At 33.7% G+C, this 72,089-nt stretch overlaps 2 protein-coding genes across 2 annotated transcripts; both read right to left on the reverse strand.

Annotated features, from left to right (window-relative positions):
• Positions 1–14,243: 14,243 nt before the first annotated feature.
• Positions 14,244–16,026, reverse strand: CCER1 (coiled-coil glutamate rich protein 1). Its single transcript, XM_074269649.1, is given in 3 exon segments — positions 14,244–14,795; positions 15,039–15,527; positions 15,529–16,026. Coding segments are annotated over 3 exon segments (1,338 nt in total). The 5' UTR covers positions 15,940–16,026; the 3' UTR covers positions 14,244–14,357.
• A 5,528-nt stretch (positions 16,027–21,554) lies between these two features.
• EPYC (epiphycan) lies at positions 21,555–54,393 on the reverse strand. Its single transcript, XM_074267901.1, has 6 exons — positions 54,224–54,393; positions 31,627–31,789; positions 29,275–29,433; positions 26,779–26,981; positions 26,153–26,248; positions 21,555–21,802 (listed from the first exon to the last, which is right to left on the reverse strand). Exons 1-6 carry the CDS (start codon positions 54,386–54,388, stop codon positions 21,632–21,634), a joined length of 957 nt encoding a protein of 318 aa, XP_074124002.1. The 5' UTR covers positions 54,389–54,393; the 3' UTR covers positions 21,555–21,631.
• Between the last annotated feature and the right edge of the window lie 17,696 nt (positions 54,394–72,089).

Raw genomic sequence — 72,089 nt, forward strand, 5'->3', positions numbered from 1 at the left:
TGCAAAGTATCAGAATTGATTGTTCTTTAAATATTTGATAGAATTCAGTAAATCTATCTGGTCCTAGAGATTATTTCTAAGGGAATTAATTAATGGCTTGTTCAATTTATTTTTTTAATGGGACTATTTAATGTTTCTGTTAATCTGGGCAATTTATATCTATTTTTAGTAAATATTCATCAATCCCAATTAGATTGTCAAATTTTCTGCCATACAGTTGTACATAAAATAGCTCCTAATTATTGTTTTAATTTCTTTTCATTGCTGGTAAATTCCCCCTTTTCATTTTTGATGATGGTAATTTGTTTTTTTTTTTTTTTTCATTCCTTTTTAACTCATATTGACCAAAGATTAATCTCTTTTGTTAGTTTTTTTTTTCATAAAATCAACTATTAGTTTTATTAATGAGTTCAATAGTTTTCTTAGTTTATTTTTTTAATCTTTCTGAGTTTTAAATTTTCTAGTTTGGTTTTAATTTGAGGTTTTTCAAAACCTCTTTTTCCTTTGTTCTTTTTCTAGTTTTAGAAACATTCATTTTATCTCCTCTTTCTCTATTTTAGTCATATCACTATTTAGAGATAAAATTTTCCCTAAAAATTGCTTTGGTTGTATCCCAAAAGTTTTGGTATGTTGTCTCATTAGTGTCATTCTCTTGAATGAAGTTATCAATTGTTTCTATGATTTGTTGTTTAATCCATTCATTCTTTAGGATTAATTAATTTCCAAATGGTATTTTATCTCTTCCTGCCCCTTTATTGAATATTATTGCAATGTGGTCTGAAATTGAAGCATTTACTATTTCTGCCTTTCTGCATTTGATTGTGAGGATTTATACCCTACTACTTTGGTCAGTTTTCCTAAAGGTGCTATGTACTACTGAGAAAATGACATTTTCCTTTCTTGTCCTTATTCAGTTTTTTTCTTATCATATCTAAATTTTCTCGGATGTCTCATTAGTGTCATTCTCTTGGATGAAAATTGTAGATTGTTATCTGTTTGACCTACTCATTTTTAGAATTAGATTATTTAATTTTTCATTGTTTTTTTAGTCTAGCTTTCCCTGGCCTCATTATTAAATATAATTTTTATTTGTATTGTGATCCCAAAAAGGAAACATTTAGTATTTCTGCTTTTCTGCATTTGATTGTGAGGTTTTTATGTCCTAAATTCATGGTCAGTTTCTCCTCTAAGTGCCATGTATCATGGAGAAAAAAGGTGTATTCCTTTCTGTCTCTATTCAATTTTCTCCAGAGGTCTATCATATCTAGATTTTTTAGGATTTCTATTTACACACACACACACACACACACACACACACACGCACATACATACACACATATACATATATATGTATATATTTATATATACATATATATAAACATTAACCCTGTTTACCTTTCTATACTTCTCTGGAGAGCTGTGTTTGAAGATCAAATGTTCTGTTTTAGTTGTGGATTTTTCAATAGAAATGATTGAAACTCTTCATTGAAGATCCATCTCCTCTGAAAAATGCTGCTCAGTCATAGTAGCAGGGTCCTTTGTCTTTTAGAATGTGGTGTTCCAGATCCCGGATACTTTAAAGTAGAAGCTCCCAGATCCTAGGTAACCCTGACTGTTGCTCCTTGATACTTGAATTGCTTTTTTCTGGTAGCTTGCAGTATTTTTGCCTTGAGATTATACTTCTGGAATTTTGCAACAATGCTTGTTGTAGGAATTCTTTCAGTGACTATTTCCCACTTTGCTTCTAAGTTGTGGACTGGAGCTTGAACTGGAGGTTGCCACACTGTTCTGCCCTGCTACTGAGCTGCTGTGATTAAGATCCTTTCACTGGCTTTCCCAGACATCATAGGAGCTGGGCTGAATACCCCTTTCATCTTGGTGAGATTGAATTTTCTTGGAGTATTTCCAATCTATCTTGAGCTGGAGAGTGATTTAATCCATCAGACTCTGTTCAGGGGCTTGGTTTCATGTGGTTTTTAAGGGAAATTGGGAGAGCTCCCTCATTTTGCTGGCTTCACTCTGCCATTGTGGCTCTGCCCCTGAATCTGTTGCTGTTATTTCAAACAAGGAGCCTTTCTAGTTTCCTGACAATCTCTGGTTAGTAGATTATCTGCTACTAATTCAATGAAATGATAATTCATAAATCTGCTTGCCTTTCACATATTTCTCATTTAGCATCATGATGGCTTTGAGTTCAGCCAAAAATTTTACACCAGTGAATAAACTACAAAACATTATTTAAAGTTACTTTAGGCTTTTTTTTTTAAACTAAAATGTGTAAGGATTATCCATAAATTACAAAAATGATCTCTGATGTTGGCAATCAGAATAAATAGGTAGATAAGCAAAAAGATAAAATAAATATATGTGTGTATAGAGCCACACTAACACATGTATTTTACACATATGTATACACTTTATACACACATATCCATGTTTTTACATCTACATACATGTATATATGTGTATATATTGTGTACATATATATGCATATATACGTACATATCTACCCATTTCAAAGCACAAATTATCTTTTAACCATTATACTCATTCCCCTAACTTTATCATTACTACCTCCAATCATGTGATTAATAATAACTATGTTTTCTGTCTTTATTTAAACTGTTAGATTTTTACCATACATCCAAGTGTCTAAATTTTTTTCTTGCTTTAATAGCCTAAAACAGCATTAAACCTTTTGGGACATTCCATATAATAAGTAATGATGAGTATAACATTATAATTATATCCAGGGTGCTCCAAAAAACTTAGCTACATATGCATACACGCACATACTCACACATATACATATATACACACATACATATATGTACATATTATATAGTTGTTGTATACATACTTATGTATATGTAATTACATATGTATATGTATAAATTATAGAAGGTTGGACAAGTTTTTGCCTTAGTGATCTCTACTATATTATGTATTATCTGCTTATCAAGATCACTGTGAAGATGAAATGAGATACTTGTAAAAATTATTAAGCACAGTGCCTAGAACATATATTCAGCACTTAATAAATGCTTTCTTATATACACACATATATTTAAAGCTTAGGAATGGGAAAGGAAGAAGGGGGGAAAAAAGAAAAATAATTTATTAAATATCTACTATGTGCCAGTTATAGTGGCAAGCACTTTATATTGTTTCATTTTATCTTCTCAATGCCATTGTGAGGAAAGTGATCCCCATTTTACAATTCAGTCAACTGAGGCAGGCATTGGTTAAGCTATTTGCCCAGGATCACACAGCTAGGAAATGTCAGAGAGTAGATCTGAGTTCAAGTTTCATCTCCTGTGTGCCCTTCTCAGTGTTAAAACAGCAACCTGAAAAATAAATACTGACTTGTACAGACAGAGTGAGTTTCCTAATCTGGGAATTCCCTATATCAATAAAATCACAGGCCTAGTTCCTACATTATGGACCACATTAAATTAATCTAAAACAAGGTTTTCTTAATTTGGAGTATCTGAAATTCTTTTGATGATTATTTCAATATAATTAATTTCCTTTATAATCTTTTGTACTTTTTTAATATGATTTTAGAATACCTTTCTAAAAAGGTCTATTGGCTTCAAAAGACTGCCTTAGGACACACACAAAAGATGAAGAAGTCCAATAAAATAATAATGGAAAAAAAACAAGCAATTTCTGACAAGTTCAACTGTATTCCCTTTGCCACTAGGTGGCAGATCTCAGATTCATATTCTGCTGCTATAGAATAAAAGCCAGGTGGAATAAGGGATAATTAATAAAATTTGACTATAGAATTATATAATAATAATTATTATAATAATAATATTATTATTATTACATAATTTTATCAAGCTAGCTGATTCTAATTCCTTAGTCTGACAGCGAAAGGTGCCTCAAAATGATGATGTTGGTAGGGAAATGTATATACATATCCATACGTATATAATGTATTTGTGTCTATACATACACATCTTATGTATTTGTGTGTAGGTATGTACCTATGAGAATGTATATAACTCATGAGAATAAAAAATATATAATTAAATGAAAAGAATCAATTTTTGAAAATGTGATATTGACATTTGAAATTTACTAAAAGGAAAACTTAAACAGCATTACAGAGCATTTAAGTGGCACAGTGGACTTGAACTTGGAATCAGGAGGACATCTTCCTGAGTTCAAATAACTTCCTCTTATGACATTTAAGGAAAAGTGTTATGAGAAATATCTAACCTTGATATTAGTAAAGTGTCTTGAGATGCCTAGATTAAAAGTAATATATAAAACCAAAGGTACCTCCTTAAAGATAACTTGGCAAGACTTTATTACAGAACTATTAATTAAATGAAATTCTCAAACATCAAATTAAGAAAAAAAAAAATGAAATAATAATAGTAAGAGTCTAAAACAGTAGCTGGAAATGGCAGTTTGCTGTCAATCCAAAATACTTTAAAGAGAAAAAATGGGGAATATTAGGTTTAAGTTTTAAAAGGTGATTGATATATTAAAAGGTGATAGAAGCTGAAATAACTCATTAAAAACTCGACAAGAGAGAAAACTTTCAAATTTTAAATTAACACTTGATACAAAATAATATGGAAGTGTCAACAGCCTTTTCCCCTGTCACACAGTGTCACCATGTTTCACAACATCTCAGTGAATATTCATCTTTTTTATATTGGATTCAGATTTGTAAACTTTTTCATTCTAAGCTGCATCTTAATCCTTTGCTTTTTAGACATGTTATTCAGTTTACTGTTGTAATTTCCAGTGTGTGCAGAATAATATTTTCATTTAGTCAACAATTTATGTGTAAAGATGTTTAAAGCATAGATTTTGTTTTGCTTTATTTTCCCAGAGGCAATTTGTGAATTCTTTTCCTTCATTGTAACAACCTCTGGCAAGAAGCATGTTCAGAAATTGGTGGCAATTTTCTTACATTGTTTCTTGAATTAGAATATTCATTCTTTACTCATCATGGAGGCCAATCAATGGGTCTTTTAAGTTATCTTTCTATATATTTTGTCTGACATAGATATATTTTGCTTGTGTAAAGGGTCATCTATTTTGAAAAATGTTTTTTCTTCTCCTTCCAGATTGTGCTTCACTTTATCTGTTTTCCCAATCTCTTGCTCTCTCCCTTTCTTTAGAGAAATCAGCCACCATGCACATCACACAGATCCTTAAGTGCAGTGAGATGGTACAATGGAAAGAGAGATTGGCCTAGGAAGGCTCATCTTGTAAATGCAAATCTGGCTTCAAATACTTCTGGCTGTATTGCCCTAGGAAAGTCATCTAATTCTGCTTGCCTTAGTTTCCTCAATTGTAAAAATGAACTGGAGGAAATAGCAAAGCACTTCAGTATCTTTGCCAAGAAAATCCCAAATGGGGTTACAAAGTCAGTCATACCTGAAGCTACTTAACAACCAAACAGGGGAAAATGTAACAATCTCAAATGTCATTTAGATGAATAGACTTCACAAGGAAGAGCATTTATATGCTAATTTATATGAGTTATATATGCACAAGTCTTGCACTTTTTCAATTAGGTTGTAAATTCCTTGGAGATAACTTTTATCTTCTTTATCCCTGAATGTTTAGCATAGTAAATTGCAAAGGGTCCTCCATAACCATTTGGGTTTAAGTGAATTTATGAACAAAAAAAATACAGCTCTCCTTGAGCTAAAAAAATTTCCATTCTGTTGCTTAAAAATTGAATAATGATAACTAAAATAAGGTAGTTTCTATTTGATGAATTCTTGAAAAATAACATGATTGAACTCAGGGTGATTGGAAGAAGCACCCTGGTGAATCTTAATCTATACTTTAAGATAATAAATTATGCTTTCTTTGCTTTTGTAGATTCAGAGTCAAAGACAATAACACTTATCTCAACATTGAGAATTTAGACCCAGTTTCTTAGTAGGCAAAATAGCATCTTATCATCCATTTTTGCATTTGTACTAAACTACAGATGGCCAAATTGTTCTAGATATATCAGCCTACATATATTGAGGGGGTTTTTTTGGTCTTGTTTCCATTTTTTTGATTACTTCTGCAATGTTGGATATTAATTTCATTTGTTTTCATCTGAATTATTCTCTAAATGTTCTTGTCTCTTGAAGCGTTCTATAATACCCTACTAAAGTCCCAACTGTCTTAGAAATCCATAGACTTGTCTCCATTAGGTATTAGTGCATTAGGTATTAATTTTTCAGTATTTTGAGGCATTTATGATCTTTTTATTTTACTATTCACTTTTCTGATTTTCATATGTTAACTGTGTTGATTTATCTCTGTGTTCTTAGTTTTTAGCTTTTTTTTTGTCTCCTGACATTTTTGTAATAGTTTTTAAAATTTCTTCCTTATATTCTCCTGTTGCTCTTTTTTAATTTTAAAAATTTTGTCAAGATTTGTCAATCATTTTTCTACTTCCAATTTCTCCTCCTCACAGTTTGAGAAAACAAACTTATAACAGACTTTATCAACCATTTATTTACAAACTTAATTTTTTATAAATTTGGAGTAGTTCCTTATATAACTGGTAAATGAAATATTTATCAGAGATGCTTCTAGAAAGATTTTCTGCCAGATACCTATTTCTAATTTTAGCTGTACTGGATTTATGTACGAAACCTTTTAGATTTCATCTAATCAAAGGTGTACATTTTGTTTTCTGTGGCACACCTTATCCCTATAGTTAGTAATAAACTTTACCTATATCCATAATTCTGAATGATAGTTTCTTCCTTTTCCCTCTTATTATGATCTGCTTTTTATAGCTTGGTCATTTCTCCATTTTATGGAGATGATCTTGGCATATGATATAAGATATGGTTCAAAATCTCTGTTAAACTTTTCCCCAAAAGCTGTGATCTTTGGGTTCATGGAACACTAGACTAGGTTCTTATGCTACATAAACATACATATATATATAAACCTATTCAAAACATATTGTTTTGATTACTGTTTTGTAGTATAATTTAAAATCTTATCCTGTTTTGCTTAAAGCCCAGTTACTTTCCGTTTTCATTGTGTTCCTTTATACACTTTACCTTTTCTTCTTCCAACTCAATTTCATTATTTTCTTAGTTCTATAAAGCAATTCTCCAATAGTTTTAATTCAATTGGAGGGGGTGTGTTAATTGTATTAATCTTGTTTTATTCTTAAGATTTATATATTTTGTTGTTTAATGAAAATCAAGTTATGGTTTATCTTTTTTGTTTCACATTCATTATTTTTTGATGATGTAATTGAGATGTTTTCTCAAGGACTGCTTTGACTATTATCTTCCCAAAATTAGCACAATGTCTTGTTATCTTTATAGAAAATTATCTTTATTATCGTTTCTGTGATTTGAACATGTGACCCATTAGTTCAGGAAAAATTACCTAGTTTCCAATTAATTTCCATTCTTTATTGGTCCTTATGAAATATAATTATGGTCAATAAAAGATGTTTGATATTTCTGCTTGTTTCTATTTACTTGTGAAGTTTTTATGTCCTAAATAATTTTAATATTTGTAAAAGTAACATGGCTGTGTATATATGTATATATATATATATTTTTATATACACATATGTATATGTATACCTTATGCATGTATATATGTATACTACTTTCTATTTGCATTCTTATTTAGCACTGGAGTACTATGAGAGAGATAGGGTCAGAGAGAGTGAAAGAGAAAAGTAGAGAAATCCTGCACTATTTAAGTTTTCTGTAACCCATTTAGATTTTCTTTTAGCTAGTTAGTTACATCAGCACATAGATAAAGGAGATGCAATGGATAGAGTACATATGATTTCCCCTCCCTCCTGGGGCAGCTAAGTAGTACTGTGGATATAGGGTAAGGCCTGGTAGGAAGATTTGAGTTCAAATACTATTTCTTACCCTTACTAACTATATGACATGGATAAGTCACTAAAACAAAACAAAACAAAAATTTCCATCTGCCTCAGTTTGTATTCTCTGAAGTAGGATAATAGCATTCATAATGATTACTAATAGTGATTAAAAGATATTTGTAATCACTTTACAAAACTTAAAAGTACTATATTGATGCTGATTATCATTACTACCACTACTGAAATTATGATACATTTCATATGTAGAAAATTATTATAGATAATAGATAAAATGTCATTTCCCTATTATCTCTTAAAATTCAGTCTCTTCCCTGCTATCTTGACTGATATGAATGCTATTTGTTTTGTTAGTTCAGCTGAAGTATAATAGATTTTGCTCTGGTCTTTTAAAATCTTTATGCTTAAAGTATGTTTCTTGTAAACAGCATGCATTAGATTCTGCTTTCTAATCAATTCTCTATTCTATTCTATATAAGTGATTTTATTTCATTCACATTTACAGTTATGTTATTAAATTTTATTTCCCATAAATAATAGTTATGAATATTAAACTTATATTCCTTCTTTGCTTTCTATTCTCTTGTTGGGAACAAAAGTGTGCTTGCAGGTGATATTCTATACTTGATGCAGTTAAGCTTTTGTTCCTTTGCTCTTCAACCTTCATTTTCTTTGAAAAAGTTTTCTTCCCTCTCCCTTAGGTTAGAGGCTTCTTTTGTCTATTCTGTAAATCTTCCCTACCTTTTATTCCTCTCATTCTTTTCTGCTTCCATGTTTAGTTGAATTTATTTCTATATTATGTGTTCTAGACCCTACCTTGAGACCAGTTCAAATGAAAATATTTTAATTATCACTTTTCCACATACCATTTACACTTGAAAATCCAAATAATGACCTCTATTTTTTCAAACTTCCTCCCATTTGCTTCCATAGTACGTTATTTCCCTCCCATTTTTACCCTAAGATTATCAAAACATAAAATCAGGTTTATTTCTAATTTGCTCCCTCTAGTCTAATGACTTAACAGTCACCATCAAAATATAAACACTTTATAATTTTAAAGTCCTTTATACTCTCATTGCTATTTACTTCATATATCTCTAATCTCAGAAGTTTTTGCTCAGCTGTTTTTATCATGTTCATGTTTATATTTATTAGTTTTATGAAGAAATTATATATATTTAATGCTCTATAGGAATATGAATCATTACTACCTCTATAAAAAACAGTAAGGCGGAACACAGAACCATCCGTTTGTTACTAAATTTCAGTACTTTATTCACTTTTATTTAGCATATTTATTGACAGCTATTTCAAAAGCTGCTGTTGGCAAAAAACCAAAACCAGACCAAAACAAAACAAAAAAACACAAAACAGGATTTTTCCTTTCTTCATAGGAAAGAATACTATATGTTCTACCTACATATCAAATTATAAAAATGTTTCTCTTCCAAAAGGTGGACATAGTGATAATTTTGGTACCCATTAAAAGTTTGGACAGAGTTATAATACTGGTCCCTTCTTAAAAAAAAAATTACCTATGAATCCAGAAATAACTTATTTTGCCATTATTCTAAAGATAGGATTATTTTTTGCCCTTTCACTCATGGAAATTGCAAAATAACTCAATACTTCTGAAAGAAGAAACAAGACGACTTTCAGATATATCACTAAAGCCTTTTGTCTTCTAAAGGACTACCTTCATGTATTATTAGACATTATATATCTAGTTTGTGTCATCTACCATGTGCATAAAGCTTGGTTATTAATCTCTGTGATTTGGGGTAGTCATGGAAGTCTCTGATTAATCATGACACAAACACTGAAAGTTATTAGATCTCTGGTACTTATAGAGCCAGTAAGAAATCAATAACCCTTGTTTATTTAGTTGGTTTGGTGGATTTCTTTTAAACTTCTGAATAAGCTCTTCATCTTCTCAAAGGGTCAGTGCTTCAGCTGTGTAAAACTGACTATATTGTCCTTTCTATATTTAATCAGAAGCCAAAAAGGTTGAGATAGAATCTTTTTAAAGGATATTATGAGAAAGTGGACCTTGCCTGAGAATTGCTAACAAACTTACCTCTCTGAAGTTTCATCCTGGCTCTAAATCATCAGGAGACCACCAGAAGATTTGAAGAACCCCCAAAATATGCTGAAAGGGTCTTTTCCCTGAGATGATGTCCAGAGGCTACTAGACAGAGGACTAACATTCACCATCAGGTTTTCCAAGAAAATCTCTCTCTGTATACAGAAGTATCTGCTGCTATTTTTATCTATCTTCAATTTTTTGTGGTTTTGTTTCTGTCTTGTCACACTTGTGACCATATGGATATGATTCAGGCTTTAGGTAACTCTATATGATATCAAAGGTGGTGTAAGCCTAAATTGAGGGAGGGCATTCTTTGTATAGGAATGCTTTCTATCAATTTACAGATAACTATCCCTAAATAAGGGACTAAACTTAGAAGTGTGTCATATCTCTTAAGGAAATTGAACACAGAATAGTCTACACTTCTAATAGAAGGATTTCTTTATGCCTTGATTGCGTGTATCCAAGGTTCCAAAAGTATGAAGACAGAAAAGGGCATTAAAAATAATTTGTGATGAGTGCTTCTTCTGTGATATTTCTTGATAAAGAACTATCTTCGGTCCAATATGAACATCTCATCCAAAGAGCTTGGGGTTGGGAGGCAGGGGATTTATGTTGTTCAGTTGTTTTTCAAATCGTGTCTGATTCTTCAGGACTCCATTTGGAATTTTCTTGGCAAAGATACTGGAGTGGCTTGCCATTTCCTTCTGCAATTCATTTTACAGATGAGGCTGGGCAAACAGAGTTAAGTAACTTGGAGTCACACAGCTTAACTGGTAAATGTCTGAAGCTGGATTTGAACTCAGGAAGATGAGTTTTCCTGACTCTTAAGTCCAGTAATCTATCTATTATGCCAGCTGGCACACATTGGGGGAGGGTAATATGAAAAATGATAAATTATTTCATTGTTTGGGACTGAGACCCCTTCTAAATCTAAATTTTGTGATATTATGCTTCTGAATCTTATAGTTGAATAACTAATTGACCTTCAAACACATTTAAATTCTGAATTAAATATGATTTTTTCGGGTTTTAACCTATCTTCTAGATGTCAAGGTTTTAGGGAAAACCCTTTTAAATTTACCACCCCAAATTTTAGTATATCTATCTTATCTAAATATCTAGCTATCCACCTATCTATATGTATACACCTATTTATCTATCTATCCATCATCTATCTTTCTATCCTAATCTATCCTAACTTTTCTATTTTATTCTACTTATTTCTCTCTCTATTCCCAGACTATTTTATCTCTGTGTGTACATATATACATAATGCATCAAACATTTACTAAGTACCTATTTAATGAGGCACTTTCCTAAACAGGGAAACAAAAACAAATTTAATACAATTCTTACCCTCAAAGGACTTAACACTACACTTTTACTAGTTAGTGGACCTGAGTTTAAATTTCACCTTTTGATAGTTAATTGTCTCACCTTGGGCAATTTACTTAACTTCCCTGAGGGGCTTTGGTTTTCCTCATACATAAAATGTGAGGACCTTCCCCACCTTATTATCCCTTCAATCTTCAGTTATATCAGTTGAACTATGTTTAAAATGGTATGGTTATATTTCATCAGGGGTTCTCAAATTTTTTGGTCTCTTAAAAATTACCTCTCCCCCCCTTCCCCAATAACTTCTACTTATGTAATATACTCACACATAAGTATATTACTATTTAACAAAAAAGAAATGTTTTAATGTTTATTAGGAAAATAGTTTAGACTTCTCAAGAATCTCTCCAAAGGGTGCTTTGATCAATACTTGGAGAACTCCTGATTTATATAATTAAATCTTTAAATCCCAGGAATTTGCTTATAAAATTTTTCATCAATGTGACTTATGAGACCGAATAGCAGGTCTGGATATCAGATGATCTGAATGTTGGCTCTTAACTGATACTATGTAATAGAATTTTACCTTTGGAAATGTGTTTATCTGTGAAAAAGGATGAGTGATACTTTCTGCACTTGAGAGCATTGTCATGGGGAAAACACTTTGCAAATCTTATAAACTGTGAGATTCTGTGCAGTTAATGTTAGATGTCAGATTCCCCTGCTTATCAGAGACATTTTCAACCTATTTTTCCACTGGACTGCCCTTCTTACAGGAAATATCTAATGTTTTCCAAATTCTAAATTCTTTAACTTCTGAGAATCATATTGTATGAGCCTACATATTTATCAGACAGGTATAGATTTCAATCTCTCACAAAATGTTGGAACTGGCAAAGGAGCTCAGAAAAGATGATCCATGACCAATTCCTATATATATATATATATATATATATATATATATATATATATATATATATATATATCAAACAATATTGTCACTTTTGATTAAAAATTCACAAATATAAAATTTGAATTATATCAAATCGTTGATACAGTGGGGGGAAAAGTTATGGCTCATCAGATATTTTCTTTATTTCTTCCCTGTATGACCTTGGATGAGTACACCTTTATTTTCTACGCCCTTTCCCTCATCTGTAAAATAAGAGTGTTGGATGGCTTTCTGAGGCTCACTTTCCAGTTCCTACATGTTTATGATTTTGAAGTTATTATGCTTACTTATTTTTGCTGGGCTTTTTTCATATTGAGTATCCCTATCCCTATTTTGCTCAGACTAGAAAGTAAGTATAGCAGCTGCCACTCAAGGATTCTGATCCCAATATTAATTGCAATGCACAGGAGTTTTGACTCTCTTCATTTTTCCAACCTCGTTGTCCCAATCTCTCTGAGACTTGCTATATGAACATGAATATGCCAAGTATAGTGGGGACACCTGTTAGGCCAAATTAGCCACATATTACAATTCAGAACTCTGGAATTCAATTGATCTACCAGCCTCAGTCTCCCTTAAGCAGGGAAATGTGCCACCATATCCAGATAGTTGTTTCTTAAAAATGTTTGTGTCCTTCTTGCATATTAGTGTTTTTTTTTTCCTAAATACAACTGGAGAGTTGAGAGTTTTTGAGTAGGCATGTATACATGCTCTTATTCTTCATCTGTCAGAAAGATGTAGAAACCTGCTAAGTAAATTATGGAAATAAAAGTTCTTTGAAGAAAAAAAAATACTAACTTTTAAAAATTTGAATGAATGCTTGGGGAAAAAAAAAACAACATTATTTTCCAAAACTTATTAACTTAATAAAACACTCACTCTCACATACATCTCAAGTGGCCTTTGTAGTTAATCTCTCCTTTTCAGGAGAAAAAAAAAAGCCATTCCCAGACAAAAATAAATTTTAAAAAACCTATAAAATTGGGAAATAAAAATAAAATTAATGTTCCTCCCCCTTAAAAGGCCAAAAGTGATCTGTCAAAAAGAAAAAAAAAAAAACAAAAACAAAAAAAAACACCCATTCTTCAAAAACCATTCACCATGGATCCTCTGAAACTTATTCACAGAAAAGTATCCATCCAGGAACCACCGCTTCAACATCTATATGTTCCACTGTTTTTGCAGTTACCTGGGAATTTAACCAGATTTGCAAGTTGCAGCACTTGGCAGACATCTGACCATGGGGAATCCTCTCCATTCATGGATTATGGATTGCGGAGGCCATGGCAGACAACCATATACACAGAAGCAACTTCATGTTCTTCTGAGGAAGATCCATGGCACTGTGGAACAAGGAATACAAATAAGCAATACCACAAGACATTGTAGATGGGGTTACCACAATAAAACCTATAAAAAGGAGCTCTCAAGTTGCAAAGCTTATTGGGGGGGGCAAAAGGTACATAGCAAAACAGATAATTCTATTATGGCCCCACTTACTTTCAAAGGACCAGTGGGGAAAGTTTCATGCATTCAATGTTCAATGCCAGTGGCATATACTTTTTAAATATTTAACGTTCCAGTGTTGCTTAAATTTAAAAGCAACAAAACGAAACAAAAACAAAAAACTTAAAAGTTCAAGGGAATGCTGGAAGGCATAATATTAACAGATCTCATTGTGCAATATGTTTCCCCCTTCAGCATCAAGATAGGCCAAAAAAAAAAAAAAAAAAAAAAAAAAAAAAACTAAAACAAAAAACAAAAAAAACACCATTTTTTTTTTTAAGCTAAAATTCCCTGGGTGGGGACCCCTTGGTAGCTGGGAGTGGGAGTGAAAAAAAAAAATTATCTAAACTGTTGTAGTAAAAACAAAAATGTGTCCTATTAAAACAATTGCAACTATAATCCCCCACTGGGGGCCCCCCTCCCTCTACCCATTATTCACACACAAACATCATTAATATTTTTAATCATCTTACAATTTTACAAAGGAGGGGTGTGCATAGATAATATTTATTCATGGAACTCACTTTTATATTAGATTTTTTTTAGCTGCTAATTTCATTTTAGCCAAAGAATCAGTTCCATCCTATTCATCCATCCCTCTCCTCAGTCTAACACAGAACTTTCTGCACAATCATAGGGCATCCTTCTTGAAGCTTCTGGAGAATTCTACGCTCCCGGGTTAAAAAATCACAGTTCAAAATGATTTCTGGCTCTTCTTCAGGTGTTAATGGGCTGGTGAGAGGGCTCTCTAGAGATTGTTGGTCTTCGTCTTCCTGCTGCTCTTCCTCCTGGTAGTCCTCTTCTTCCTCCATCTCCTCCTCTTCCTGCTCTTCCTCCTCCTCCTCCTCCTCTTCCTCCTCCTCTTCTTCCTCAACCTCCTCCTCATTGCCATACTCTTTCAGCTCTTCTTCCTCATTCTCATCTTTGAACAATTCGTCCTCCTCCCCCTCCTCTGATTCTTCTTCTTCTCCATACCGCTCCTCTTCTTCCTCATGATCCTCCTCCTCTTCTTCCTCCTCCTCTTCCTCCTCCTCCTCTTTAGCTCCCTCTTCCTCCTCCTCTTCTCTTTCCTCCTCCTCCTCTTTTTCCTCCTCCTCCTCTTCCTCCTCCTCGTCTTCCTCCTTTTCCTCCTCCTCCTCCTCTTCCTCCTCCTCCTCCTCTTCCCTCTCCTCCTCCTCAATCCTCCCTTGCTGCAGAGAAAGGTGGAGCAGATGCCCCTCTCTTCTTCCTCCTCCTCCTCCTCCTCTTCCTCCTCTTCTTCCTCCTCCTCCTCCTCCTCTTCCTCCTCATCCTCTTCGACTGCAGCCTCGGGACTGGGCACGAGGCAATAGAGCTGCTTCTGGACGAAGCTGTAGAAAGTTTCCTGCAGCAGCTGCATCTCCTGGTCTTCCTGCTCCGCTCTGCGCACGGGCTGGTGCGCCCCGACGCCGCCCGGGGGGGACGCAGCGTCCTCCTCCTCGGGCTCCTGGGCCCTGCCCTTCGGGGGCCGTCGCCGCAGCCGCCGCGGCCGCCGCCTGTCTGGCCCGCAGGGCCTCTTGCTGGCGCTCCTGCTTCTCTTGCTTGCGCATGTCCTCGTAGACCTGGTTCATGATGAACTGCGTGGTGTTGCGCGGAGCGCGCATGCCGGGAGCCCGGCGGCCGTACAGGTTGACCGGGCGCAGCAGGGCGCTCAGGTCCACAGGCGGGCTGCTCTGCAGGGGGCGCCGGGGGCCGCGCCGCACGCCGCGGCCCTTCCTGCCCCAGCGCTTCTTCTTCTTCTTGCGGTAGAGGCGCCCGGGCACGGGCTTGTCGGGGGGCACTCCAGCAGGAGCAGCAGCATGGACAGGGAGGCCGCAGTCCGTACACCCGCACCACCTGCACGCGACCCGGCGGCTTCCAGACTTCCCACGGGTGGCAGCGCCACGGGCCGGGGGTCCAGCAGGCCCCGGGACCCCCAGCAGGTGGGGCTGGCTGGACGCTCAGGACGCCGCTGCGCGTGGGGCCACGGCGGGCCCCGGGGTCATGCTGATGCTTCGCCTGCTTTCGCAGCTCCTCGTACTCCAGCTTGGGGCCGGAGCAGTGGCGCCGTCGCGACATCGCGGTGCTCCTCCTCCGTCGGTGGCACGGGGACCAAGGAGGGAGAGCCGCTGGCGAGGCCCAGCCGCCACCTAGGTTCAGCGGGTCCGCCCGTCGGTCAAGGGCCAAGGCCATGCCCTCTCCGCACAACTGTCACGTCGAGGATTGTCGAGGATGCTGGCGAGCCCGGCTTGCTAGAGCGGGGCCGCGGGGCGAGGAGGGGTGGACTCCCGAAGATCTCGGGTGGCTGCTTTGCCGCAGCGGTCCCCACGCACCTCGCGCCTCCTCCTCTCCCAGCTGGCGACACCGCTTGGTGCCCCACGTGTGCCTTCCCTCTGCGGTCTCGCCTTCTTCCCTCCAAAGGGTCTCCCCCTTTTCCTCGCGCCCCCCCGCCCGGGGGTGAACCTCGTCCTTCTTGCCTTCTTTCTTCCTAACTTCTTTTATTTTCCCTCTTCTTTGCCTTCGCACCTAAGAAGTTGCCTCGCCCAGGCTAGGCAGATGGATGGATGGATGATGGATGGGTGGGACAGGGGGGCTGAGTAAGGATGGTCGGGGGGAGGGAGTTTATTGGTGAGCTACGCGCTGTGAGCCCCGCTCCTTGTTCCCGCACAAACCCGTCTCCGCGGTAACGCGGGGGTGGGGATTGGGGGTGGGCCGGGGGAGCGCGTTACCTTGCTGCACCCTCTCTCTCAGCTCAGGTGCCAGTGTGGTCGCCGGTCCAGGCCGGACTGAGGAGAGCGCGGGGCCCGAGCTGCTTCAAATACCGGCCGGGGCCCCCGCGTGCCCACAGCGTCCCTGGTTACTCAGAGCAACAGCCAATCAGAGGGCTGGATTATGCTCCCAGTGTGTGAAGCCGGGATTCGGCCCCAGAACTAGGGGTTGTATGAGTATTCTCAGGGGGCTTGTGACGCAGCTGGGGGCAGGGAGGTCCAAGGAGAGGGGCAGGTAATGGGGGCTGGTTTGGCTGCCCAGAAGGAATAGAAGTTCCAAAGAGTTCCTTGGACTCCCCTACCCTCAGTCATTGAGGGGATGGTGGAAGGTGAGAAAGCAGAATTGGTCTCTTCGGGGTGTAAAGAGTTCCATAAATGGTCACAGATTTAATCATCTAGAAAAACCTAGAAAAAACTTAGAAATGGAAGGGACCATAGAAGATCAACTGATACCTCCTCAACCCCACCCCTTCATTTTACAGATGAGAAAACTGAGGCCCAGTGAGTGACTTGACCAAGGTCACACAGTTAATAAGGAGCAGAGCTAGAATTCATGGGAAGTTCCTCTAATGCTAAATTCAATATTCTTTTCAATATGCCATGGCACTTCATTTAGTCAAATGGAAAAGGAAACTGACTCGTAGAAATTGAATGGTACCAAACTGACTAAACATGAATTTCAACTTACTTGGCCAAAGTATCTTCTGACTCCTTATCCATCACCACAAACTGTTTTGTTTATTCCAAACCACACACATCAAAATAACCACTACATAGAGAGCATACATACTCTATCTTCTATCTTTGGCATGTGTCACGTGCTTAATACATGCTTCTTTCTTTATTCATTGATACATTGTGAATTAATTAAAATCATTTCATTCATTCAATTACAACATTAAGATTCATTTCTGAAGCCCCATTTTGCCCAGTGGTAACATAAGTCAATTAATCTTACTCTGCTAAGTTTGAGCTGTCTCAGAGGTTGGTATATTTCTCAGGATCCCTTATTTGCAAGAATAAGATGAAAGTTGCAAGAATGAAATTTCACCTGCTGAGAACCCTAGTTTCCACAAGCCTTCATTAAATCAATAACGAGCAGAATGAATAGGAAATCTAGTCAACTCTTGATTGAAAATTGAGACTAGGATAGGGTCCTTGAATTTTAACAGTTTGAGCAGTTATCTTGCTTCTCCATATTTAGCCAGGCTTCATTTGGGTTTTTTGGCTCAACTGTTAACTTCCTTGTTTTTCTTCATCCTTTTCTTTCATTTTACAGCAACATGTATTTAAAATTTAGCTTTCCTAGTTCTATTTGGATTGAGGTGGTACCCTGATATGTCAAATATATTCTCCTCAATACAAATGGATTACAATTTTTGCTTGGACCTGAAGATTTTAGAAACATTTTTGCATTCAATTGTAGAACCCAAAGACTCAAATTTCCCATCAGTTTCATCTAAAGCTTAAGAGATTTTGGTTTAAATAATACTAACAAAAGAGCACAATGCCTAAAACATTTTAGGTGCTTAATAAAGATTTATTCACTGATTAATATGACAATTCCTATCATCAGTATTGGGTGAGCAGACATTAGAATGACATGTAGATTTTCTGAATTTGTCACTGTACCCTGCAGCCCCTTCCTCTGATTAGTTATATCTTTATTTCTTCCCAGTGTCCAGGTAAGTCACATCTTCATTGCTTTCTAGGCTCAGCTGATTCTTTACACTTCTTTCCCTACCTTTTATAGCTTTCTTTCATATATTATCTTGTCCCATTAAAATCATTAAAATTTATATTCCTTGAAGGCAGGGACTGTATTTTCTGAAAATAATAGCTAGCAAGTACATCATACTTTACAAATATCATCTCAGTCAATCCTCACAACCACTCTGGGAGACCAATATTATAATTATTCCCATTTTACAGAAGAAGAAAATGGAGAAAAAGCCTAAGTTGACTTACCCAGGTCATAGAGCTAGACTTACTGTGATTAGTTTGAATTTAAGTCTTCCTAATTCTGGGTCTAGCCCTCTACTCCAGGACCAATAGGACACCACCTTTCTGTCATTGTTTTTATATTGCCAGAATTTAACACAATTCCTTTTATATCATTGTTGTTCAGTCACCAACAAAATAACTATAATGTTGAGAAGCAAAGAGAAGAATTTCTTGAAGAAGGAAGATGTGGAAAAATTTTTTTTATCTATATGATCACAAGAAACCCAACACACACACACAAACACACACACAGGCAAAGTGCATGTTTGTGCAAATTAGACCAAATATATAAAAACACTTGTGTCAAGTAAGGTAATGTAAAACTATAATCTCTGCAAAACCAAGAAATAAAGACTTGATAAGGTCATCATTTATTAGTTCAAAAAACTAATAAGAAAAAGAAATAATTACTATTACTAATAACATAGTGGTTGCACAGATTACTAACAAAATGCTTTACTAGACTCTCCAAAAAACCTGAGCTAGCTATAGTAGTAGATGTGAGACATTGATGCTGATCCTGTGAAATCTAGTAATATTACTAATTGGGTTAGTACTCTGATCAATGAGAACAGACCTCCTAAGAACTTGAGAAATAAGTGAGAAGGAATGAGGTTGTAGGATGTCCCTATTTGAAAAAAAAAACTATTAGTATTAATTAGAGATCTGTTCAAGTATTGGTTTGTAATTACCTTCTGAAGTATATATGGAGAGCTACCTTTGTAGTATTAGGGATTTATTGTTGATTCATCATTAATAAAGGAGAAGGGAAGAGAGGCGGATAGGAAGGAAAAATAAAGAGAAAATGAAAGGGAAAGGGAAGAAGACAGGGTAAAAGGATACAGATAAAAGGAAAGAATTGGAGGAGAGATAGGAAGCAAATCTTTATTAAGTGTCCACTGTTTGTCACATACTGTTTTACAACTTTTTCAAGCTTTTATCATACTTTACAAAACTGGCTTTACTAAAATCTCCTTTATCACATCCCAGGAGACAAGTGCTATTATCGTCCCCATTTTATAGTTGATGAAACTAAAGAAAAAATAGGTTAAGTGACTTAATAAGGGTTACACAGCTAGTGTATTTGAACTCAGGTCTTCCTGACTTAGGGTCTAATGCTCTCTCTCTGTAGTTGCTTCTATGTCTTTATATTCTATCATGTTTCATTTTATGTGCAAATCTATTTTATCAAATAAAAAAATAAAAAAACTCAGATGTGCTTTACAAAAGGCCATAATCCCTTCCATAGTGAGCCTCAGGACAACATAGGTTGGTGGGTTTTACAATTTACTATTGTGCCCATGGTAAGATTTCCAAGACCTTAAGTCATTGTCCTAGGGTTTTTCACAGGCAGAATTAGAACTCTTGGCTCTACACATTTCACAATTTTAATTTTAATATATCCTACACTTGGTCTTCACTGTTATGGGGGAAAAAAAATAAAACTCCTTAATGAAAAAGAATACAGTTCTAACACATGATGGCAGCAGTGGCTTATTCAACATTCAAACAACCATAATTACATGGTAAAGAAGGGCACATGTATTGGATAGCAGAGGTCAATATTCCAGATAATTTATATATGAAAGTGCAACATTTTAAATATATATAATATTTTAGACATATTTTTTGTTTTTTTTCCCACAGAATAATATGCTAGATATGTTGTCTTTTATGTTAACAAACTTATTAAAATTGTAAATGCCTTAAGTAAAATCTTTCCAAGACATCTAAAGCTTATCTATTCTTGATGCATTTCTGTAGATAAACCAATGTTAATATTAAGAAATTATTTGGAGGCAGGTGGAGTCAAGATGGTAAAGCAAAGGCAGAGACTTACCTGAGTTTACCCCCAAACCCTCCAAATACCTTTAAATAATGACTTCTAAATAAATTCTAGAGCAGTAGAATCCACAAAAGAATGGAATGAAATAATTTTCCAATCTAAGACAACCTAGAAGGTCAGCAGGAAACATATCTCACCTGAGGGAGAATGGAACAGGGTTCAATGTCAGTTGTACCAGCATAACCTAGGCCCCAGGAAACCAGGAGTAGAACATAGGAGTCACTGAATTGGCAGAAAAAGTAACTGCTTCCAGACCTCTCAGCCCACAAACAGTAAGGAGGTTGAACAACTAGTCAGACAGACATTACACTGGTCTCTTTGCTAGCAGGGAGGCAGGTCTCTTGCTTTCCCAGTTCAGGTCACAATCCTTGGTGACAATCTCAGGACAAGGAGCAGAACTAATAAACCAGAACTTGCAGCCACAGTGAGTGGGGACCTACCTTACAGTAGCAGGGAAAAAAAGAGTTCTTGGGGTCATTTTAGAAACCAGAGCACAGGCCAGGGGAGCAATAAATCCACCTCTCCTAAGATCATATCACTTTGGAAGAGCATACATTTATACATACATATATGTATATATAGACACATATAAGTATATATAATATGAATATGCATATGTGTGTATATGTATATATTCTTAGTAAAAAGGGAGATTTTAGTAAAAATTTAAAGGTTAGGGAGGTCAATAGGCAAAGAGAAGAAGGCAGAGATAGAGAAAATGCCCAATGTCTTTATCTGGGGGATATTGGTATAAAGGAAGAAAGTCAGTGATTGCAGTGTTACATAATGAGTATTTTTAAAATAAGGCAGAATAAATTTTAATACTTTTATTTATTCACAACAATCCAGAATCTAATGATTTAGAGGGAAACAACATCATCGTTTAATGAAAAAGAAAAGCCGATTATAAGAACCAATGTTGGATAAATACTGAATGTTTATGTGATTTCTTTTCAAAATAAATTTTCATTGATTGAAAAATTAACTTTAAATCATATGTAATGTAAATTAAATGAGTACTTTGTAGTATGAAAATGTTATATATTTTCTATTTAAATTTGCTCAACTTGTAAGTTTGGTATTGCTTTTCACATTTCTATGCTGATGTCACACATCTTGAATTTTTCCCACTTTATTTGTTTGTGGTTTATTTAATATGTAACAAACTTCCAAATGCTAATTTGCAAACAATACACGGCTTGTTCTGTGTGAGCATATTAATTCTTTTGCTCTTAGCTCGGGTCATTGCCTGAGCCCCAAATTTGGCTTAGACAAGGCTACCAATTGGCAGACGAGGTAGACACATGTATGCCTGAGGAGTTTTACTCAGATTGATGGGATTCCCATCCAGCCGAATGTCTTCCAAAGCCTTGCGCACATAGGTCAAGTTTTTAACATTGCAGAAGGTATCCTCGTGCATCTCTAGGATGTTGTTGTTCTACAAGGGGAATACAAACAGCCATGTTATACGCCCAATTTTTGTTCTTATTTTTGACAATCTAGTGCTTGCTTTAATTTCCCTTTCTCCAAAAGAAACAACAGTGATGACTTTTCTATCAACCTTTAAGGTTTGAAAAACACTTTCCTCCAAAAACCCAGCGAAAGACATAGTACAAGTGATATTCGTTTCATTTTATGGATGATGAAATTGAAGCTTGCAGAGTTTAAATGCTCCCCAAATCACAGAAACTAGTAAGTATCTAAGCAAGGGTTCTCAAACTATGGTCCACGGGCCAGATGCAGCCCTCTGAGGATGTTTATATGGCCTGCCGAGTTATGGCAAATGAACTGAGGAGTGGAGACAGAGTGTGAGTTTTTGTTTATTATAATCTGGCCCTCCAACAGTCTGAGGGACAGTGAACTAGCCTCCTATTTAAAAAGTTTGAGGACCACTGATAAGGCAACATTTTAATCCATGTGCGCCAATTCCAAGGTCAATACTCTATTCTCCACAATCTTATGTTCTCTCCCGTCTTCCCCAATTTAACATATACTCCCATTTCTTAGCCCCAGTCTCAAAGTTCCATACCTGTTCTAGGCACACAACTTTGAATCATATTATCCAATATCTCTATAGATTTTATACTCATATTGTCTTTGATCTACCTTGCCCTATCCCAATTCACCCATTTCATTATTTCCTTCCTCTAATTATCATTAATAAATAGCCCTAAGTTTATTTCATGCCTCATTCTTCTATTACTCTTATATCTATATACTTGGAAAATCACTGAACTATCCAGGTTCTGAGTTCCCTCATCTATAAACGGGGAGGAATTGGATTAAAAAATCTCTGAAGTCCCTTTGGTTGTAAATATATGGTAGCACAGACAACAATCAATGGGTTTGATTAATTCAAAAAGGAAAAGGGGGCAGGCCCAAGGGAAAATTTTTGTTTAATAGTATAAGCAAAAATTCGAGGGTGAAACATCAAAAGGATCAAATAAGATCATCTTGAGACAGTCTGAGAAATTATATGTATCAGTATAGCTTTAGGAATTTGCCTTTCTGGACCTACATTGCCTCATTTTTCAATGGATGGCCTGGGAATTTCTTCCTCTCTAGACAGTAATGATTCTATGACCCCAACTGAAATCTGGACTACATAGGACATCATATTTGATGCTCTCCTCTCCTCTGAAGGGTTTATTTGTATTGCCCAGGCTGGAAGTTCAGTGACTATTCACAAGACTAATCCCACTATTGATCAATATTAGTGGATATTATCCTTTTGTTAACTTTCTCAACTTAGAGTCTTAGATTGCTCCTAGGGGTACTGAAAGATTAAATGTTAGAGATTTGTTAGAGAAATGTTAGAGATTTGTAAAAAATACATGTTATCATGTATTGGACTGCTTGCCATTTAGGGGGTGGGGGAAGGGAGGGAGAATTGGAATACAGGGGGTGTAAGGGCTAATGTTAAAGAATTATCCATACATATGATTTGAAAAATAAAAAAAAAACTTTAATAAAAAACAAGTAAAAAGAAAAAAAGAAATACTATGTTAGAGAAATGTGTTATTATGTTAGAAAAAGAATATGAACATAGGTCTTTCGGATTAGTGGCTGGCTCTCCACCCACAACCACATGGTGACTCTAGTCCATACATAACTATCATAAGTCATACAAAATCTTTATAGGTTATTTTGAAATTAACTAAATATAGACCTACCTCCACAGCACCATTTCCTTGAGAATCACTTTATAAAATAGAAAGTACTTTGTGACCATGAGGTATTGTTATTTATGAACTCATGAATCATAAAGGTAACTTAACAATAAGGAAACAGGGAATAATCACTTTGTTTCTGTTTTTGTTTTAAAGCAAATTTGTAAGGAAGAACTGGTAACCAAGTGAAACAGAGGATAGAACAAAAGCTAAAATTTTTGAATCTTGCTTTAGATTATTATTATACTATTATTATACTAGCTGTATAATTCTGGATAAAGCATTATACTTTTAACATCATTTTCTTCATCTGTAAAATAAGGACCATAATAACTTACCTAGCAGGCTTTAGATAAAGATAAAATGGGACAATGTATGTTTAATTATTCATAGACTTTAAAATACTAGTTATTATAATTAAGAACTCCTACCAATGCAGAATAACACCTGCTATGCAAATAAGGAGTTGCTTTCAACACTGGGACTTGAAACCATGTCTTTCTGATTCTCTGTTATGTTGTGCTGTCTTTCCTATTAAACCCCAATAAATTTCAGCAGAAAATATCTCAAACACCATGTGGATATGACAAACCTCCAGCCTCGGTGGACGCTGGAACCTAGAGACAGAAAATTTCTGCCTTTTATAAGGCTTTGAAAAAAATAGAAGCAGATTTTTTTTGCTCTTTTTTGCTATGTCTTAAATGAATTTCATGTACATGAACTTATTTTTTCCTTTGTTTTGTTTTTGCTTTTCTATTTCTCAGATTTTGCTAATCTTAAAATTAAAAGAAGAATGGTATGGATGCATCAAGGAACTCAATTATCTTATCTTGTCTTGATGATTCTTATGAGGGCAAAATTAATTAATATAGAATTAATTAGAATAATATAGAAAGGAGTATTTTCAATATATATAGATAGATAGATATAGATATAGATATAGATATAGATATAGATATAGATATAGATATAGATATAGATATAGATATAGATATAGATATAGATATAGATATAGATATGGAGAGGAAGTCTGATGCAGTTCACAAAGTGGATGTTTGGAGTTAGAAAGACCTAAGTTAAAATTTTGTCTTAGAATACTTAATGGCTTTGTGACTCCAGGGAAATCATTGATCATTTATTTCATTTTATTTTCACAACATCCCTGGGAGGTAGGTGCTAATGTCCTTCTCATTTCCTCTATGAATTTGGACAAATCACTCAAGCTCTCTTAAATTCAGTTCCTTTAAATGTCAAATGGAAAGTAGATGATCTCTTCACTTACTAACACTTTATCATTCCGTGGTAAGGGATAAAGGAATACTGGATTTGAGATCAACAGCCATATGTTCAAATTCTAGTCCTGTTGGTCAAGAGATACACTTTTTGGCTTCAATTTCTCTAAGTATAGAGCAAGACAGCTGAGCTAAATGATTTCTATATCTAAAACCATGATCCTATGGCATACATATAGAATCTCTCTGGCATGAAATACTATCTTGTATTTCTCTTTGATATTATAACCATACAACTTTAAATGGGTCCATTCTTTGTTACTCTGGACGTAAATGGAGTCTCATTTATTGAATTTGCTGCAATAAATTTATTTTATGTACTAGGAAATAATGATGAGAGGAATGTGACTTAACCTGTGAGTGAGATATTTTTTACACTCAAAATGAAGGAGTGATTTATTTGATTATGGAATAACTTAAAAGAATATTATATGAACACGGATGCTAATATAATGAGTTTTTAAAATGAAAAGTGATACCAATTTGTAAAAATGCTAAATTTTACCATCATGTTAGCTTGTGAGAAAGGAGGAACTCTTTACCAAAAGAGGTATGGGATTGCTTCCTGTCTGTCTAAAAAATAAAATATAATAAAGTGAGTGAATTCTGGTACAAAGAATGAAATGGAGTACTAAGAATGAAATTTGTTTCCCAGGAGCTAAATAACAAAATGGAATTGTAAATTAGATTAATTTCATTATGTGGTCTTGGTTAAGAAATTCTTCTTCTCTGGACCTCAGTTTTCTCACATCTAAAATAAGAGGACTGGACTAGATGGTCTCTGAGATTCCTTCCACCTTTAGATATAAAATCCTGTGATGCTGTGAGTTCCTTCCCTATCTCTAAAAGTGACTATCCTTCCCTACTTCACTATCCTATTTACTACTGATACAGTTGTCTTGCATGTTTTCTTTCAGAGAAACCTATAAAATAAACTAAGACAGTTATGGTAGGACAAATTACTAAGGCTTTAAAGTGTTTCTGAAAATTAATAGGTAGTTAGAAGAATTGTTATGATAATTTCTAATTTTCAGATTAAAAATAGGTCATAGGATCATAGATTTAGAATTAAAGAAAGCTTTAGTTCAAAGACTTTGCTTTGGCTCAGTCTAACACAGATGGTGAATTATAGAGGCAGGAAATAAACTCAGGTCTTCTGACTCAGAAATTAAAAGAAAAGAAAACATATGAAATTTCACTTTACTAAATGATCATGGGAAGTTGAATATATTTGCTGGTGAAATAACTAAGTTCCTTTGTCAACTATTTTCTCTCTAAAATAGGATATCTTTCTTTGTCCCCTACAATTCCTTGCTAAAAGCTTACCTGGAGATGGAGAGCTCGGAGGTTTGCAGGCAGTGGTAGTGGGATGTGGTCCAAATTATTATCCGTAATGTAAAGATGATGGAGATCATACATATCCTATTAGGAAACCAAAGACATAAATTTGATGAAAATGATAGCTATGGTAAATTTAATTCTTACCCTTGTTCTTCACTAAACTTTTTAAAGAAACATAAAACCAAAATAATGTTCAGTGGGACTGCGAATATTCTTAGACTGGGATTGATAGCTAATAATTACAACAAATGAGCCCAGAAATGGCTAGGTGTTGAACACTTGATGAATGCTTCTTGATGACGGTAACAATTGTTTCTCATAATCTTCATGAAGATAACTTCCTTGATTGTTTAATTTTCTTAAACTGAGAGAATTAAGTAGTTCTGCTTTATTTTAAAAAAGAATAAACAAAGCATCTATAAATTGTTTTATTTTTCCCAAATTCTTTAAAGGTAGACAACATGAAAAAGAGGAGAGGAAAAGACAAGGGAGAGAGGAGATAATGGAGAAAGAGAGAGAGAGAGAGAGAGAGAGAGAGAGAGAGAGAGAGAGAGAGAGAGAGAGAGAGAGAGAGAGAAAGGAAGACATGGAGAAACAGATTATAATCTCACTTTAAATGCTTCTTGTTTTATCCCTTTTCGCCCCAATCTATTGTTACTGATGTCAATGAAAGTCAGTGTGGATGGTAACTCTGGAAGTTGCCTAATTCTGTTGTCACGAAGAACAAGTTCCCGAAGCTGAGGAAGTTCTCTGAAAGCATCTTCATCAATCTCAGATATTAAATTAGAGGTCAAATCAATCCTTTTTAAATCACCTAGAAGAAAAATGAATAGAAAATATCCATGAACATTCTATTTTTTTTTTTTTTTTGCTTCTAAAAAGCAAAGACAAAATGAAGAGATTATGGTTCTTTGCAATGGGCAATTAGTGAATTTAACTTCTGATTTCTAATGAATTATCATTCAAAGGCTTCATTATTTCCTGAAATATTCAGGCTGCCCCAGATATTATACATATTTATACAATTATAATAATATTTAATTTTAGCAAAGAAATGGGTCTGCTCTCTTAAAAATGCATCTCATCAATTCAGACTTGAGATGGAAAGTGCCATCTGCATCCAGAGAGAGAATTATGGAAACTAAATGTGAATCAAAGCATAGTATTTACACCTTTGTTGTTGTTTTTTGTTTGTTTGTTTTATTTCTTATGTTTTCCCCTTTTGATCTGATTTTTTCTTGCATCACATGGTGAACATGGAAAAATGTTTAAAAAAATTGCACATGTTTAACCTATATCTGATTGCATGCTGTCTTGGAGAGGAGAGATGGGGGGAGATAGGGAGATATGCAAGGTTTCAAAAAGGAGAAGGTTGAAAACTATGCTTGCATGTATTTGGAAAAATAAAATATTACTAAAAGAAAAAAGAAAAAACACAGCCCATTTATTTTTTCACATATTCCATGACTATCCAGGGACACTGCTTTTTATAGGAGACTTTACTTAGTGAGTGTATGCCCTGATATGTTTTCTTACAGTCAGATTTAAAGAAAATAAAATCTTTCAAAAATCTTTCATGACCAATTTTTTTTAGTTTGAAGAACTAAAAAGCAGCAACAACAAAAAGTCAAGGGGAGAGCACTCATTATGGTTGGTGCAAGAATTATAGGAGGATGTTGCCAAGAGTTCCAATAAATGGGCAGATGTGGATGAGTTACATTCTGTATCATCAGAGAGATTGTCTGTCCCATGAAAGAAATTAGAGATGCATCCAAGAATCAAAGATTTCTGAAGAAAGATCACCAATTTAGATTTGGCCTTGAGGCCTGTAGTATTTACAGGTTGGATAGGTGGATAGATAGATAGATAGATAGATAGATAGATACATACATACATACATACATACATACATACATACATAGACTTAGAAAAGTATGTACATATGTTATAGTTTATATTCTTCTTTGCTTTCTTTCCTCCTTTTTTTCTGCCTTTCCTCCTTCCTTCCTGCTTTTCCTCCTTCCCTCCATCCTTCCCTTCCCTCTTCCCTCCTTCCCTCCTCCCTCCTTCCCTCCCTCCGTCCTTTTCTCCCTCCCTTCCTTCTTCCCTCCTCCCTTCCTTCCTTCCTTCTTCCCTCCCTCCCTCCCTTCCTTCTTTTCTCTTTCTTCCTTCCTTCCTTCTTCCCTCCCTCCTTTCCTTCTTCCCTTCCTTCTTTTCTCTCTCTCTCTTTCTTTCTTTCTTTCTTTCTTTCTTTCTTTCTTTCTTTCTTTCTTTCTTTCTTTCTTTCTTTCTTTCTTTCTTTCTTTCTTTCTTTCTTTCTTTCTTTCTTTCTTTCTTTCTTTCTTTCTTTCTTTCTTTCTTTCTTTCTTTCTTTCTTCCTTCTTTTTTCTCTCTCTCTTTATTTCTATCTTTTTTATCTCTCTTTTTTCTTTCTTTCTCTCTTTCCCCCCTTTTTCTTTCTTTCTTTCTCTCTCTATCTATGTCATGGGGTAGCTAGGAAGCCCAGTGAATAGAGTGCTGGGCATGGGATTAGGAAGATGAGTTCAAATCTTTCCTTGGACACTTAATAGTTGCTCTTTTCATTTAACTTTGTCTAAATTTCCTCATCTGCAAAATGAGCTGAGAAGGAAATGACAAGCTATTTCAGTGTCTCTACTAAGAAAACCTCAAATGTGTCATAAAGAATTGGAAGTGACTAAATAACTGAACATACTTACCATATACATGTGTATTATATTGTGAATACTTCATGTAACTCTGATTATAAATCGCAGAGCAAGTTAAAGGGTGAATCTGTAGTCAGAAATACCTGAGCTCAAAAGTATCCTACGTGACCCTAAACAAATCATTTAAATCCTAGTTGCCTCAGTTTCCCTATCTGTAAAATGTAGATAACAAAAGCACCTACCTTCCAGTATTATCGTGAAGCTAAAATGAGATAATATTTGTAAAATACTTAGCACAGTGCCTGGCACATGGTAAGCACCATAGAAATACTTATTCCCTTCCCTGATCCCAGAACAATCACACAATTAGTACAAAACAAAGAAACCAAATGCAATCAACAATAAAAACAGCAAGTTAAGTAAAAAGAGACTTATACATACTTAGATGAGCAAAATCATTTTTGTTGATCTTTTTTATTCTATTAAATCGGGAATAGAAATAGGCTGTGTTCTTGGGTAGAGGAGGAACAGCGTCAAGTTCATGGTCATCACAGTAGACTGTGGTACTCATACAAGTGCACAGGAGGCAAGTGGGAAAGTCTGAAAAGACAAAGAAATAAAATTAAGGAAAATAATTTAAATTTTTTTTTTTGTTTTTTTCTGGCCAGTTGGAGTTACTTGTCCACAGTCACACAGCTACAGTCCTCCTGACTCCAATGTTGGTTCTATATTCACTAATCTTGTAGCTGCTCTTTAAAAAAAAACTTCTAAGGAAGAATGGGATGTTGTGACATATTGTAACAAGATACAAATAGTTCTACATTTTGGTAGGTTCTACATTTTGCTAGGTTTTATCTTTCTTTTGTAAAATCTAATGTTGAAATGGGGGAGAAGGAATATCAAGAAGGGATCATCTAGTCGATAGATTCTTATACCTTTGGGTCTCAGGATCATTTTATACTCTCAAAATACTGAGGATTCTCCAAATATATCTTATAACTGTGGGTTATATTTGATAGTGTTGACTGTGTCAGAAATTAAAACACCTTAATGTATTATGAAAATAGTTTTGATGAATTGCTGGTCTAATCCAATCTTTTCATTTTGCAAAAGAAATAGAAAAATGATGTTTAAAGTGCATGCTATTCCTCTGACTCCCAGAGTACCACACTCCGGTGTGGTAAATGTTGGATGTGGAATCAGGAAAACCTGGTTTCTTTTCTTTTTTTTTTCAATAGTATCTAATTTTTTCAAATACTTGTAGATAGAGTTGAACATTCATTTTTATGAATCTTTGTATTCTAAAGGTTTTTCCTTCCATTCTTACCTCCTTCCCTAAAACAACAAGCAATCTGATATAGGTTAAATACATGCAGTTCTTTTAAACATTTTTCCATATTTGTTATGCTATGAAAAAAAAATCAGACCAAGAAGGAAAAAAGCCACGAAAAAGTCTGATTATTGAAACATAATCATTTTTTAAAATTTTGAAATCTATTGTCAATGTCTAAAATTGGTCGTACTTTATATCTACTTCTGAATACCTTATTAAAAAAAGATAAAAGATAAAAGTTCAAATAATTGATTAATTTTGCAGGAGATTAGAACAGATGCTCTGTGAAGTGACCTCTATTGAATATTGCTTATGACCTCTATTGAATATTGCTTATGAATAATTGCTAGTTTTCAAATAATTAACCAGATAATGAAGCCACAGATGTGTTCTTTGGTCATAAGAGTATTGAGTTTTCTCAGTTATTCTAATATTTACCTTTTTCCATTAGAATGTTTTAAAATTGTCATTTTTAAATATTTAAACTGGATATTAATTTGTTTAAAATAATATCATGGAACACATGGATGTTATATATATTGCATATCTGTTACAGATGTATAATGCAATGCACATATATACACTTATGTAATATATGTATATATGTACTGATGTGCATTGTGTACATGTCCATATGTGTATACATATGTGCATGCATGTATGTCTATTTATATGTATGTGTATATTAGCATATATATGCATATGTGTGTAAATATGTATGAATACATATGCAAATCTGTGTATATGTATGTATACTTCTTTCCACTTTCTTTCCATACTTGATGCAGTGGGAAAATTTTGGATTTTGCCTCAATATCTAGTCAGTGGAAGCTTTGGCACATACAGGTTGAATGTTTCTGGAACAGAAACTTCTTCTCACAGACTTAACCTGCAGAACACTTGATGAGCTGCACTGGAAGATAGTATTTCCTCACACTGATAAAAATCACAATATCTGGACAATTCATCAACGGAAGAATAAATGAATAAACAAAAAAACAAATGAAAAAGTAAATAAGGGAATGAATGGAAAGCTCAATAAATGAACATGTAAATGAAAGAGTTGGATAAGTGAATGAATAGATAAAAATGAATACATAAACAAATAAATTAATGAATAAGTAGGTCAATGGATAATGAGGGATATTCAGTGTAAATTTTATTGAAAGTCATGGGGCCATAAATCTGAAACATCAGAGAATACCTGGTTATTACACTTACTTGACATCTGAAGAAACTGGGGTCCATAGTTTATATAGCTAGTATAAGTCAGAAATAGGATTGCTAAAATTTTAGAGATAAATTAAATATTTTGGGGAAAATATATGCTTGTCTCTTGCTTTTCTTCCACACTATTCTGAAATTCTCATTCTATTCTTCTTTCCTTTAGAACTTGAACTCTCTAGCATCAGTGGGGGCTAACACAATGTAATCTGGAATTTGGCTCTCTCTTAACCAACCTTCATTGGTTTGAGGACCAAGGACACCGATGAAATCTGGCCCGTGTGGGGAGGAGCCATCAATTAGTTTGGCTGTGGATTCTTCCTCCTCTGGCTCTTGGGGCAGTGGTGGTGGGCTTGGAAGCTCTCGGTTCCCAGAAGGCATCATAGTCACAATTTCAATCTGGGGGAAAGCAGAGAGTTTAATGAGCATCCTTCATCATTCAGAATCAGGACCATGCATTTCCATCTCAATTGCAACCACAAGAGGTCACCCTTGTTATGGGGTTCCAGGTGATTGTATCCTGCTCAAGAATTCATTGGCTGGTAAAAGCAAAGATCAAGCAGTTATTTCCCCCTCCCCAATTCATTTTCATTCTCAAACCTTAATATTTTCTCTATAAACAAATAAATAAACAAAAAAATCTAGCTGTTCTGCAGTGGACAAAGTAATACAATGTAAAGAGCTCTGATTTGGAATCAGGGAAATCTTATATTTAAAATCTGATTCTGACCCAAATCTCCAAATTATCTGGAATAACCTAAACAAGTTACTGAACTGTAAATGGGAATAATAATGTCTATGTAAGATAGCTAATAGGACTGTTAAAAAATACAAATTGAAATTGTACATTGGAGGCAAAGTATTTTGCAACTTTAGAATACTATTTAAATGTAAATTGTTATATTTTTAATACTACTATATAGTTCACAGACATGTTATATGAAAAGTGCTTCATAACCCTTAAGGTACTCTGTCTAAGAGACAGCATAGAGTAGTAGAAAGAGTTCAAGACTTGCCTTCAGGAAGACTTCACTTTGTTACCATGATTATGTCATTTCACATGAAATGCAGAGAATGATAATACTTAGATATTAGCTCATGAGTTCTATTTTGAGATTCAAATAAGGCACTGCAAATTAAGTATTATATAGCTATCACTAATCATAGAAATGTGAGTTGTCTTCCTCTTTTGCAATATATGGATTTTTTTTGATTCATCTTTTTCATCCTTTGCTAAAAAGTGGCATTTCCTTTTAAAATAATTTTTATGGGTAACAAGGAATCAGGGAATGTTATCGTCTTTTCTTCCTGCACAAAACTGTTATACAAAGAATTGCTCTTTTGTCTAAAGGAGGGGATGAGGAGAAGGCAGGGGAAAATTAGAACACAAGGTTTTATAAAAGTGAATATTGAAAATTGTTCATCTATATATGTTGAAAATAAAAAACTTTAAGTAAAATAAAAATCTTCTATACAAAAAAGTTCCCTTATTGCTTACGTAAATAACAACAATAGTTGTTAAAAGAAAATAACAGCAATAGTTGACAATAATAATAGAAAGATAACTATTAAGTGATGATAACAGTAATAAAAATAACAATGATATAGTGTTTTAAGGTTTGTAATGTGTATGTTTCATTTCACCCAAACATCATCTCTGGGAGCTGTTATTATCCCCATTTTATAGATGAGAAAAGTGAGACTAGGAAAATAAGTAACTTGCCCAAAATCACAGAGCTAGTCAGAGGCAAGATTTTATCTCAGATACTTCTGACCTTAAATTCACTAGTAAAGGCCAAGTGCATTTAAAAAAAAAAATCTGTAAAATAAAAACTCCACTATAATCATTATTGAGATGAGTTTCAATCCTGTAGAATTCATGAACTGAATCCTCTAGCAACCTTAAACTGGATTATTATTTTACAAAATGCATTTATAAAACATTCATATTGCATGAATGAATGATTGAAGGGAGGCATTAATTGCAATAATAATAATAATTTTTTTAATCCACAATTTTGTCCCAATTCATGGCCTTGTCATAAAGCAAGGGAAGATCTCCCTTCTCTGGATTTCAATTGTAATTTATCAGATTAGAAAGAATCAAAGATCTGTTCTACCTCCAAGTCAATAATCTTATGATCTTCTTGTCTTCCAATGATATATTTGGGAGCTAGGTGGCGCAATGGATAAAGTGTGAGACCTAGATCAGAAGAATTGATCTTTGGGCAATACTGGATAAATCATTTAAACCTGTTTGCCTCAGGTCCTCATCTATAAAATGAGCTGGAGAAGAAAATGGCAACCCACTCCAGTATCTTTGCTGAAAAAGCCCCAAATGAAGTCAAAAAGACACAGGACTGAACAATAAAACAAAGATATTCTTATTACTTTATCAGTGAATTTTAATCTTTCAGGTATCAATTACTTCTATCTTTGAATAACTAAATTTGCCTAGGATTGGATACTCGAGTTCATTTCTTATCAATATGAAAATCGTTAATTCTTATGCAGGAATTTTGCCTTTCCCCCATCTGTATAAAACTACAAGTGCCACCTATTTATGAAAAGTCAATAATTTCACAGGATAGCCATGGAACACAATGCCTTACAACCATGGGAGCAATATGGGGGTAAAGGCTCCAGGAGACAACATATAGCTACACTGATCATAAAATCTCTGGGTCAGAAAGAGAAAGAACTAGATCAGGTATGTCTGTGAGTATTTCTGTGTGTTTGCCCCAAAGAAATAAAGGAAAACCTATTCTAATTTTCTATTTTTCCCTGGGCAACTTCCCTATCTCAATCAATAATCTCCATATATTTATATGAAATATTTGTGGTAGAGCCTTCTGAGATATCATTCTTCTGATTAGTCACAGTTGGAGATATTCTATATTTACCTCAATAGTGATGTCATTTTGGTTCTTTTTGAGCACCAAGAACAATAACCAAGGGACACACTTGTTATTTTCTTTTCTTTTTTTTTTTAAATTAATAGTATTTTATTTTTCCAAATGCATTCAAAGTTAATTCTCAACATTCACTTTTGCAAAACCTTGTGTTCCAAATTTTTCTCCCTTTCTTCCCTCCATCCCTTCCCTTGGACAGCAAGCAATCCAATAGATTAAGCATGCACAATTCTTCTAAACACATTTGAATATTCATCATGCTGTGCAAGAAAAAAATCAGATTAAAAGGGAAAAAACATGTCAAAGAAAAAAATAAGCAAACAAACAACAAAAAGGTGAAAATATTATGCTTTGATGCACATTCATGTCTCCTCCCATCACACAACTTTTTATTTTCAATTTTCAATTTCAAGGCAAATCACTTATATTCTGGGACTCATTTTCCTCATTTGCAAAATGAGAGTATTGGACTAACTGGCCCTTCCAGCTCCAGATCTATAGCTCCCTGGTCATATAATCCCTGAATTTGTCACATTTCATATTTACAAACCCCCCCCCTTTTTTTTTTTTTTGGAGGGGCATGCCATCAAATCCACAGAAAAGCTACAGAATATTTGGAGATCCGTAGCTTTTATGGAGTCAGGGGGAAAAACCCTCTAGAGAGATTCTGGGTTCAATATCCCACTTTATTACTTAAGTGATCTTTAGCACACACAGTCACTTAACTGCCCTGGACTTCAGTTTCTTCATATTTCAAATAAAGGGATCTGATTAAGTTCCTTAGGCAGCCGTGTGGCTCAGTGGATAGTATGGGACTTGGAGCTGGGATTACTTGAATTCAAATCCTACCTGAGACACTGACTAGCTGTGTGACTCTCGGTAAATTACTTCACTTATTTTCCTAAGTTTCCTCATTTGTATAATGGAGGTAATGATAGCATCTACCTCTCAAGACCTCAGAATCAAATGTAAAACACTGCAAATTTTTGCCAGTTATTATTATTGTTACATGATTATGTGGTTTAGGTTGACTTATAGTTATATTTATTATACATTGATTAAACTAATCTGTACCCCTCCTTTACTCTAATACTATAGGTGAAAAAACAGAATATGGATGATGTTTCTGGGACTGAAAAACTTAAAATGATTTATAAAGCTACACAGTTAGTAAATTTGCAGAGACAATATTTGAATTCAGATCCTTTGATTCCAAATGCTTGCCTATGTCTCAGATGCATAGTGGTTTTAGTTCAACAAATCCATGGTGTAATGATCAGCATAATCCATTGGAATGTCTTTAGAACTTTTCCTATTATAGAATACTTATGTCTTTCATTATCATCATCATCATCATCATCATCATCATCATCATCATCATCATCATCTCTGTTTCTTGGCTCTGCACATTTTCTCTGGCTATCCCCCATGACTGAAATGCTCTTCCTCTTCTGCTCCCACTACTTATTTCTCTGGCTTCCATTCAATTTCAACTAAAATTCCATTTTCTATAGAAAGCCCTCCCCAACTCTTCGTAATTCTAATGCCTTCTCTCTGTTAATTATTTATCTTGCATTATCTACTTTGCTTTTCATATATTCGTTTGTGTGTTGTCTTCAAATCATACTGTAAACTTGGGCAGGAACTGTTGTTATTTGACATTTTTTATATCCTCTATGATTACCATAGTGCCTGGCTTGTTGTAGGTGCTTTGTCTATCATTGCACAGCCACAACAAATAACAAAGAACATGTTAACTTGTATTAATGGAAAAAAGTTTCATTTCTAGGAGTTCCGTACATAATGAAATCAAATATCTGATCAAAAACAAAGGAAAAGGTGAGATAACTCTACATTGAATGCAAAGGTTGTAATCTGTAATGCACAGAAATGGATGGGCTAGTGCAAATAATAAAAAGGGTGTTAGAACTCTGGATCTACATTCAAGATGTTTGATAATTACTACTACTACTACTACTACTACTACTACTACTACTACTACTACTACCATTCCTACCACTGTTACTATTAATACTACTATTCCTACTATTAATATTATTGCTATTGCTGCTGCTGTTACTACTACTACTACTATTACTACTATAATTACTATATTATTACTACTACTATACCTACTATAACAATTACTACTACTAGTAGTTTTAGTACTATTACTACTCGTGTCATAACTACTACTTCTACTATTACTACTACTATTGCTACCACTGCTACTATTAATACTACTATTTCTACTATTAATGTTATTGCTATTGCTGCTGCTGTTACTACTACTACTATTACTACTATAATTACTATATTATTACTACTACTATACCTATTATAATAATTACTACTAGTAGTAGTTTTAGTACTATTACTACTCGTGTCATAACTACTACTTTTACTGTTACAACTACTATTGCTACTACTGCTACTATTAATACTATTACTACTACAACTGTTACTGGTACTACTGTTGCTACTCCTCCTCCTCCTCCTGCTACTGCTACTGCACTGCTACTACTACTACTATAACTACTCTAACAACTATTATTACTACTATGAGTACTACTACTATTAGTACTAGTACTACTATTACTATTACTACTACTACTACTGCTGTTGCTACTAATACTATAAAACAATCATTTATAGAATTCTTTAAGATTTTATCAAGAGCTTTGAAAATGTTTTCTTATTTGATCCTTACAATAATTCTGGGAGGTAGATGTTATTCTTTGGACAGATGGTTATCACAATAGATAGAGCACTGGACTTGGAGTCAAGCTCCTGGATTCAAATCCAATTTTAGAAGGTTTTTTTATCTATGTGACCTTGGACAAGTCACTTGAGCTCTATTTGCCACTAGAAAAGGAAGTGACAAACTATTCCAATCTTTGCCAAAACAAAACAAAACAAAACAAACAAACAAAAAAACAAAAAAAACATGAACAAAGGTCCATGGGTCAAAAAGAGTTGGAAATAACTCAACAGAAGATGCTTTTAATATTATTTCCCCTTTAAAGCAGATTTTTCCATAGTAATACAACTAGAAGTGTCTGAAACTGGAATTTGAATTTAAGTCACCTTGGATGCAGGTCCAGAGATCTAGCTGCCTTCTTATTTGCACTAGCACATTCTTTTCTGTAGATTGTAGATTATTCACCTTCAGTATGAATTTGTTTTTTTTTTATTTTTGTTTTTATGATTCCACTTATGGTTCCATTATATGTGGAACTCCCTCTATTTTTGGAGACTAGCACTTCTGCAATTCATTGTTTTAGAGAATTGGCCTGGAAACTGAAAGGCTAAGGTCAAGATCATGGATTTATCCATGGTCACACAAGTGGTTCTCTTTTCATATGCTGCAACTTCCCACCTTAAAAAAAGACCAAAAATAAAATGTAATCTTAAAATGAAGACTATCATTTCATTTATATTAAATGCACTTTCCCTGCCATGCTTTATAAACACTGGAGTCAGCTTAAAGATAGCTGATTGTTTAATTTTCAGTATGAGCATATACAACTTAGAAATTAGCAAACACAACAAATCATGGCTTGGTTTGTTATTTTCTTAATTGTCTAGACTTAAGAAAGTTATGGATAAAATGATAATAATACAAATTATATTTAAAAGCGTATTGGGTATACTCCTCCCCCATGATTATCATGATATTCCCCAAATCTGAAATCAGTCTGTGCTGATTGCATAAGGATGGGGATGCTATGGTATGTATATAATCACAAGGGTCTAAGTTTATGAAGATGGAAGAAATAATAAGAAGAAATAAATTTGTCATCCTATTACTACATTAAGTTCATTCCTTTGATAGGTGATTGGAATTATAGAATAGTGATATTGCTTGGTGGATGGACACCAATTAATCTAGGAGGCAGGAGGCTCAAACTTTAGCTCTAGCTGTTCCATTTATGAAGCTATGCATCCTTGGAAAAATCATTTTAAATATTATTTATTTATTAATTTAAAAAATTTCAACATTAACTTTTATAATATTTTATATCTATTTCTTTTCTCCTTTCCTCCATCTCCTTCCTTCCTTTCCAAGATGACAAGCAATCTGATATATGTTAAACATGGACAGTCATATTGGGAAAATCATTTGATCTCTTTAAGCCTCAGTTTTCCCATCCATATGATGGAACTAAGTGTATTTATAGTATCCATATCACAAAGCACTGTATAAAAGAGTCATGATTTTTTTTGGTAATGGTTAATTTTTAATTAATCCATTAATCATTAATAATTAATTTAGTAAAGTACAGTGAGTAATAGCACTAGAACTGAAACTGAGGGACTTGATTTCAAAATCAGCTTACTAACTCTGTGACTTTGACTGTAATTTGTCCACAGTCTCTGTCATTTCTCTGGTTCTAGATTTCCTGCTCTGTGAGCTCCAACTCTAACTAATCTGTGATCCAAGGATTACTCCATACAAAGAATACCTTATGTAGGGAAATTCCTCGGATCATAACAATCAGAAAATGAGTTCCCTAAGAAGCGTTGCCTTCCTTTTCTCTGTGTACTTCCAATATTTAGAGCAATGTTTTGCATACAGTAGTCACTTAATAATTGCCATTTCTTTAATTCATCTATCTGATGAAATAGGTACCCTTGAAGTACTGATATATCATTTAAATTCTGAACCTCCCCTTTCTATCTCTAAGCACACCTATTAATAAGAACGGAGGGATCTTCTTTCTCTAATTTTTTCATTACTCTCCGTTTTTGTTTAACTAAGGTCTACTATTATCAGTTGTTCTCAGGTTCCAGAGAACTGTTTTATTCTGAATGTTACAAATAAACCTTGAGAGTCACCTTTTATCTTGGACACAGAAACCTGTTTTAGTCTCAGGAAGATTAGTCTCCTTGATCCTACCAACTATATGATTATCCTCTTAGTGCCCCAAACAACTTGCTAAGTATGCAAATTGAAGAAGAAGGGATGGTTTAGACTGGTAGAGGGAGTTTCCTCACTAGGAATGCATTGATGATATTGTAATATTCCCAATAATAATGAAATCATGATTCCAGAACAGAGATAACAAAGAAAAAACAAAATTCTGAAATGGAAAAGTCATAATTAATATTATTTCTAATAGTTCTGATAGATTATTTCACTAATTTGCAAGTCTTAGATTATTAAGAATTTAGAATGAAACAAAAATGATGAAAAATGTTCAGTGAATGGTAAAAATGTCTATTGAAAGTTATAGGATCAGATTTTTTTTTTGCTATATTGCTCATTTTTGTTGATTTTCCTCTCTATTTTTTTTAAATGGTATGCTTAAGGGGGAAATGGGAATACGTAGAGAAAATTTGGCCAAACTAAAACAACATATATCAATAACATTTATCTTTAAAAAGAAAAAAAATTAATCAATGCATATAGGTTGTGATCTGGAAAAGAAAACTGTATTCCTCACACCAATGAAATCTCAAATCAATGATAGACAATAATGAAAGAAATAAAAGATTCTGAAATGAAAAGCATTTATAATTATTGCCATTTCTGATAATTTTGGCTAATTTGCAAATCCTGAGTTATTAAGAAATATGCTACTACTAGTAGTTAGCATTTTTGTAATAGTTTAAAATGGGCAAAGTGTTTTAGGAGTATCCTATTGGATGATGATGATGATTATGATGACAGCATTTTAAGGTTTGTTAGATTTTTTTACATCTGAGATACTGGATATCTGAAAAGTTTAGTGTGATATTTAAGCTTTTAAAACTTTTTTAAGGCTTACAATTGCACTAGTGGACTTATGGGCCACCTTGTACATCATTCATTAACCAGATAAAAACTGGCAAAGTCTTACATAGAGTTTTGTAGACATTGTTGGTGACATTACTTAATGTATTGTTGTTTATTTCAAAACAAAAGCACTGCAAAGGAAAAAATCAAATTGTATATGAAACTACATTTTGCAGTCTTTAAAGACTATTAAACAGTAACTAGGTTAGTAATAATCTGAATAAAATTGAAAGTGAGCAAACTTGCTTTTTACAGAGAAGCAGACTGTTTCCATCTGTAGGGGTCTGTGAGTCAGATTAAGGAGGAATAAGAGTTGGGGAGAAACCAAAAAGAAGCAGAGGCAACAGCGGAAATTGAGACAGATGTGGTCTGGAATGGATGGAGCCTAAAGGGAGAAGTACATTCCTGAATCACTGGCTTGTGTCTCTAGTACTGTGAAGGGGTGGAGGTAAGGGGGGAATATTTACACATCCTGACTTGGAAAATTGTCTTTTTATTTGTTTGAAGTGAAAGCTATATAGCCTCACTAGCCATCAAAATTAAAACAGAGGAAAATAGCTTTAGGGATAGCTTATCAACAGCTGCAGAGTTAGGTAGATAAACAGATGGATGGATGGATATGTTGATAGATTCATGAATGGATGGATAGAGAGAGATGATGGATAGAGATGAGAGATAAATGAATGAATAGATAGATGTATAGATAAATATTTAGCTAGCTAGATGAATGAATGAAGATATAGATCTATATTTATGTATGTATATGGGTATACATATATATTCACTAGCTAATGATTTTAAACAATTTAAAACTTTAACTTAAAAAATCCCTGGGTAAGTTATTTTAATAGCATAAGACTTTAGCCTAAAATTATTCAGCTTAGGAAGTCATGCATTTTGCAATGTATAGGAATTCATTTCTAGAATTAAAACATTAGATTTAGATTTCTGCCTCCCCCCCTATTTTTGGCAATTCATTTTCTTATTAAATGAGGGTTTGAGCTGAATTTATTCAGCAACAACTGAGGAAGAATGGGTTAGTATATGGAGCACTAGTTATATATTTAAGGCATCTGGGTTGTTATCACATCTGTAAAATGAGGAAGATAGATGAAATAGGCTTCCTTTCCAGAGGTGCCCTAAAACCTATAGCATATATACTTTGGAAACTGGCAAACAATACAAACAGGAGTTTTAGAGTTAAAGAAGTATTGGGGAAAATCTAAATAATGTAGATATATTATATAATATACATATATTTTATAAATAAGTTCTTAATTTTAGGCGAAATTGAGTGGAGAGAGACTTGAAGATGGCAGATCTACCAGGATTTGGTTATGAGGGTCTGATCACCTCACACCTAGACCAGGGTCTGCCTTTCTCAAATTGTGGAAGTGTCAAACTTAAATTACTACTAATAAGTAGGTTCTTAAATAAGTTAGTAGCAATCATATTTTTAAATTCTATTAGATTATAAAATAAAAGACGAGCTCTCATTAAGTTATCTATATCTAGATATATCTAGGTATATGTATGTAAATTCAGAATCTAATACATACAAACACATATATTGGATTCTAAATCGAATTTAGTTATGTTAGTTATGTTAATGTCAATGTACCTTGCATGTATTTTCATTATTATCCCTATTTTAAAGATGAGGAAACTGAGGCTGAGAGGTTAAGTGACTTGGCCAAAGTCATGCAGCTTGTTAAAGACCAATTCAGGTTGAACTTAGGTCTTCCTGGCTCCAATTATGTTATATAAATTACATAACATTTATAAAGTGCTTAGCACAGTGCCTGACACATAGTAGGTGTTTAATTAATGCTTGTTTCCTTGCCTTCTTTCCCTATCTGTAGTACCATCTGGTACCTCTGTTTATTTTTTGTTTGCTTGTTTTTTCTCTCAGAACTGAATGGAAGAAATAGCATTTGTTTGGACTACAAGTAGGCCTCTGGCATTTCTTTGAAAATCAAATGGAAAATAAGCTAGTTTATTTTGGAATAATTTGCTTCAGAATTTAATGATAACAATTATTCATTTACTTCATAGGATCATTGGAATATGAATTCAAAGCTGGAAAGGACTTTAGAAATCATAACGTTTACTGCTCATGTTTTACAAAGTAAGACACTGAGGCACTTATATGCCCATGGATTCATAGCTACCATCTCAGGCAAGACTGAAATCTAGGAATTTCTTATTCCAATTACTCTTTATCAAGTTTCAGAATCTCAGAGTTAGAAGGAACCTTGTGGGTCATCTTGTTGAAACTTTTTCTGGAGAAAAATCTTTACATGTTTAGAAAATGTCTTTAGAATCTTTCTTAAAGATGCCCAATGAAAAGCAGAAAACAATTCTACCTTGTCACTGTCTGTCTAACTATCTATCTACTCATAATCTGTCTGTCTGTCCATCTCTATCCATTTATTTACCTCTCTATACCTATCAATCTATATTTATCTATTCATCCATCTACTCACCTGTTCATATGTATCTCTCCATTTATCTATATGTATATACACATATAAATATATACATAGACATATATATCCATTTATTTATCTACACATATATATCTATTCATCTATCTGCCTATCTATATCTACCTAGCTTTCTACATCTGCCTTTCTATACTTCTATCCATTCATCCAACTCTTTATCCATGTTTTTAATCTATTTATCTCTATTCATTCTATGTCTATCTATCTACATATCTCCATCTCCATCCAAGATCTATTCAGCTACCTACCTACAATCTATGTGTATCTATCTATTCATCCAGTTACTCACCTATCCATCTCTCTATTCATCTATCTTCCGATAAATATAATACATTTTTCTCCATTTTTCTACCTATATGGTTTTCTATCTATCTCTTCTACCTAATCTATATATTCATCCACCTATTTATATCAATCTGCTTAACTACTGATACATTTATCTATCTACCTATCTATATCTACCTATTTATTAATTTATCCATCTATCTATCCTGCCATTTCTTTATTCATTTATTGATTCAGACATTTACTTATTTAGCTATTTATTTAATTTTGTGTTTGTTTTGGAAAGGAAGAAAATCATTCAGATCTTGTTTTCTTGTTGTTATTTTAGTTCCTCTGAGCAAACAAGTTTCACATTAGAGAGTGTAAGAATATGTGCCATATTTGCCTCCCTGATTAGATGACTCAGATACAGCTAGAGCTCTCTGATTGCAGTGAGACAATTATAGCACTAGCAAATAACATTCAATGCAGTAATTCATGGAATTAATATGCATATGCACTTGGCAAATGCATATTTAGGAAATAGATGTGGCTTCTAAACATTTAACTTTCTGATTAGCATGAGTTGTTTTTTTCCTCCTTAATTCTATGGAATAAACAAAGGGGAAGCATCACATTGAATATCATTACTGCATCTGAGTGTGTGTTCAGAAAAGCTGAGGTTCTTTCTAGGGGGAATTAAATAAGACATGGTAAACAGAATACTTATTGAAGAAAAACTTATTGAAGTGCCTAAAAAAAGCTGCATTAGAGCATTTTAAAACTCATTCTAAAAGCATTTCACCTTCATATAACACTTTGCCAAATGAATGGCGTGCAATAATTCAATGCGGTAGAGAGTAAAACTATGATTGTTTCCATTTTACCGATGAAGAAACTAAGATAGGCAATTTGCCCATAGTCACATAGCTAGAATCAGAGCTGGGAATCAACATAGATTGTCTGATTTCAAATTCAAGTGATTTCTGTGATACTGCTTTGATTTTTATCCTAACACTGCAAAGAAACAGGGAACCTTTCCTTCACTCATTTTTTCCTATTATCTCCATCTCTATTCCCAGAGCAAGTTCGTTTCAGGATGAGTTATAAACATGGTGGCAAGCTTGAGAATACAATTAACTTACTTCCAGGACTCTGTAAAAATATAAAATATTTATTTCTTGAATAAGCACTAGAAATGATAAAGAAAAGCACAGATGTAGGAAACTGAAAATATGGTATATAGAAGGCCTGAATGGAGAATGACAAGTACTCTAGAAAGATGGAATATAGAATACATAGAAGGTCAGAGTTGGAGGTAAATTGCTAAGGTAGACTACTCCCTAATTCCAGTGAGCCTTGAAGACCTGCTGTGTAGTGTGAGTTTTGTTCAGTGAATAACAGGGCAATAGTGGAGGAATTTGAACAAATAAATCTAAACATAAAAAAATGATTAAAAAAACAGTTTGTGAAGGTTGAAATAGATTGAAGAGTAGAAGAAAGTTGATATGGGAGATCCAGGGCAGCTAGGTAGCACCATACAGGACCTGGAGTGAAGAAGAACTCATCTTTCTGAGTTCAAATCTGGCCTTAATTGTTTTGACTCTAGGAAAGACCTTGTTTGCCCCAGTTTTCTCATGAGCTGGAGAAGGAAGTAAAAACTATTCTGTCATCTTTACCAAGAAAACCCCAAATAAAGTTATGAAGAGTCAAACATGATTGAAAATGAAGTATTATCATTGAGGACTACTACTACTTCAACCAAGATGATCGGTATAATGAAGGCATGTAAAAGGTGATGGAAATGGGAGCCGAGAGTAGTGGACTTCATGAGAACGTGAGGTAAGCAGGGTGGATTTGATAACTGAATAGATATGAAATATGAGGTAGAAGAAAGAGTCAAAGAAAACCCCAAGATATTTTGAACACGGGAAACCAGGCAATTTATGACACTATTGACAGAAACTGTAAGTCACAATCAGGAGAAGGTTCAAGATTGAAAAGGGAGCCATCAAATTGAGTGGTCAGAAGGTAAATGGTGGATTTCAAGAGAACAATTTAAGTCAAGTGGTAGAGACCGAAGCCAGATGTCAAGGGACTGATGACTGATGGAGTGGCAAGGGAGTGGAGCATCAAGTGTAAGCAATATTTTCCAGAGGTTTGGTCATGATTTGGAGGAGAGAGGACTGCAAGATGGGAGTTAAGGAACAGCACAACTTTTAAAGCTATAAAATAACTGAGTGTGTTTGTGAAAAGTGGGGAAGCAGAGAAACACGAGATGGAGAGGGTAATTTTTGGTACCAGTTTCTGAAGAAGGCAAGAGAAGATGATACCAAGGGGACAACTTGAGACATTAATGCTAAGAAATACACAAGATTGATGGATTTGAGAGAGTTCCTCTTAGGTGGCCACAATCTTTTCAGTGAAGTGAAAATTAAGTTTAAATTCTACCAGTGAAGGTCTACACCTGCCCTGTAACTTGTAGTGTTCGTTAAAAGTCTAGCTTCTTATCCATATTGTTTAAGTATACAGATTTAGATACTGATGGTATAGATTTTAATAATACAAATATAAAAAATAAAAAGAATATAATGCTTCTCTGCCACATTCTCTCCTTCTCTCTTTTTTAATGGCAAGAATATCTTAGGAACAAGAAAGGCTTCTGAAAATTAAATAATAAAATGTATGCACAGCTGACCAATCATCTGACCATCACTCAACAATGGGATCTCATGAATTTCTTAGGTTGCAGTTCTAGAGTGCTCACTATCATGTAGAATAATAGCAGCTTTTATCTACAGAAGTCTAATTGATCTTGTGAATCCAAATTTTTCATCCTGTTCCTCATGGTTCTATTGTCCCTGGTGTCCCCATATATCTTATGATGTGACACATTTCATTAGCCCTTCCTTTCCAAGAAGGGAGCAACAATCCTTGACAAAAGGACAGGATACAGCTAGATGGAGGGTAGTTGTTTCATCAAAAGATAGACTTACTTATTGATAGGCAGATCGATAGATCGATAGATAGAGAGACAGATCATAGATAGATAGATAGATAGATAGATGGATGGGAATATAGATAGATCGATATATATATATTAGATGGAAGTAGATGGAGAATATAAAAACCACAAATTTAAAGACACCATGTTAAGAATGATATAATTAGAGAAAGACAGCAAAATAGTGGAGTAGTTAGAGTCAGAGATATAGAGACAGAAGTTATTTTTTCAAAGAACCAAAGTGTTAAAATCTCATTTTCTTGTGAAACCTCAATTTTTTCCCTCATCCTTGTGTTTATTTTTTCCTGTTTCATTTATTGTTATTGTCTCAGGATGGCAGCATTCCTTTTACAATTAGCAGTTAAATGTTTTGATTCAGTTACATTTCAATTGACTGGGTGCTCTACTCAAAGCCATGCCCTCAAACTTTAGAAAAAATAGGGTTTCAACTTCTTGGCTCTTATAGAATTTATCATCCAGTCCAGAAAGAATATGTCAATTAATATTGTTTAATAGCCATAAAGTTTCCTAAGGGTCAAAGATCATATTATGACCTTGGTGGACTTTATTTTCTCAAACCAGGTGGTCAATGGAGGACATAATCATGATTTAAATTGTGTGTGTGTGTGTGTGTGTGTGTGTGTGTGTACATATAGAGACAGAGAGAATGAGACAGACAGAAAAAAGAGGCAAATACACATATACACATATGATAAAATGTACATATCTTATATGTGGCTTGCTGCTGCTACATGATATAGTGTAAACCTTCAAAATTCCTTGATGTTGCTGTGGTTCTCTCTCCATAACAATATTAGCTCTTGCAACAAAGATTTAAGGAAAATCATCTTTTTTCTGATACTACAAATAAAATTATTCACTTAAAAGTCAGGATCCAAATCTAATCTTGTAGTCCTTACAGATTAGAATAATAAATTACCTATTATTGACTTGAGATTTACTAAGTACATCTGATGACTGTTGCAATGATCCTAAAGGGATTATCACCTTCATTTTATTTTAGAGTAAACTGAAGTTCAATGATGTTATTTTAATTCATAGTTCCCATTTATATTTCCCCCATTGTAATATTAACTTCTTGAGAAGAGGGTCATCTTATTTTTCTATATATTCTTTCCCAAAATAATAGGATTAGAAAAACATAATTTGAGACTTCAAAGTGCCCTCAGTGGCTGTGTAAATCCAATCCTTCCATGAAAAAAAAACAAAACAAAAACAAAGTGAAAGGAGAGTGGGAGGGAAGAAGAGAGGGAAGAGGAAGGAAGGAAGGAAGGAAGGAAGGAAGGAAGGAAGGAAGGAAGGAAGGAAGGAAGGAAGGAAGGAAGGAAGGAAGGAAGGAAGGAAGGAAGGAAGAAAGGAAGAAAGGGAGGGAGGGAGGGAAGGAAGGAAGGAAGGAAGGAAGGAAGGAAGGAAGGAAGGAAGGAAGGAAGGAAGGAAGGAAGGAAGGAAGGAAGGAAGGAAGGGAGGGAGGGAGGGAGGGAGGGAGGGAGGAAGGAAGGAAGGAAGGAAGGAAGGAAGGAAGGAAGGAAGGAAGGAGGAATGGAGGAAGGGAAGAAGGAGGAATGGAGGAAGGGAAGAAGGGAAGAAGGGAAGAAGGGAGGAAAGAAGGGCGAAGTCACATAGAGAATATATGGTAGAGTCAGAATTTGAACTCAAGTCCAGGAGTCAGCATCCTTTTAACTGTCTCAAACTGCATCCTTATGCTTTTTGTAAATTAACATCCAAAGCTGGCAGCATAAGCTGCTTATACTGGCATATTGAATGTAGGGATGGATGGATAGGGACTTAGATCTGTTATTTTATATATATATATATATATATATATATATATATATATATATATATATATATATATATATATATATATATATATATATATATATATATATATATATATATATATATATATATATCTATCAGGGAATTCCCAAAAAGGTAACTCCCTCCAGCATTGCAGATGGGCACTCACTCTGCATTTTACAGTCTCAAAATATTACTGCCTAGAGCAACTCAGACTTAGTGTGTTAATCAGAGCATTGAAAAGCAAAGTGACAGTTGGGGGTAGGACAGTTGGTATATGTCAGAGATCAGTGAAGAACTTAGACCTCACCATGTCCAAGACTGGCTGGGGATGCACCATTCCATGTTGCAGATGTGGTTTTGTTTTTGTTTTTGTTTAGATTAAACTGATTGGCGTTAAGTAGTTGAGGATAATGGAATCATATTCAACCCTAACCTTTGTCCTCATCTGCAAGTTAAGTGATCCAGATTAGTTATCTAAAGGAATGTGAACACAGTCCAGTGGCAGAGCAAGCTGGATTTCATTTGCTAGTTTATCTTGGAAATAGTTAGATTAAAAAAAAATGCATTTGGCAAAAGTCTGTAGAACTGCTCAGGATCCAGACAAAAGGGTGTTCAATGTGTACTCAGCCAAGATCTCAGATTATCTTACCTTGCCTATCAGACCTTCAAGAATAGTGTGCAGTCAAAAATGAGTTCTTGTTATTATACCAACTGGAGAAACTATGGTTTTAATTAATTGTCTCAAGGGTGAGGCATGGGATAGTGGAAAGAGAAAGATGACTTGGAGAAAAAAGACAGTTGTTCTACTTCTGGCTCCAATATTTACTAGCCGTGTCCTCAATTTTCCTTGGGTTATGGCTTTTTTGATTCATTTTGCAATCAATGTCCCAGTAGAATGCAAGCTTCTTTCTTTCTTTCTTTCTTTCTTTCTTTCTTTCTTTCTTTCTTTCTTTCTTTCTTTCTTTCTTTCTTTCTTTCTTTCTTTCTTTCTTTCTTTCTTTCTTTCTTTCTTTCTTTCTTTCTTTCTTTCTTTCTTTCTTTCTTTCTTTCTTTCTTTCTTTCTTTCTTTCTTTCTTTCTTTCTTTCTTTCTTTCTTTCTTTCTTTCTTTCTTTCTTTCTTTCTTTCTTTCTTTCTTTCTTTCTTTCTTTCTTTCTTTCTTTCTTTCTTTCTTTCTTTCTTTCTTTCTTCCTTCCTTCCTTCCTTCCTTCCTTCCTTCCTTCCTTCCTTCCTTCCTTCCTTCCTTCTTTCCTTCCTTCCTTCCTTTCTTTTCTTCCCTCTCTCTCTCTGTGTGCCTCTGTCTCTGTCTCTGTCTCTCTGTCTCTCTGTCTCTCTCTGTCTCTCTCTCTCTCTCTCTCTCTCTCTCTCTCTCTCTCTCTCTCTCTCTCGCATTAAGTAAAATGCCTAGTACACAGTAGACAGTTTAACATATTTATTGAATTAAATCATGCCATTTACTATCTGTGATCACTCACCTATTTTTTCTTCAAATGGGGATAAAAGATAATAACAGCACATTATCAGAAAAGTGAAAAGAAGTATTCACTAAAAACTGTCAAGTGTTATGAATAAATAAGTTACTAGAAAAGCATTTATTGGGTGCTTATTCTGTGCAAAACCTTGAGGTGCTCAGTGAGGAAAACAATAATTCCTACTTTCAAGGACACATTCTAAGAAGAAAACACATAGAGGAAGTTTCTGAGACAAGTTAATGTGAACTCTTAATAGGATAAAGATAAAAAAGTATGAATTTTGGGTTCTGCTAGGAGAAAAGACTAAAGACTTAAAAATGATTATCACAAATGATATGTATTAAATCTTATTTTGGAATTTTTTTGTGAGACAATTGGGGTTGTGACTTGCCCAGGGTCGCATAGCTAGTGAGTATTAATCGTCTGAGAACAAATTTGAACTCTTGTCCTCCTGACTTCTGGGCTGGTGTTCTATTCCCTGTGCCATTTAGTTGCCCCTTTGTTAAATCTTATATGCGATTAGGTGGTTTACTGGTGGTATAGTGGATGGAAGGCAAGACTTAGATTCAAGGAAGACCTTAGTTCATATACTGTCTCAGATATTTACTATGTGACAACATAGCTTAATTTCTCTTAGTTTCTTCATCTGTAAAACAGGGATAATAATAGTACTTACTTCCCTAGATAATGTTGAGGATCAAATGAAATAACTTATATAAAATATTTTGCAAACATTATAATATTTAATGCTATTAGCTACTTTTAATTAATAGTATTTTGGCTTCTGGTAGAAGTAAGCTTCTCAAGGGCAGGGACTGTTTCATTTATATTTTTTGTATCTCTACCACCTAGCACAATCTCTAAAACATAGGAGATAATTAATAAATGCATATTAATTGATTGACCAAATGAATATTTCTAAAAAATTTCTGATCTACTCTATGGCATATTAAATGCTATATTGTATCCAGAATCAGGAAAATTTCAAATCCTGCCTCCGATCATTACATGTTCCTTAACTTCCCTCTGCCTTATCTTCCTCATCTATAAGATAGAGGTAGTAATAATACATTTCACAGACTTATTATAAGCTCTGAGACAACTTTTGTGTGAATCATGAATGATTGCTATTCTCATTATTATTTATTATTTATCTATTATTTACCTTCAATATGGCAACATTCTACAAAATACTTTTACTCTATTTTAGAATCTTCTTTTCAGCAAATATGATAGAATTACTTTTAACAAGAATACAGAAGAATTAAAATTTTGAGGAAAAATAACATGCAAAAAAAAATTAAGTAGAAAAGTATAATTAAATACTATCTGAATAATTCTTACTTTCCTGACTAAACATTTCTATCTCTAACGAATAGAAATAGTGAGTATTTGTTCTATAAATTGAAAATAATATCTCAATCAATTTCACTATAAATTGGGATTATTTCCTCAGAAATGGTTTCTTGTATAATATGTTAGTAGATATTTAAAATATATGTTTATGTACTTGTGCTTACAAAACGTGAACTGATATTTTTGTCACTTGTTAGCTATAAATGATTCCCACGATCTTTCTGAAATATAATATGTTCATCTCAAAAATGGGAATAATATTGTACCATCAACTTCACAGGATTATTGTAGAGAAAGGCATATTTTGTAATTGGATTATATGATGGACTGTCAGCTACCATTAAAAAATACATTATTGGTACTCTTAACAAGAGTTTAAAAACAAATAGGAAGAGAAAACACAAATGACAGATTATTGCAATGTATTTTATGAAATGTGAATGTAAAATTTACCAAAAAATTCCAAATCAAAATATGAGTATTATAAAGATTAAAGGGAGGATTGATTGATTCAATTTATCATCCTCCCTCTTAAATTATCTAAGAAGATAATGTAACCCTGATACTTTGGGTAAAAATATTGCTATTTCATCAATATTTCATCAATCAAGGCATTGAATTAAAGAATGGCATGTCACATAGTCTATAATTTCTATAAAACATTAAATATTCAGAACTAGTAGTTTTCCTGGTTAGTCAAGGAGAAAAAATAGACTTTGAGAGGGAAAATAACTCTTTCCTCCCCTCCCCTTGACCAGATGACAACCTTTTAGAGGGCCAGAGGATTAGGCTTTCTCTTGGGCGTGATAACTGTCCCAGAAACAGCTGTGATCATTGATTACCAAGGACAAACTAGTCACAGGAGAGAAGACGGTTCAGGACTTTCCATGGGGCTAAGGAGGAAACCACCATACCTAAGGAGAACTTCATGCGGTGTGCCTTGAAGAGAAAAAAAGGCTTTTTAGCAATCAGGAAAACGTGAAAATCTTTTGCTACATGTGCTGTCTGAGCTTAAACATATTTTGCCATGGACTCCATATATATCATGGAACAGTATATCCCAGAATTTGGGGGAGGCTGTTTTGTAATTGCTCTTAGAAATTGCCTTAAAAATATCCTTTCAAAAAGCTCATTAAGTGGCTAATTGATGCCAATAGAAAAACATGGGATTAGAGAAAGTGGAATATACCAGTTGAGTCTCATGAGCTGTGAAAGGAATAACCTTGAGGGGAACTGCTTTGACAATCAAAATAGGAGTAGGGATAGCAGCAGCAGAGCATATGCTACTTAAAGTTTATTTGTTTGCTTCTTAAATAAAGGAGTAGGACTAGTAATGTTACTAGCACTAGTTAAGGTCTTCTACTTGCTATGATTTGAAGAGCTCCAGGAGTGCTTTTCTTTCCCCTGAATATCTTATCTGCTAGTGATTTAGATTAAATAATAGCAAAGACAAACTCATTATCTTTCCCTCCTTCCCTTCCCCTCTTCTTCACATTTTTTATTGTATCCTCCCAATCATCCAAGCTTCTTTCTTTCTTTCTTTCTTTCTTTCTTTCTTTCTTTCTTTCTTTCTTTCTTTCTTTCTTTCTTTCTTTCTTTCTTTCTTTCTTTCTTTCTTTCTTTCTTTCTTTCTTTCTTTCTTTCTTTCTTTCTTTCTTTCTTTCTTTCTTTCTTTCTTTCTTTCTTTCTTTCTTTCTTTCTTCCTTTCTTTCTTCCTTTCTTCCTTCCTTCCTTCCTTCCTTCCTTCCTTCCTTCCTTCCTTCCTTCCTTCCTCTCTTCCTTCCTTCCTTCCTTCCTTCCTTCCTTCCTTCCTTCCTTCTTCTCCTTCCTTCCTTCCTTCCTTCCTTCCTTCCTTCTCTCTTCTTTCTTTCTTTCTTTCTTTCTTTCTTTCTTTCTTTCTTTCTTTCTTTCTTTCTTTCTTTCTTTCTTTCTTTCTTTCTTTCTTTCTTTCTTTCTTCTTTCTTTCTTTCTTTCTTTCTTTCTTTCTTTCTTTCTTTCTTCCTCCTTCTTTTACTACCATATCCAACTCATTGCACTATGGAATCTGCCTATGTAATAGCTTTTGAATATTCCCCTCCTCTCCTTTGACATTGCCATCACTCTAGTGCAGCCCCTGATTATCTCACATCTGTATATTGCAAAGGCACACATTTAGGAATTTGCAGAGCAATGCAGAGAATAGTGACTTGTCCAGGGTCCTAGACCAGTTATATTCTGAAGACTCTATCCACTATACCACACTGCCTTGCTAGCTTAAGGAACTTAAATATAAGATTTCCCCAAATTAACATTTATTTGATTACCTAAAAGCTACAAAATTCTGCTTAATATAATTGAGGACACAATAGTTTTCAAAGAATTATTTTATGTACTTTGCTCTAAGAAGAGAATTGCAGGGCAGATAGGTAGAGCCATAGTGCATAGAATACTAGAACTGAACTCAGAAAGATTCATCTTCCTTAACACCATTTGCCTCAGTTTTCTTATCTATAAAATGAGCTAGAGAAAGAAATAGCAAAACTCTCAAGTATCTTTGCCAGGAAAACAAGGAATGGGGTCACAAACAGTCACACGTGACTGAAAATGATAAAAAAGCAACAAAAAAGAATTATTTGATTTTGGAATTCTACTTAATTTATTCTTATGAAAACTATATATGAGTTATAGATTCTATGAGTTACATATTCTCCTACATGAGTACTTGGATTCAGAGAAATTGATCTCTTTTGGTTATTTAAAAAGCATCCAATCTCATTATTAAATGACTATATTTGAATCATGTAATAGACTGTAAGGACCCTACTGTCTAAATTATAGAAAATCACAGTATATTAATTCTTTGAGACAGCCTCTAATGCATCTCTGGCATCTGTTTGTTCACTAATGTCTTTGTATATCACATCTTCTACCTTTTATCTTTCTCCTATTTGATTCCACGCACATTTCCCCTGCTCTGTTCATGTCACTTGTCCCAGAAAACTTCAGACTTAATCTATGTTCCAGCTAGAAATAGAATTTGATGGTTTGGGTAAAAATGTAGAGGTAAAAAACATGACATTTACCTACCTCATAAGAAAAAACTTGGGAAATGAAGAAAGGGAATAAATTGCTATCTGTGAGACTTTACACAAGGCACTTCTCTCCAGGCCTCTATTTCCCTAAAATGATGCAATTAGACTTGATGAACTTTGAAATCCACAGATGTTCTGATGCTAGCTAGAACTAGCTCAGGAGAACCAATAATTGAATAACCAAAATGGTATTTTATACATCATTTACAAATCATGGCATGATTTATTATTTTCTTGATTGTTTAGACTTAAAAATGATGGGGAAAATATTAATAATTCAGGTTGAACATAAACATATGTTGTGTGTACCTTTGCTTTTTCTTTTTCTTTTTTAGAGACTTTGTTGTTAAAACATAAGACATTAGAGCCCCATAAAGCTCTAAATTCATCATTCAAATTCATTATGTCCTAATGTTCCCTTTGAAATAAGTAGGAATGATATATAACCATGGGGAATGGAGGAGAAGGTAAAAATATGAAATTATTTTAATACAAAGAGAACATGGTAAATCCAAATGACTCTAACATGAAGAGAATATCTATAATAGCGGTTAATACAAAAATTTGGATAAACTGATCCAAGCCAGTTCTTTTGCTTCCCAGAAGTGCCTTAAAGTGTTCTTATAGTGGGAGAGTGGTCAATTACCTCAGAATGATCAATACGTAGGTTTTCATAGTTGTAGAAATTATCCAGGTCTTCCAATGTTGCATCATAGGTTTCAGAGTCATAGTTTATGGACCCTAGAGTAGGAGCAGCCAAGGCAGAATCAAGGACAAAAAGTCCCAGGAAAATTCTTGCGAAGATTTTCATTCTTCAACCCTGGGTAAATTATTTAAAAAAAATGAATAGCATGCATCAATACATAACTGAAAAGAAATTGTTAAATTCCTGGTCTACAAAATGAGGAAACTAGATGGTAAATGGATAGTGTGTCAGGTCTGGAGTCAGAAAGACTCATTTTTCTCAGGTCAAATTCAGTGATTTTTGAGCAACTCTATTGATTTCAGTTTCCTCATCTGTAAAATGAGCTAGAGAAAGAAATGGCAAACCACTCCAGTATTTCTGCCAAGAAATTTAAATGTAAATGGAGTCACAGAGTATTAGACATGAATGAAATGAGTGAACAGCAACAACAAAATGAAAAAAAAAAATTAGCATCCAATAATACTCAGGGGTTTTGTGATGATAAAAGGAGATCATATTTCTAAAGCATTTTTTACAAATATTACAAATATTTTTAATAGTTGCAATCAATTTATTAAAAGACATGATTGATTAAGCATCTGTAATTGTGACTTCAACTTTAACACCTGGTTCAATACTGATAGAAAAGATCAGTTTAACAATTTCAGGATGATGCAAACCAATGAGACATTTGTGAAGTCTCATCTGAGAAATATTAGCTTATTATTAATACTACTATCTATTTTGTGATAGAAGTTGAAGATATAAAAGCAAAAAACACATGATACTTGTCATCTGGAATTTGTGTGTGTAGAGATAGACAGGAAAGGTAAAGACACAACAATATACAATTAACTTAATATAAATATAATTGTTTATAAAATAAAAATAATTTAATGTAAGTATAATTAACTTAATATAAAGACTTACATATTATATAACTTAATATATAGACTATAGAATAATAAAATATAGAGAATATTCATTGATAAATCATTATTTAGTAAGTATCTAGTCTGTGATAGGCATTTTACTAGGCCCTAATGGTAGAAAGACCAAAATAAAATAGTTTTTGGATTAAAATCTGTATGTATATAAAGAAAACACACCTTCTACCTTTTATCTATCTCCTTCTATTTGATTAAATACGTAGCAAGTACTCCTAAGGTAGTTAAATAGAAGACATTAGGAAGCAAGAGCAGCAGTAGTTAAGCAGATCAGGAAAAAAAATCTATATGTAGTCAGTCTAAAGAAATAATCTATGAGCCAGAGATAGAGAGTGAATTCCAGGTGTGGAGAATGGCCAGAGCAAAAATACTACATAAGAAAACAATGTGTGTGGAGGAAATTAGACATGGGCATTGTCAGGAAGGAAGAATGTAGACTTTAATGCAGTGGGAGATTTGGGGCTTTAAAGTTAAGGTATTTAATTGAGGCAATGACCATTCAGTAATTAATGCTAGGTACCAATTAAGGCAAATAATATCCTCGTTCCTCTAGTTAAAAATAAATAAACAAAAACTCTCCCAGTTGTATAGCTTCTGCTCAAACACTAATAGTTATATCATCTCTACAATATTTCCTAAGTAATCGATTTCTTTCTTAGGGGGGAGAGCCCTCATTGTTAGGAATTTCTTCCTAACTACTCCTAATTCCTTCAATTACTAGGTAATAGTTAACATTTTTGCGAACTGCTCCATGTGCTATCTTATGTGATGTCCACATCCAACCTCAGAGGTAGGGACTATTATCATTATTTTCACAAGTTAGACAGAATTTAACTGACTTGTCCAGAGTCACATAGCTAAAGTTTGAGGTGAGATCTGAACTCTCTCCTCAAAGCTTCAGACTCTATTCCTTACATTAAGTTTCCTCCACCTATAGCTGAACCTTATGAAATATAGCTTCAAATTGTTTCATTCTACTGGTCTTCCTCTAGAACTCTACAAATAGTTTGAATAGCTTAAAATAGAAAAATATATTCAGCTTCCTTACTGTATACTCTCAACACACCAGGAGTGTCTCTGAGAACAATTTATCTTTTTAATATATCTTGAGCTTCAGCAATATAGTCATCCAAATTCCAATAGACATGGGATGGAAAATGCCATTTTCACCCAGAGAAGGAACAATGGAAACTGAGCAAACCATAAAATTTTCACTTTTTTTGATTTTGTTTTTTTCTCTTGTTTTGCTCTTATTTTTTTCATAACAAGATTAGCATGGAAATATACTATATAAATACATATGTATATACACATATATTATGCATATATATATATATATATATATATATAGAGAGAGAGAGAGAGAGAGAGAGAGAGAAGAGAGAGAAGAGAGAGATTGAGACAAAAAGAAACAGTGACCTTGCATCCCACTAAAATCTGTTTTTTCCCATATGAACTGATATCTAGGCATATTTCTTCCTTCTCCCCATTATTTTAAAATTGAATGTAAAGCTTTAATTTCATAAATGTGTTTGCTTATAAGTAAATATTTAACTTTCATCTATTAAAATGGGTATATCATCTTGGATTTTTTTGTTTATTTGTGTGTGAGAGCAATTTAATTGTTTCTTCCAGCAGACTAGTTATCCTTCTCCCTGAGTTTTACATCATAGGATCCAAGCTGGAAGAAAAATAAGAAGTCAACAAATCCATCTTCCTTATTTGACATATGAAGAAACTGAACAAAAGGAACTTTAAGGGATTCAGTATTAGAGAACTTTAGCTTTAAAGCTAGAAGAAACCTTCGAGGCCATTGAGTCTAAATTCCATACTTGACCAATAAGGAAATAAACACAGCTTAGATAAGTTAGGACTAGAGTGGCTAGAGCATCAGTCCTGGAGTCAGGGAGACTTGAATTCAAATCCAGCCTCAGACACTTATTAGCTGTGTGACTCCAGACTGGTCATTTAAATCTGATTGCCTCCCTACCCCCCACCCCAAATAGAATCAAAAAGTATTCTAGCTCTGGAGTCTTAAGATATATTAAAGTCCATTGAATCCAATCCTTCACTTTACAAATTAGGAAATAGAGATACCAGAATTTAAGTGATAAATAACTATCTAGTATCAGCAGGAAGATTTAAATTTAGGTTTCCCTAATTTCAACTTTAGCACTCTATTTATGACAAAGCCATGGTAAAACCATACTAAGTCCACCATCTATTACTAAGCTACCAACATCTTATAGAAAAACTGTTGTTTTTTTTATGAGAGATATACAAAAACTGAGTTTTTCATAGATGAAGAAATCAAATACTTAAAAATGGGGACTTTGTCACAGGTGGCTTATTGCAATATTTAACTGCAAAACTATAATTTATAGTTTTATTCTATCTAACATAAGTAGCTCATAGAATCATAGATTTAGAGCTATAAAGTATCTTAGAAGCGATTTAATCCCAACCACCTCCTTTTACAAATGGAGAAACTAAGGCTGAGAGGTAAAGTGAGCTGCTCAAAATCATGCAAGCAATTAATGATAAATCCAGGATTGAATCTCAGGTTTTTTGATTCCAAATTCAGCACACTTTCCACTGACCCAGTTTTTAGGAAATAGTTTGAAAAAGTTTCTTCATCAGATCAAGGGTAAAGAGAGAAAACCATTATGCTTTTTGGCTTTGGAATGCAAAATTCTATCTGAACTTTGATAGGGATCCAGGGTTTGCATTTTTCCATCTCACAATAAAAAGGTAGCACACATTTCCAAAGGCCATACCTGGCAATGTTCCCAAGAAAAAGCACGAGATTAGGACCAGCATTTAAAAAATAAAGTCTCTCTTCTAAACAAAGCACTGTATCACTATCATTATTACTGTATAATTTTTTGGCTAATCACCAATTTATCTCTTTCCATATTTTAGGACCATGCTGTTTTCAAAACATACCATCACTAAGGAAAAAAAAGCTACATATTTGAAATTCTGTGTTTAGGTTAATCTATCCAAATGCTAAAGATATATCTTCATATGTGTGATTGTTTTTGGAGACTGAAAGAGACAGACACACACACACACATACAGAAATAGAGAGAGATAAAGACAGAGAGAGACAGAAACAAAGATACACATATACACACTTATATGTGCATATATATGTATGTATGTATATACATTTATTGAGCATCAATGTGATACAAATATTGACTTTCCCTCCTTAAAAACAGAATTCAAAATTAATCAAAAGTAATTTTACCTTGTATAATATCATATTACATAGTGAAATTACTTGAATTTTTAAAAATCAATCAGAGATTTTAGATTCTTTCAATAATATGCATTTTAATGCATTATTTTTTCAATTGCATTTAAAATAAACATTGACTGTGGCAGTTTATGGACATACAGATACACATAAAATGGAATCCATGAGCATAATGCACAGACAGATATACTAACCCTCAGAAGGGTTTGAAAGAAGGTCTTTATGAAGTTGTTTTACGCAAAGGGATATGAAATTCCTCTGGGAATGGAGAGCAGTACAAGGGACTCATTTTTCAACCTTCCTATGCTTTCTTCAAACAAACTTTTTTTTTCTCTTGCTGGATAAACCAAGTATCTGCTTCCTTTTCCTTTGCTTGAGGTGTTAGTAGAATATATTGATTCCCAAGTTGGATTTGTAGTTTGCACATGAAGTTTCATTTGAGCAACATGGTTTCATTTGCAAATTCTTTAAAAAATATATTCTGCCATATTAAAAATGAGAGCCATTCCACCTTGATCCCCACCATTGTTTTGCCTGACACCTGATTGGAAATATATATATCTGTAAATTTCAAGTAGTGGTTTTATTAGCTAGGGAAAACATCCTCTTTCTAGTACTTAATTATTTTTTTTGTTTTCTCACTTTATATTTTATATTCTGTGTTCCTGTCAAGAGTGCACATGGCTTCAGTTCAGTGTTGACTTGGACTTTGGCTCACTTCCTAAGGAGACCAACAAAAAGGCATTGTTTGTAACTGCTTAGAAATACTCTTAGGACCAACCCTCCAAACAAATTTGTTTTCGTGCTTTTTTTCTTTCACTATCTCAATTAATTTTTTCTCCTTTTTAATTGTAAATGCATAATTGTTTTATTCCTTAAAAATTCTGATATTTATTTTTTCAAATTTTCTTAGCTTTTAAAGTTTCCAGAATACATAGATTTTAGAAAAAAAAAATTCAGAATGCCATGATGATTCCTCAATTATAATGTCTTAAAATCCACAAAACATTTTTAAAAAATATTGTATCTTAATTTATAATCTAAATTCATCCCTCCTCTTCCCATCCTTTCCAATTCTCTCATCAATAGGCAACCATTACAGCTGTTCATCTCTGCAAAGAATCTGGCAAAAACCTTAATACTGGCTTCATCTAGGATGTATTGGAATTTAATCTACTTATCCTGGCATCTGGTATTGCTGGAAGGTGAAATATTTTGCCATGCATTCTATATATAAATGTGTATATTTCTATGCAAAGTCATACCTTAGAAATATCCAAGAAAAATATAAAGTCACTAAGAATATTAAACTACATCAATTGACCAGTAAGTTCCATGGTATTTAAAAATAAATAGAATGAAAAATGTTGTCATTTTAGGGAAAAAAGAAAACACACACACACACACACACACACACACACACACACACACACACAGAACTAAGTCACTAACCAGAGGAAAGTAAGTTCAAAAACTTACCTTTGGCTCTGTCTCTCTGAAATGGCATGAAGCGACTGAGGAGACAGAGCCAGTGGTATTTGCCCTTGACCAATGGAAGTGAATTTTGGGTCTGTGGGAGGTGAAAGTTGTAACACTCAATTTGTTGTTTGGGAAAGCTAAACCTGAGAAGAGCTTCCCAAGTCTTTAAAACCCACTGAATTAGTTTATCTTCTCTAAGACTAAGTAAGACAGCCAATATTTAATAATTTATAAACCTTTTTAAAATATTCTGATAATATCCTAACTTCCAGGATGCCATTTAAAGTTTAGAAATGAAGTTTGTTTTTTACCTTAGAATTTATCACAAATTAAATGATAAAAACAATTTTTAAAAATTATTAAAAGTATTTGAGTAGACATTTGGGCATATTTATTTTAAGAAAAAAAGCTTTCTAGTACCATAAATATTTATCTGTGGTTGTCTTTCTTTTGAATTTTCTAGAAAAAAATGAACCATCATTAATTAAAGTGAAATTTAATTTAATAAAAAGTTAATTAATTAAAATGTATGTGATCAAAATTAAGGAATAACAGGATTCATTTACCCTTTACCCAAAATTTACTTAAGAATGAAAGGAAGAGTTATATAATATGAATTTTTAAAAAATCAGAAATTATATTACAATATTAATGTTTTATTTGACATTTTAAATTTGCTTTCCATTAATAAAGTACAAGGCTGACAATTATGGTATAGATTTGATCTGAATGGATTGTATTTAGGGATTTTTTTTTGTATTTAATGAACACAAACCAGGAAATTTTAATTCACCAAGAAATATCTCCCAAGATCAAAGATTCCCTTCTTGAATATTAATAGCCAGCAGTGTTTATGAACTTATTAGATATGTTTATATTTATTATCATTAAGAATAATATTATTATTATTCTAAGGTTTATAAAGTCTCTATCAATATACCTGCAATACACTTAAGAGACAGAAAAGTCATTGGGAGAGCAAATAATTTGCCCTTGGATTTGGTCAGCTCAAGTCAAGAAAAGCTTGAACCAAACCCTCTGATTCTGAACTCACTTTCCCCAAGCCTCAGAGGGTAATGCTAGGATAGTTTGGTATGGTCTTTATTATATGTCCTGCCTTGTGATGTGGTAATTGTTTTAAGAATCCAGTAAGCTTAATATCTGCCTGTACATAAAGAAATAGATCCTTTCACACAACACTGATGCTACTACATGTAGTCTGACAGATAAACCAAATTTATAATCAGAGAACCTAAGTTTAACTCTGTACTTACTATGTAATCTCAGACATTTTCTTTCCCTCGAGGAATACCTAGTGTAATGGAGGAGACAACCTGCAAAAAACTATGTACAAATAAGATATAGACAAGAAAAATCCCAAATAATCTAAATGGTAACATTACAGAGGAATGTCAGAGGATTTTTTAAAAATAGAAGCTGGCATTTCAATTTGACTTGGTTTATATGAATATGGATAAATCATTTATCTTTAAAAGCTGTAAGATGAGTGCAAATGCAGTGCATCCTCTGGGCTCGTTTCCCAATATGCACTCACATTTAATTATTAGGTTGTCTCAGTATCTATGGTTAAGGATAAAATGCCAGAGATTGTAGTCATGTTGATTTTGAGGCCCTACCTGTGTGTTACCTATTAACTTTTAGAGAAGGGATTTAACACAAAGGATTAGCTATAAGAATAGTTTATGTAAAACACTCATCAAACTGAATATATATTCTTTCTTTGAATAAACAAATGAAGTTTATGCTACATTACAAAGTATGATTCACATATATAGAAAACATGAGGCAAACCTTATAACACATGTATATGGAGTCTTTTGATGCTTTTATAAATTCTTTTTAAAAAATAATTTACTTATTTACTTTTTTATCTTCCCCTACTTATGTGTAAACAAAACTTTTCATGTTTATTTTAAAACTTTGAGTTGCAAATTGTCTCCTTCCCTCCTCCTCTAAAACCCCCCTTTACAAGCAATTAGATATAAATCATACATGTGTAGTCATGCACAATATTTCCATATTTGTCATGTCATGAAAGAAAACATAAATCCAAAAATAAACCTCATGAAAAATAAAATTTAAAAAATATGCTTTAATCTGTATTCATACACCATCAGTTCATTCTCTGGGGTTTGGAAGCAATTTCATCCTTCAGAGTTGTCTTTGATAATTGTATTTCTGGGAATAGCTAAATCATTCAAAGCTGCTCATCTTTCAATATTGCTTTTATGTTGTATATAGTGAATTTCATGTTGCATCATTTCATGTACATTTCTTCCAGGTTTTTCTGAGAGCATCTTTCTCATTATTTCTTATAGCACAACAGCATCCATCATAATCACATACCACAATTTGTTCAGTCATTTCTAAATGATGAACATCCCCTCAATTTCCAATTCTTTGTCCCCATAAAAAAGCTGCTTAAATATTTTTGCTCATGCAGGTCCTTTTCCTTTTTTGTTTTATTCCCAAACTCATTTGGAATACAGATCTATTAGAAGTATTACTAGGTCAAAAATTACGTATGATTTTATATTTTTTTGGGAATAGTTCTGAATCACTTCACAACTCCACCAACAGTGCATTGATGTATCATTTTTCCCACTTACCCTACAATATTTCTCATTTTTATATTCTGTCCTATTAGTCAATCTAACAGGTAGTTCCTCAGAATTGTTTTAATTTGCAGTTTTCTAATCGATAGTAAGTTAGAACATTTTTCATTTGGTTATGTATAGCTTTGATAATTTCATCTAAAAAACTTCATATCTTTTGATCATTTATCAATTGAAGAATGATCCTATTTTTACAAATTCGACAGTTCTCTTTATAGTTAAGAAAAGAGGCCTTTATGAAACTTACTTCTGGGTTGCTTTTTCTCCTACTCACATGGGACTTCCACTCAGGACTATAACCTGAATTGGAGTATGGGAAAGGCAACAAAATTTTGCCTCAGTACTTGCAAAGAGACTCCTTTAATCAATCTCCTTCTAACCTATTTTTTTCTTTTTTAATTATAGTTTATTTTAATACACATTGTTTTATGAATTATATTGAGAAAGAAAAAAATCAGGTTAAAAGAGAAAAACCATGGAGGAGATTAAAAAAAAAAAAAACAGAAAAAAGAAGTGAACATAGCATGTGTTGATCTATATTCATTTCCCTTAGTTCTTTTTCTGGATGCAGATAGTATTTTCTGTCCAAAGTCTATTGGGATTGCTTTGGATCATTGAACCACTGAGAAGAACCAAGCTTTTCATAATTGATCATCATACATTCTTGTGTGTACAATGTATTCTTGATTCTGCTTGTTTCACTCAGCATCAGTTCATGTAAATTTATCCAAGCCTTTCTAAAATCATTCCATTATCTTTATGTATCACAATTTGTTCAGCCATTCCCCAATTGATGGCATCTAGTCATTTCCTAATTCTTTGCTTCCACAAAAAGAGCTGCTACAAACATTTTTTGCAAATGTGGGTCCTTTAACCTCCTTTATGATTTCCTTGGGATACAGACCCAGTAATGGCACTGTTGGTAAAAGGGTATGTACGGTTTGATAATTCTTTGGGCATAGTTCCAGATTGCTCTCCAGAATGGTTGGATCATTTCATAACTTCACCAATAATGCATTAGTCTCCCCGTTTTTTTACGTCCCCTCCAACATTTATCATAATCGTTTCCTATCATTTTAGCCAACCTGAGAGGTGTGAGATGGTACCTAAAAGTTGTTTTAATTTGAATTCTTCTAATCAATAGTGATTTAGAGAATTCTATATAACTATAAATGGCTTTAAATTTCTTCATCTGAAAATTTATGTTCATATCCTTTGACCATTTATCAATTGGTGAATGAATCATAGTCTTATAAATTTGACAGTTCTTTATATATTTTAGAAATGAGGTCTTTATCAGAATTATTGGAGGTAAAGATTTTTCCCCACCTTTGTATTTCCCTTTTATTCTTGTTTCTATTACTTTTGTTTATGCAAAAACTTTTAAATTTAATGTAATCAGAGTTGTCCATTTTGCCTTTACTAATGTTCTCTAGTTCTTCTTTGATCATAAATTCCTCCCTTCTCTCAAAATGTGATAGATAAATTATCCTTTGCTCTCCTAATTTGTTTTTAATATCATCCTTTATGCCTAAATCATGTAAGTATTTTGACCTTAATTTGGAATAAGGTGTAAGATGTAGTTTTATGTCAATTTTCTGGCATATTATTTTCCAGTTTTCCTAGAATTTTTGTCAAATAGTGAATTTTTATTCCAGAAACTTGAGTTTGTGGATTTATTAAATACTAGATTGCTACAGGCCTTGATTATTGTGTTGTGTGTATCTAATATATTCCTTTGATCCACCACTCTATTTCTTAGCCAGTACAAATGGCTGTTTTATAATATAGTTTTAGGTTTGGTACTGATAAACCACCATCTTTTGTAATTTTTTTCATTAATTCCTTTGATATTCTGGACCTTTTTTTCTTCCAGATGATTTTTTTTCTAGTTCTATGAAATAATGTTTTGACAGTTTGATTGGTATGGCACTGAATAAGTAGACCAATTTAGGCAGATTTGTCATTTTTATTATATTAGCTCAGACTACCTATGAGCAATTGATATTTTTTTCCAATTATTTAGATCTAATTTTATTTGTATGAGAAGTGTTTTATAATTGTGCTCATATAGTTCTTGGGTTTGTCTTGGAAGGTAGATCCCAGAATTTCTCTTTCTATCTCTTGCTGATGGCTTTGTCAGTAATATATAAAAATACTAATGATTTGTGTGAGTTTATTTTTATCCTGCAACTTTTATAAAGCTGTGAATTGTTTCCAAGAGCTTTTTGGATGATTTTCTAGGATTCTCTTGGCTTATTATCATATCATCTTCAAAGAGTGACAGTTTTATTTCCTAATTGCCTATTCTAATTGCTTTAATTTATTTTTCTTTTCTTATTGCTAAAGCCAATATTTTTATTACAATATTGAATAATAGTGGTGACAATGGACTTTCTTGTTTCACCCATGATCTTATTGGGAATGTATCCAACTTCTCTCCATTACAAGTAATGCTTACGGTAGGTTTTAGATAGATAATACTTACTATTTTAAGGAAACGCCTTTTATCACTATGATCTATAGTGTTTTAAACAGAAATGGGTGCTGTATTTTGTCAAAAAAATTTTTTGCACCTATTGAGATTATCATATAATTTCTGCTGGTTTTGTTATTGATATGATCAATTATGTTAATAGTTTTCCTGATATTGAACCAGCTCTGCTGCATTCTTGGTATAAATCCCACTTGGTCATAGTGTATTATCCTTTTTTAATGTTCTTTTAATGTTTGGTAGAATTCACTTGTGAATCCATTTGGCCCTGAAGATTTTTTCTTAGGGAGTTCATTAATGACTTGTTCAATTTCTTTTTTTCCAAAATGGGACTTTTTATGTATTTTTTTTCTTTTGTTAACCTGGGTAATTTACATTTTGGTAAATATCCATTTCAGTTAGATTGTCAGACTTGCTGCTATAGAGTTGGAGAAAATAGCTCCTAATTATTGCTTTAATTTATTTCTCATTAATAAGTTCAACCCCTTTCATTTTTGATAGTGGTGATTTGTGGGTTTTTTTCTTTCTTTTTCTGATCAAATTAACCAAAAGTTATCTATTTTTAGTTTTTTTTCCCCCCATAAAACCAACTTTTAGTTTGTTTTTTCCCCCTTAATTCAATAGTTTTCTTAGTCTCTATTTTATTAATCCCTATTTTGAGTTTCAAAATTTCTAATTTGCTATTTAATTTGGGGTTTCTAATTAGTTCTTTTTCTGGCTTTTTAAATTGCTTGTCTCCTCTTTCATTGATTTCATCGATCCTTTCATTGATCTCCTCTTTCTCTCTTTTATTTATGTAGCTATTTAGAGATATAAAATTTCCCCTAAGAACTGCTTTGGCTGCATCCCATAGCTTTTGATATGTTGTGTTCCTTCTGACCAGTTTGACTGTACAATAGGTACATCTTAATCCTTACCATCTATAAGTTGAGAGCTGTGGAAGCAGATATTGTATTTGCTGACTTAGTAATTCCCAAGGCCTGCTCCTGGTTTGTTAGGATTGGATATTCACTGGTGCAATCTCTCCTAGATTGTGCTCCACTTTCACCCTAGTACATATCTTTTCTGCTGACTTTCTAAGTAGTTTTTGATTGGAAATTTATTTCATTCCATCTTCTTGTGGGTTTCTGCTGCTCTAGGTATGCTTTTATGACATTTTTAAAAGGTGAGTGTGGAGTCAAAAAGATCTGACTTCAGATATGTAGTAGCTGTGTGATTCTGGGTCAGATACCTCACTACTGTTTGCCTCTGTTTCCCCATCTGTAAAATGGGGATGATAATAGCATCTACTTCCCAAGGGAGTTGGAAGGATCAAATGAACTGATTTGTAAAGCTAAGTTAACACAGTGCTTGGAACATAGTAAGTGCTTAAACATACTTAGAAAAAGACTTACATGGAACAGCATAGATACCTGTGTTTTTCTTATTTATCTTAGTTATTTAAGCTTTATTGTAAATGGCTTCAACAAAGGCAGGAAAAAATATTTATCAAAATTTCAGACCATGCAAAGCTGGGGAATAATATAAACATACTGTGTAGCAGAGCTAAGATCTTAAGTAACCTTGAAAGGCTAGAATATTGAACTGGAATGAATAAGATGAAAGTGAATAAGAATAAATATATAATATAAAATATCAATACATAGTATTAAGAGTTGAGAGAGAAATAGGTATTCTATATGTATTTCTCTTCTTCATCTATCTATCTATCTATCTATCTATCTATCTATCTATCTATCTATGGGTTTGGTGGGCCACAAACTCATAAAACAATATTTTATGACACTTAAGAACATAAATTAAATTTTAGATTGCATTAGAATGAAAATAATGATAGGAATAAGGAAATTTTAGTCTTGCTGTACTCCATCATGGTTAGACTACAGCTGGAACACTGCTTTCAATTTTGCATACCAAATTTTAAAAAGAACATTGAATGGCCATTGTCTACCCATCTGCTGCCATGGCCTTGGTCTATTTTTTTCATTCACTCATTAAAACTTTAGTCCTCTTTAATAGAAAAGCTATGTTAATTTGTTTCCTAATTTAAACTATAATGGTATTTGTAGATTTTTCAGGATTTGAAGACATTGAAATACCTTTGGCTCTAAGGGAAGATCCAGGATCAAATCTTAGCTCTAATGCTAACTATCTGTACGACTTCAGGTAAGTCATGTTGCTTTCCTAGGATACAGTTTCATTTGTAAAATAAACCTATTAAATCAAGTGGTTTCTGAGATACTTACTAATTCCAGGAACCTGTGAAAAACATTCAACTCACATCATCTAACTTTATTTGTCTTCTATATCCCAAAAATAGGATTGCATCAGTAGCTTGTAATCATTTCCCATGTAGTAGAGAAGACAAATAATGTCCTGAAGAGTTATCTTGAATTTCCTTGCAATTTCCTTGCCTTGTTAATCTTCAGATTTTTTTTGGAAAAATTGACTATTGGACCAAGGCTCTTGTCTCAGGCCAGCAAATACCGAAAAAATGTTAGAATCACAGGCCAGTTCCAATGATCTTGTGATTAAAGAGAGCCATCTACACCCAGAGAGAGGACTGTGGGAACTGAGTGTAGATCATAACACAGCATTCTCATTCTAAATGTTGTATGCTTGCACTTTATTTTCTTTCTCATTTTTTTCCTTTTTGATCTGATTTTTTCTTGTGCAGCAATATAATTGTATAAATATGTATGCATATATTGGATTTAATATATACTTCTACTATGTTTAACATATATTGGATTACTTGACATCTAGAGGAGGGAGTGAGGGGAAGGGGAGGAAAATTGGAACACAAGGTTTTTCAAGGGTCAATGTTGAAAAATTATCCGTGCATATGTTTTGAAAATAAAAAAAGTTTTAATAAAAAATGTAAAATCAAAGATATATAGCTCCAAAATATCTGAGAGATTATCAACTTACCTCTGCATTTTACAGATAAGGAAACTGAGTCATATAGTGATTTCAGTGACTTGCCTAGAGTCTTATAACTATTGAGTCTGAAATTGAACTCAGGTTTTTTATCTCCAAGTCTTACACTCAATCCATTGAGTTCCCTAGTTTTCGTTTTTAAATTTTAAAACATAATATTTTATTTTTCCCAATTATATCTCAAAACAATTTTAAACATTTTTAAAATTTTTGAGTTTCAAGTTTTCCCTTTTCTTCCCCCTCCCTGAGATGCTAAGCAACCAAATATAGGTTATGTTTGGGCAATCATGTAAAACAGTTCCATATTAGTCATTTTGTACAAGAAAACTAGAATTAAAAAAAAAGAACAAGAGAAATTGAAAAATAGTATGCTTCAGGCCTGTATTCAGACAATATCAGCTCTTCCTCTAGAGGCAGATTATATGCGTCACCATTCATTAGTCTTTTGGATTATATTACTGAAAATAGTTAAGTGATTCACATTTTTTCATAGTACAATATTGTTGTTACAGGTACAACATGTTTCTGTTTCTGCTCATTTCACTCTGCATAAGTTCATGCATCAGTTCCTGCTTTTCATGTCTTATAGCACAGTAATGTTCCATTGCAATCATCTACCAGAATTTGTTTATCCATTCCTCAATTAATGGGTACCTCTTTGATTTTTAGTTTAGCTATCACAAAAAAAGCTGCTATAGATGCTTTTATACATATGGATCCTTCCTTTCTTTTTTGATATCTTTGTCTCATTTTCTTAACAAATGTCAGTTGATTTGAATGGAGATCCTAAAAGCTCACTATATTAGCTGTTTTTATTTTTGTTCTTCCTCACACTTAAGGATTTTTTCCTCACAGCACTAGGAAAATACTTCTCTGCTGGACTTCAATCCTATTTCTTCTTGATATATCTTCTTCAGAGATGGAGAAATACCATTTGCCGTCCACCCACACCTTGCTCTCTTCCAGCATAAACAAGCTCAAAAACTTTTAATCCTTCCAAAAAGAGTTTTCTTCTTTTCCTTTAATCATTTTGGAAAGTCTTCCCAAACCATCTCCAATTTTTCAAAATCCATTTTAAAACATAGAGAGAAAAAAATAAAATTGTATTTTTATGGGGGTCTACTCCATGCTGAATGAAGAAGGATCAACTCTTACTTTTTCTGCTCCTGATTATTATCTCCTGGTAACTCATTTTTACAGATAATTAGAAAAAAATTAAACTAACTGAAAAGAAATAAAAATAATAATAATTAATGTCATTTAGTCATTTCAGCCATGTTTGACCCTTCATGACCCCATTTGGGGTTTTCTTGGTAAAGATATTAGAATGATTTTCCATTTCATTCTCCAGCCCATTTTCTAGATAAGGAAACGGAGGCAAAGGAGGTTAAATGACTTGTCCAGAATCACACAACTAGCAAGTGTCTGAGGCCAGATTTGAATTGATGAAGATGAGTCTTCTTGATTTCATTGTACCCCCTAACTGCTCACTATTCTAAAAAGCCCTGGACTATTATTTTTTAAATGATTTTTAGTAGCTTGAATTTCTATGCTTTTAACCATTTTAACTTTTTACTTCATTGTATTTGAGTGTGTTAGGATGTGGGAGGTGGGGAAGGAGGATTTTGGCTAATGATAGGATAATGGAAATACAGTGGAAAGGTAGTGGATTTAAATTTAGAATACCTTGAATTTACAGCTTGAGTCTGCTACTGACTATTTAGGCAAGTCATTTCACTCTTTTAATCTCATTTTCCTCATCTTTTAAATAAGCGTATTGGACTTGGTCTAGGATCTCTTTGAGTTCTTGATCAGCTGGAGATACAAAATTAGAAGTTATAAACCTAGAGAATAGTTCCTTGTGATGGACAGTTGTGCTATATCTACCATCTTTTTGGTCTCTCCCAAAACATGCATTGGAATTTGGACTGCCTTGAGAACTTTGTTCACAGTAACAAACAAGATTATGTGACGATCAGTTGTGATGGAGTTGGTTCTTTTCAACAGATTATCCAGGAATGTTTCAATAGACTTGGGACGAAAAGAGCCATCTGCATCTAGAGAGAGAACTATGGAGACTGAATATGAATGAAAGCATAGTATTTTCACCTTTTATTGTTATTGTTTGCTTGATTTTTTCTTTTTTTTTCTTTTTTTTGATCTGATATTTCTTATGCAGCATGATAATTGTGGAAATATGTGTAGAAGAATTGCACATAGCATATATTGAATTACTTGCTGTTAAGGGGAAGGTGAGAGGAGAAGGGAAGGAGAAAATTTTGGAACACAAAATTTTGCAAGTGTGAATGCTGAAAACTACTTTGCATTTATTTTGAAAATAAAAAAGCTATTATAAAAAGAAAGAAAGAAAGAAAATGAGTCCTTAAGCTGAGTGACTTATCTAGTCATTCAGATGTCAAATGCAAAAACTAGAATTTGAACCCATTTTTATAATTTCAGACCAAGCCTTTTCTATTATGTTTACCTCTTCATCATTATTCTCCAGAAAGTTGTGAAAATCCTGTCATGAAATTGAATTAATCAACCACTAAACTAGGGCAACTAGATAGCACAGTAGATAGAATACTGAGCTTGGAACTAGAAACTCATCTTTATGAGTTCAAATCCAGTCTCACACACTTATTAGCTGTGTAACTCTGAGCATTTAATTTTATCCTGTTGACCTCAGTTTCTTCATCTATAAAATAAGCTGGAGAAGGAAGCAGAAAATCATTTCAGTATCATCTCCCAAATGGGATCACTGATAGTCAGATACAACTGAAAAATGACTTAATTTTTTTAATAAGCATTACATCACTGGTACTTACCAGAATGGATAACCAGGCTATGCTTTCCATAGCAGAGATTCTGAAACTATAGCTTAACCAGATGACCTGGAGGCTAGTTGATGCTTGTCAATTGATGTGTTTTTTTTTTCTCATCGTAGGGACCATCCCACCATTTTCCCTATATCTGATTATAGTTCACAAATTTTCTACTTCCAAGCTCCTGTGGACTTAACAAACTCATTATCATTTTTATTAGAATTGCATGTGAATAAAAATAAGTAGATGCAGTATGAGGGACTCCTAATGGTAAAGCTTATGGGTCTTTAGTGCTTAGATTTTTGTGACATCTATTTTGTATAATGAGATATGAGTGATCCCAAGTTTAAATAGCTTAAAGGTGTTCTAAAACTTTGGAATAGCCTGCCTTTCTACTCCCTAGTTTGTTATATTCTAGATTACTTGAATTTGTCAATCATCTCATTTTTAGAAAGGTATTTTAATACTAATTCTGTTTTGTATTATTGCTGTATCAGTCACTTTACAATCCAGTATGTCTCCCTGGTCATTTCCTTTGTTGGCTATTTTTCCCCCAAAATTATGACGTTATCAATTATGTTTTGTCCCTGAGTATTTACTTCCATATCCATCTCTACTGAATTTTTATTCTTTTTGTCATTTGCAAAGTCAATTGCTTAATTTCAATATTTCATATCATAGTGGAAATATCCAATAGTCCAAATCTCAGGAATGTTCACTGTTGCATTATTGAATATATTTTGCACATTATTAAATATATTTTCTCATTGAGCCTTCAATAAAATGCATTAAGTTCAAAGCCATTGCACATCTTAGATGTCATTGACTTGTGGAATTTTTTTCCTGAGGGAAGGTATTGGAAGTCCCAAATTGTTTTAATCATAAAACAGGAAATAATCAAAAAGGACAGATGTGCAATATCAAAAGTCCACTGAGTTTTCTGCTTCCTAAATTTGAATGGCTTGTATGTACACATGGATAGCAAAAGTTCCTGCATTTCAATCCAAATTCTGTTGCTGTTTGGCCCTGTTGTAATTAATGGTAGTATTTTCTTGGCCAAATTCTTTTCTAATGTAGTTGTCTAAGGTAGTTAAATCACTTGTTCTGGGTTGAATAAGTTAATTCATTTTCTTGTTTGCAAAGTTGTTTTTTTTTTCCCCACTTTGACTTTTCCATTTGGTTTTGGTGAATAGACTTCTGGCTCTAACTTGGAATTCATTGCCCAAGACAAGATCTGACTTTAA

Source organism: Sminthopsis crassicaudata, chromosome 5 (genome assembly GCF_048593235.1).
Source record: "Sminthopsis crassicaudata isolate SCR6 chromosome 5, ASM4859323v1, whole genome shotgun sequence".
NCBI lineage: Eukaryota > Metazoa > Chordata > Mammalia > Dasyuromorphia > Dasyuridae > Sminthopsis > Sminthopsis crassicaudata.

Excerpts from the sequence above, each read along its gene's own strand:
- EPYC (XM_074267901.1), bottom strand. The coding sequence starts at position 54,388 with ATGAAAATCTTCGCAAGAATTTTCCTGGGACTTTTTGTCCTTGATTCT. Across the intron at positions 31,790-54,223 it reads TACGTATTGATCATTCTGAG|ATTGAAATTGTGACTATGAT; the intron begins GTAATTGACCAC and ends GCTTTCCCCCAG. Across the intron at positions 21,803-26,152 it reads TCCGAGCTCTCCATCTCCAG|AACAACAACATCCTAGAGAT; the intron begins GTAAGCTTTTAG and ends TTCCCCTTGTAG.